General features: G+C 52.8%; 1 protein-coding gene and 1 long non-coding RNA gene across 2 annotated transcripts; one reads left to right on the forward strand and one right to left on the reverse strand.

Annotated features, from left to right (window-relative positions):
- Positions 1–4,813: 4,813 nt before the first annotated feature.
- On the reverse strand, positions 4,814–14,206 carry LOC123625764. Its single transcript, XR_006730643.1, has 3 exons — positions 10,828–14,206; positions 8,000–8,753; positions 4,814–7,560 (listed from the first exon to the last, which is right to left on the reverse strand). It is a non-coding gene; the product is annotated as an uncharacterized LOC123625764 (long non-coding RNA).
- A 3,352-nt stretch (positions 14,207–17,558) lies between these two features.
- On the forward strand, positions 17,559–20,323 carry FZD10 (frizzled class receptor 10). The gene has a single exon (XM_045534297.1). It carries the CDS (start codon positions 17,575–17,577, stop codon positions 19,318–19,320), a length of 1,746 nt encoding a protein of 581 aa, XP_045390253.1. The 5' UTR covers positions 17,559–17,574; the 3' UTR covers positions 19,321–20,323.
- The last annotated feature ends 50,513 nt before the right edge of the window (positions 20,324–70,836 follow it).

Genomic DNA, 70,836 nt, shown 5'->3' on the forward strand with positions numbered 1-70,836 from the left:
GGCGTGGTGGGGGTGGTTTGCTCTGCTCCGTGGCGACCGGGGCTCCAGCTTTGAAGACCCACGGCTGGGGCTGGGACTGCCTGGAGCTGTCCCCACGCACGCACGGGGTGGCCAGTGCTGACTCTCGGTGGGTTGGGACCTCGGCTGGTTTGCCGACCACAACACCCACAGGTGGCCTCTCCACGTGGGGTAGCTTGGGCTTCCTCACAGTATGGTGGCAGGATTCCTGGACAAGTGCCTTCCACTACAGGAGCTTTGTCATCATGTCACCCATAAGTGTGACTTATTCTCGGAGTTCACATAGCATCACTTCTTCTGTAGCCACAGCGCATTCAAATCCAAGCGGGGACGATGTCGGCTGCACTTCTCGCTGGCAGGGCTGAGTAAGAGTCACTCTGTGAGATGCCGGGTGCTGTCCCCACCCGTTTAGGACACACACTCTGCTGGAGACGGGGGGAGGGTGGGACCAGACGGGGAGTTAAACCAAAGCATCTTTGAGGCGACTGACTCAGCCGCACTGAAGAGTCTCGTAAGTCGCCTTGAGCATAATGGGTGTCCCTAAAAGGGGACAGATGGACCTTCTTCCTGCCACCCCCGACCTCCGCCCGGAGCAGGGACCAGGTGAAAGAATCTCATCAGCCCCAAACGTCGTTTCAGCCAATGTCCCTGAGGAGAGAGAAAACAGGAATGTTGGGGTTTAAGGAGCAAGACACCAGCCCCCCAGAACGTGCCTTGCATTTGCGCCTTCGCCTCAGCAGAACCCCGCGGGCTGCGCAGGGCGGGTGTTTCCTACGCAGAGGTCGGCCCTCCCCGCGTTCCCGCCGTGGTGCCTGTGAACCCCCCCTCTAAATATTTCACTCTCCTGTGTTCTTTGTCTAGTTTTCCAGTTTGACTAAGGAGACTATTTTAAAAAAAAAACATGGAATAAAATATGGTTTAGTGTCAGGGGTTTGCAGCACCCCGAAAAGATACGTGGAAGTTCTAAAACCCAGAACCTCAGGATGTGACCTTCATAAGGTCATTGCAGATGTAATTAGCTAAGATGAGGTCACCCTGGGGTAAGCGGGGCCCCATCTCAATGTGACAGGTGTCACCCTAAGAAGAGCAGGGACACAGGGACACAGGGAGGAGGCCGAGTAGAGACGGGGCGGAGATTGCAGGGGTGCAGCCACTAACCCCGGGGTTGCCACAGCCAGAAGAAAACCAGGGAGAAGCCACGAGGGATCCTCCCTAGAGCCCGGCCCCGCCGACACCTTGACTTTGTACTTCTAACCTCCAGAATTGTGCAAGAAAACCCTTCTGTTGTTTTAAGCCACTCAGCTTGTGGTCCTTGGAAACAAACACATCTGGGGAATAAAGTCAGGCAGGTTTCTCCACTTGAACTGCAATGACTGCCAGCTGGGGACGGGTCACAAACATCCGCAAACCGTGGTAAACAGCTGTCTTCTGTCGAACGCCCGCGGGCCAGTTCCCTGAGCTGGAAGCACTGAACCTCTGTCTGGCACAATCTGCGAGCAGCTCCAAGCAAGCGGCTCCCCTGCGGCAGAACCCCCGGGGCAGGTCCAGCACCATCTCTCACCTCGCGTATCACTGCAAAGTGAGACAGCTCCTGAACCAGGGAGCAGCTGCACCCAAGGTGACCACCCCGGGTGATAAGAACTGCGTTTGACCTCCCGGTAGCAGGAATGGCTGAATAACGACAATCAAACAAAACAGGGCAGTCCCAGTGTTTGCAAATGTGCACGGAAAGAAATGCAGGGCTTTTACTTTCTGAGCCTGGCCTCCCTGGGCACACAGTGAGCTGCTTCTAAATGCTTCTTGGCACACCCACTCCCAAAAAACCAGCTTAAACTGGCTCGGTTGCCTTTCCCCGGGCATGTCAGAGGCACTGAGTCAGAAAGGTGTTTTGGTGGATGATTCAAACACTCTAATTCAAACACTCTAACGACCGATGGCAATGAGTTGTAAGAAATGCAGCATAAGTGAGCTCCAGCTCGGGCTTAGCCGTGGCAGCTGCCTGGGTGGAGGTGCTCGGGGGCCAGGGGCCAACGCGGGTTGGAGCTGCATATTTGGGGTGGGTGATATCAAGGCTGAAAGGGGGTGCCTGGCTTCCAGGTGTTGGAGCAGGAGCTGAGAATGTGCTGTGTCTGCAACCCCCGCAGTGAGGAGTCAGCTTGGCTCTGAGCCGTGCCCGGTCTGGGCGTGAAGACGCAAACTGAAAACAGAGAAGAGGTAAACGGGGAGGCTTCGATCCTCAGGTGACAGCACCTGCCACCGTGACCACGCACCCCAGCCTGGGACAAGTGACACCTTTTGAAATCTTCATGCCCCAGAGCTTAATTCCAGAATCGAATATGGCTGTTACAGAAGAAAACAAACGAGCAAACATGCTATTTTATCTGAGCACGTCACCAAGGCAAGTCTCACCCAGACAGACAGGGACCTAGTGAGACAGGGTCTGTCCTCCAGCACCCACATTCTCTGACAGTCGGACGCAAATCGAGTTGGTTTGTGGCTGCCTGAAGCGTGTGTCAAGCACTCCCTCTCTCCCCCTCCCTCTCCTTCTCTCTCTCCCCCTGTCTCTCTCCTTCTTTCTCTCTCTCTCTCTCTCTCTCTCTCTCTCTCTCCCCCCTGTCTCTCTCTCTCTCTCTCTCTCTCTCTCTCTCTCTCTCTCTCTCTCTCGGAGCACGGCCAGGTCTTTGGGTCTCGTCACCTGTGTTTCTAAACCTGCCGAGCATCTCAGCCTCCACTGACCAAGCGTTGGGAGGTGGACACCAGGTGACCCAACCCTGAGAGGGACACAGGGAGGGGGCTCCCGCCATGGCTGCCACCAGGCACGCAGTGTGGTCACGAGCCACGTCTTCCCTTCTGAGCAGTTTCCCCATGGACGGGGTGGGTGGGGACGGCCCCCCGGCACCCCAGCGCTACCCCAGCCCCTCCCAGCTTTGCAGACCACCCAGAAGGTTCTTCCAGCCCCTTCTCCCTAGCCCTTCCTCCACGCTTAGCCCAGCCCAGGCTAACGGATGGATGTCTGCGGGAAGAGAAGTTTCCAGCAAAATGCCATCTTGTACTCTTGGCAAGAGGGGCCCTGAAAACACAGGCACACAAGGCCATTTCCTTCTCAAGATCAAGGCACGAAGGGAGCATTTGTCCCTGCGTTTTCCACACCCCCCGCCCCCCGCGGCATCCCAAGGGGCTGTCATATTGTTTCCAGTTGTGTTTATGGCGAACCCGGGCCGCAACACGCCTCTGTCGCAAAACCTGGGAGGAGGCTTAGGAGGCAGATTTCCACCCCGGCCTCTTAGCGGCACTTTCCGGGTGCTGGATGTGAATGAGAAACAAAGTGGCCAAAAGCAGAACCGTTTGTCCCCGTCGTGCTGAAGATTAAAAAGTGAAAAGCATTATCTGGAGATGGAAAGACAGGGGACAGTGTGCGCACGGGACGTGCCCGGCTCCCGAGAGGCGGGTGTGGGGCCCATGGAATGTTGAAAACTCCAAACGTGCCCAGAGGGGTGGAGGGAGCCGCCTTCGGAAGGGCCAGCTGGCAGGTCACAGGTTGCAAAGAATATGACACGGGCAGGCCTGGCTTGGAATTTTCAAAAGGACAAAGAAATGCACATCAAAGCCACAACCTGGGAGGCTCTGGTTCCTTTCTGGGCACCACTGTGCTGTGTGCCCTTGGGTGAGTGTCTCCACCTCTCTGATTCACCTCCCTTCACCGCTGGAAACCTGTCCATCCAGACGGGGGACTAGGGTGGCGTGTGGCCCAACCCCTCCCACATTCTGAGCCCAACCTGAAAACCGGACGAACAGCCAGCTCGCACCATGAACCCAGAACTGAATCCGAACGAGGTTTGTTTTGTGCATGCGACAAACCAGAAGCCAAAAGTCAACCTCCTACTCTGCGCCCTGGAATCCCAATCACTGAGCATTTTTGGAAAATAAAACCAAAGACAGACCGCTTTTGTAACTGTCATATTACACTGTAAATAAAAATGACATCGGGAAGTAAAAATAAGTTGGAAATAATTGGAAAAATCCAAATGCCCGATAGTGGGAAGAGTCATTAAAAATTACAAAGCTGTGGAATGTTGTGCAGTCGTCACAGCAACCTTTGCAGAGTGTTCCGTGACAGGGAACGGTCGTCACGCCATCATGGGTGAGGGTACAGTGGGTCACGGACAGACGGCTACAGTGAGATCCACGTGCAGGATCTCGCGGGATCTCGGGGTCAGCCTTTCCACAGACAGACTGGAAGGGTGTGCGGAACAGCAGGCGCTGGGGGCTCTGGGCTTTCGTGTGATTTTCACTTTAATCTCTTTGCGTATACGGAGCTCACGTCTTACACATTTTATATGATGAACATGCACTAATTGTGTTTCTTGTGTCTTGCGTGTGTGTTTATCCAGGCAGCATTATAGACAGAGTTGCCAGGAAGGATCAGTTCTATCAGACGCCTCAGAATGGCAGAGGACTCTGGTAGTTGGGAGCCAGTTTGGGCACAGAGCTTTAGTGACATCTGGCCACCTCCTGGAAGCACAGCAGATGCCGCCCTGGCCTGGATTTGCACCAACACGGTCAGAACCTCAGCGTGTCCGGGGGCCCGGCGCCCACCAGGCGGGTGTGTGAGGACGAGGCTGTTTCCGGTGTGGCAGAGGTGGACAGGCACGATGCCGGCCACTCTGGGCACTAGGGTCCCCCAGAGGGACGGCGAGCCCCCAGTGCTCTGGGTCCCAGAGGCCGACAAAGCCATTCAGTTCTGGGCATCCCCGTTGAAGTCCCCATGTCCCCCCCGCCCCGTGTCAGTTGCTACCCTTGAGCGAGGTCATCAGCCTCCCCAGCTGCCTCGCTGCAAATCATCCCTGTTCTGTTTTTAGCCCACGGCAGCTCAGAAGCCAAACTCCGCTGGTGTCTGAAAGGGTTTTTTCCTGACATTGAAAGCCAGGCGGATGACAAAGGACGCGGACTCCGGAGGCGGCGGGCACAGGCTGCTGCCGGCTCTGCCCCGCCCCGTGACCCTGAGCAGGCCGCTGCCCTCTCTGGCCTCGGTTTCCTGAGCTGTGAAATGGGGCCGCAATGACAGGCTTGACCTCTGGGGTGTCGCGAGGGCTGCGAGACAAGAGCACAAGGCGTGTGCTGGGTCGGCCTTGGCGCCATCACACCCGGGATAATTTCCGAATAGAACCAGCAGTGTCCCGCGCACCCGCCACCGTCTGCCGCCCACGGATGCCACAACCAGCCCACCCTGCTCCAGGCTCCAGGGAGGGGTGCAGACCACCCTGCCGCCCCCTCCTAAGGAGGAAAATAGACACAGAGATACTGTGTGTCTTCAGGGAGGCAACGTCCTCAGGAGTCCGAGCCACACGGAACTGAAAGGTTCGGGCCACATTCGAGGGCCGGGGCCTGGAGATTGGGACAACAGAAGCTCAGGGGGAGACGGGATCGGGGAGTTGCCAGCCATGGCGGGTTCCTGAGGGAGGGCAGCGCGGGGAACTCAGCAGGGAGCTTCTCGTGGGTGGAGGCGGAATGTCCCCCAGGAATGACTTTTAGTCCTGCGCTTGGGTGCAGCCCCCATCCGGCCCCGGTGTCCTCTGCCGCTTTGCCGCAGAGTTTCTGGGGACCCGGCAGGGGCCTGGTCCACGAGCTGCTCTGGCCGAGCCCCCGAGGCCCTGGAGTCCTGCCTTCCAGTTTCTGGCTGACCCGGGGGCCAGCAAGGCACTGTCCCGTGGGTCCCCAGGGTGTGGCAGTGAGGAAGGAAGACGGCCACGACCTGCCCACGGGCCTCCCTCCCTCCATCCGCGCAAACCCCGCAGCGTCCCCAACGTCCTCCACGGCTGGACCCGGCCTCTCCTTCCCGCTCACGCCTCTGCCTGCTGCAGAGCCGCACGGTCCCCAGCTGGGAGGGTTTTGCCTTAAAATGCCCGGGTCCCCCGGGCTGGAGGGCAGCCGCTACGCACACACTGCCCGCAGCGACCTGGCAGCACCCGCGGGGCAGCCCGTGCCCCGGAGAAGGCGGCGCTGTGCCCCCCACCTCGTCCTCCACATGGAGCAGCACCCACGGGCAGGGCGCACAGTAGGGCCTGCCTGCCGGGCGTGGACCTCAGTGTGGGGCCTCCCGCCCGGCCCCCCGGAGTTTCAATCTGGCTGGGGCCCCCACCCCCTCTGGAAGGTGCTGGATGAGTCCGGGGCCTGATGGTGACCCCTGCCGGGCTCCCGGCCGTGCAGGGACACCCCACTGATTAGGGGGTCTCAAAGGGGAGGGGTGTTTGACGTGGGGAGTATCAATCATTCCAATTCCAGTGACGTGCCCGTGGCTGAGCAAGTTTGGGACGTCCGACGGTGGGGACTTGAGCCTGGCCCTGTCGCAGACTCTCGGGGAAGCCAGAAAACAGCACATCTCCACGGAGCATTTGAGTCGGCGTCGGAAGCTAAGGAAGCTCCCTCCTCTTCGCCGACCCCCGCCAGCGGCACCCAAAGGGAAGGTGCTGTCACGACCGGGAGCTTTGTAGGAGCCACTCGGGCCGCTCTGGACCCCGCCAGGCCGGCCCTCCGCGGAGCTGCCGCCAACAGGCCTGTCTGTGTTGGCGGGTCCCGGCATGGGTTTGCCAGGGTGACTCACCGTGGTTTGGCTTGGAGCGAGAACCAAAGGCAAAGCGCGGGTGAGAACCCCTCCCGCAAGTCTAACCCCGTCATCTCACGGGGCTTCGCAAACAGTAATTAAGTTTCCCAACTCCTGGCCGTGTAATTATGCTCCTCACATGCAGGGAAACTGAGGCAAAGACACCTTCGCTTTCTCAGCTTTGTAATTGGGCCCCCCCGGACTCTCTTGTCCCGTCTAACCCAGAAGCAGGGTTCTTATCCGAGGTGAACGGGGAAGTTTTCTACCGAGCCTGGCGTCCGGATCGGACTCCGCCTGCCCTCTGCCCCGCGGCCTCTCGGGCCGTAGAAGTGACGCGTGGGCAGCGGCGAGCTGGAGCTCCGGGTCCTCGCAGTGTCCTGTCTGCGGGCGCAGCGGCTGCTCACCTGCAGCCAGACCTGTACCCAGGCCCTGAGATTTTCTCGAGAAGGTGAGAGCTCTGAACTTGATGTGAAATACGGTGATGCCTTACAGTCCACGAACAAACCCAAATTTCTTTGAAACACCGCAGAGTCCGAACAAAACGTGTGGGGCGTGGATTTGGCCTCTAAGACACGCGTGTGCACCATGTGTCTCGAGAGCACAGGCCAGTGGAAATGTGATGAGAACCCACATGTGACTTCAAGGTTTCTAGTAGCAACTTTGAGCAGAACGCATGGATTTCAAGGCTTCTAGTAGCGACCTGGGCGTGGGGCCGTGTGGCGATAAAACTTTATTTACAAACACGGGCGTCAGGGCAGATCGCGGGCCACGGTGGCTGGCTCTTTACTTCTCTGATGAAATAGCTTTCACATGAGTAGAAGAACTGCGCAGACATCTGGCCCGGTGTTTAAATATCATGCTGAAACACAGGCGGAGACGCCGTACGCAAAGGATTTGCTCACGAAGACTTTGCCTGTTTCAAACCTGCTGCTATCTGAAGGCTAATGTTTGCAAAGACAGTCACGTTAGTGAGGATTTTTTCAGTATTTCTGTTGACTAGCTGTTGACTGCAGCAGGGAGGTTAATGCAGTTGACTATTAACTTAGTCTACCCGTTTTAAAATTATCTGACCATTTTTTTTTTAACTATTTTTTAGAACTGGGGTGTGCGTAGCATGTTTTCCAATTTTGTTGCAGTGAGTCTATTAACGTTTGTTGCAGAACCCTGGTGCAAATTCCCCTAATTTGAATTTATATGAAGGGCAGCCCCTGGGCATGTGCTGCTCTTGCTGTCTCCCCACTATACACACACACACACACACACACACACACACACGCACACACACGCACACGCACCATAAGCTGTTCTCTTCTGTGTCCCTGCGTGTGGGCCCCGGGCTTAGTATGTGGCAGGCACCCCCCACACGTGCATCCAACTCACCTGAGCTGAGGACGTGTTTGACCTCTAAGGTGGAGAAGGAACCTGCTTAAAGTCCAGCAGTGGGATCTCGGCGAGACGTCAGGCGGCACTTTCTGATTCCAAAGGCCGAGTGACGCTGTAGTTTGCGGGGGCTCTTTTCTCTGGGAGTTTGTCTATGTGTTGCATTAATAGCTAGTCGTGTGGGCTGGTGTAGACCTGGTCCTTCAGGAAGCAGGAGGAGGGAGCAGAGGACATTCCTGACATCCTTCCAAACCTGGGATCTGGGATCTGGAATGTCCTCTACAATCATGGCATACGCTTTTTTCCATGTACTGCAACAAGCACTTAAAATTCACGGTCACTGCGGCCTCATGGCTTAATAAACCACATCAAAAGCATTTTGGGATGATGCTTTTCCTCCCTGAAACCCGAAGCCGTAAGTGCACCTGCTATTACGCTGGTAATTAAGCCACTCCCTGGCCCGGTGGATACACATTCAAGCTGCCGAAATGTGGCGGAACGGCTGCCCTCTTCAGTGGGGCCCTGCTGGCCTGGCCCCTGTGCTCCCCCAAATGCCTCGTTCCTAGTCCAGCAGATTCTTCTGGAAGCTGGGGTGGGACGACGTGCGGGCGGTCAGTACCAGCCTCCGACAGGCAGACGGTGGCTTGGGAATGTCACCCCTCTGGCTTCAAACACACCCATTCGGCAGCAACTGAGACAGCGAGCAGCTCACCAAACAGTGTGGTTACCAAAGAGATGGTTTCCTGGGCCCTTGCTGGGGACAAAGCCACACCTGTCAAAGTGCTGCCACCCCCAGTTTACTTCCTCGACCGGCCCCCGGAGGACTGAAGTCCTCTGCATGACAAAGGATGAAGACCCCACGTGTGCCCGACCACCCTCACGCCTCCTGCCCTGCTGGCCGAGGCCCCGCTTTGCGTAGGTATCCGCCCTCCTTTCTGGGGCTCCCAGGGTGTGTCCTCGTTGGTCTGGGCCAATCACAGTGGTCTCACTCCCCTCGCCTCACATGGGCATCATACAGATGTGACACAGGTCTGGCCAATGGGATGAAAGAGGAAGTCGGTCGTGGGGTTTCTGGGAACAGTTTTCATTTTTTTAAAAAACAAAAAATCATTGGGAATAAAGGACATGTGATCCCTCTTTATTTCCACTGAACAAATACTGATGGTGGGTGCGATGGCTGGAACACAAGCAGCCATTGCAAGGGCAAGAGGGCAGCTGGCCAGGACCAAGCCCACAGGCCGAAAATGGCAGAGCAGATGGAAGAAGTGAGTGTCAGTCCTCCGTGAGGTTTTGAGCTGCCAAATAAACCAACTCTGGAACTGTCCTCGCTGTAGACTTCTCATCCTAGCAAGTAACAGTGCTTACAGCCTAACGCACAGAGAAATGGTGCATAAGCATCGCTCAGATTCAGTGGCTTTGGCAACAGTTCAGCAAAAAATCCATGAATTCTCAGAGAAACACCTTTCCTAGGCAAAAAGTAAAACACCGGCTCTCTCGCTCTCATGCTCAAACCCAACTGCTCTAGCCCGAGGGGCAGGGAGCCGAGAGGCACCAGCAGATACAGCTGTATGTGGACTCCCAGCGCGAACTTTCCATAAACAGAGCAAACCCTGACACCCAGAAGACAGTGGTTACTTTGTGTTTGCCTAGCAACCAGCAGGCCCCCTTCTCCTGGCCGGCAGTGCCCAAGCTTTCTTTTGGGCAACCACCCTCCCTTTTTTAACTTTTTTTTTTGAGACAAGGTCTCACTTTGTCACCCAGGCTGGAGCACAGTGGCACAATCGCAGCTCACTGCAGGCTCGAACTCCTGGGCTCCAGGGATCCGTCTGCCTCAACCTCCCAAGTAGGTGGGACTACAGGCACGCACCACCATACCAGCCTAATTTTTCTATTTTTTTGTAGAGGCAGGGTCTCACTATGTTGTCCAGGCTGGTCTCGAACTCCCAGCCTCAAGTGATCCTCCCACCTCGGCCTCCCAAAGTGCTGGGATGTGAGCCACCGTGCCCGGCCCCCTCCATAATTCGCAGCACAGTCAGCACAGGTAGGGTTAATTTCTTCCCGGCTAATCAGGGCCCCTCACCCCTCTGTAGATACTGAATAGTTCAGAATTAGGCATGAAGCCTAACTGTGGTCCTTGCAAGATAGCCGGACACAGCCTGGACCACAGCTGAAGCCAGTGAATTTCTGTCTCTCTCTCCCTCTCTCTCTCTTTTTCACAGTCTAGTCTAGTTTGGTTTTCTGTCCTACACACCCCAGAGTCCTCAGTGAGAGAGGGACACCGAGCCAGACCCCGACGGGGACTGGGTTCAGGCTGCGCACTCTCAGCACCGCCCATCAACACTGACACACGTTTATGATTTATCAACACAGTCGGTTGTGGTGGTGATGATGTTTTCTATAATATTCCCTATTTCCTTCCGGTAACAGAGTCCCTCTTTCTTCTTAGGGAGTCGTGCCAGGCGGTGCAGATGAGGGTCTGTGCGTGTCCCCCGACGCCCCCCACAAACACCCACCCAAAGATGGCCCAGACCACGGATTGTCGGGGCAGAACTGACCCCGCCAGGGCAAGCGATTCAGGGGCAAGCACAGGACCAAGGCCTGTGCCCGAGAGCTGCCTTTCCTGTCATAAAACATGAGGCTGCAACCCGCACTGTCTCTGAAAGACGGCAGAGAGTCCTGCCGGCGTCTCCGATCTAGGCCAGGCAGAAGGAAAAAAGTTCGCGAAGGGCTGGGGTTGGCATCTGCTGTCAATGCAGCAGCGGGGGCCGTCCTGGAAGCGGGTCCTGCCCAGCTGAGGACGGCTGGACCCAGCTCCTCCTCTGACTCACCAGAGACCCCCCGGGCAGGCCAGGGGCTGTCAGCCGCTCGCTGTGGTTGAGTTCAAGGAAGACGGGACGCTACACGAGTCCAGCAGCTCTGCGGAAAAGGAAAAGACTCGTGAGTGATGCTGTTAGTAAACCATCTTGACTTCTAGCCAGACAAGACAAACGAAGAATTTAACAAAGAAAAGTCAACTGACCAGAAAGTCTGCAGACAAGTTAATCCCACACGGCTAACGTTATGTGCCAGACACGGTTGTAAGTGTTTAACACGAGTTACCTCACTTAATCCCTACCCCAAACATCATCAAGTGGTTGTTACTGCCCTCATTCTACAGCAGAGGAAACAGGACGAAGCTCAGAGAGGTTGAGTAACTTGCCAGGGGTTGCACAGCTGAGGACAAGGGTGAACCCACACACATCAACACCGCCCATGTGGTGTTTCCCCCGCTCCTTCCCCAGCATCTGTGACTCTAAAGAATCCCTTTGAACACGAGGAATCAGAATATTGAGATGACAAGAAAGCGGCAGAAGAAGAGAAAAAGGCCATAAACCACAACTTGATGATCCCCCCGGCCGAAACGGGATCCCTCGCTGAAAGTCCCGGCACCACTGCAGACATTTACTGCGTGCGAGGACATCTGCCACACAGGGCCTGGTGGCACAGTGGCCAGAGTGGACTCCGCCCCTGTTAGCCGGTTGGCCTCGGGCTTGCGACTTAGACGCCCAAAGCTGCCCCACCCCGGCCCCACCCTTCACCTCTGAAATGGGAACCTTCCCCCGACCTGCTCCCTGGGGCAGCCGTGAGGACTCTGAGTTGTTTCACGTCAGAGGCTCAGAACAGCACGTGCCACACGCCCACTCCGCTTCGGCCCTTGTTAGCTTGTTTATTATTTACGTGATGCCACTGCCAGCGAGTGTTATTGTGCTCCTAACCTCTCCCGTCCCCACACCCCTGCCCACAGATGTCACGTTGCGGGGCCTCTCTTCGCTGAGTTCTCGCCTTCCGGTTACACTATATTTCAGCAATCACAACGGTACCGTTAACTGAGCACTTACTGCATGCTTGGTGTTGTTAACACTTCCCATGTGTTAGGCGTCATCCTCACTGTGCCCTGTGAGGCCCCATTTTGCAGATGAGAAAACTGAGGCAGAGAGACCAGGAGATGCTCATCCCAGGCCGCACGGCTAGAGGGTACAGAGGGGCATTCGGACCCAGGCATCCGGCCCAGTTTTCCCCCAGCTCACCACGGTTTGGCCGCGTGGCTTCAGACTCAGAGCTACGTGAGGTCATTCTTCCCGCTCCTGTTGAAGGCAGGGCCAGCTGCTGGGCCTGCTTTGTCCCTGCAGGAGCAGCTGCCTGTTAAACCCCCGGCCCTTCCTCACCTGTGCAGGGGCCGCAGGCCGTGGTGGGCTGACCCCTCAGCCCCCATATGGTAGCCCCGGCTCCTCAGGACACACACAAAAAAGGGTCCCAGCGTGCAGGAGCAGAGCCAAAGGAAACAGATGGGAAGGTGCATAATTAAATCAGCACAGCCCGAGAAGGCCGAGAAGCAAAGCGTTTATGGCAAAGAATGAAGTTTGAACGCCTATAACGGGCATGCATTCCCAATAACCGGTCCATGAAGCTGTCAGGAATATAAACACACACCAAAATAAAACACACACTCTCTCTCTCGTTTCATTTTTGCTGGGATTCTGTCATTTTCTTTTTTCATATATAACTCTTCAAAAAACAGCCTAGGACGGAATTACAGGTTTAAGTGCTTTCTGCAGGGCCAGGTCTGCCCCGGGTTAAGGGTCAACTGGCCTAGCCGGCATGCAAGTCTTCCTGTATTTTAAACAGATAACCTCGTTGACATTTGAAAGGATTTAGATAGAAGGCCGGCTTTGTCATTTTAAAAACTATCTATCTATCTATCTATCTATCTATCTATCTATCTATCTATCTATCTATCTATAATGTTTGCTGTTGTGTATTGCCCGTTATGTATTGCAGTTGGTGCTGAGATAAAAGGAATCCTGTATCTTTAAATGAGGAGGAGCCGAAGGCGGCAGCTTGGGCAGGGAAAAGGCCAACGCTCTGTGCAAGAGAAGGAGTTTAATCTAATTTAGTTGGAGGGTGTCTGTCTGCAGTGTTGTTTTTTGGAGTGTGGGAATAGCGGAGGGAAGCTGCCCCCTTGAATGGTCCCCCCTGCGCCAGGAGCAGTGGGGAGCCCCTCCACACCAGTGATCCAAAGCCCGGCCTTGAAAGAGGATTAAAGAAATGCTCTGATTTGCAATTCACACTAATGCGCCCCGTGGAAGCTTTGGTAATATTTCAAACCACATTGCAAGGGAAGTGGCCTTAAAATAGCTGCCCGAATTGTCTTGGAGCAACGCTGGACACCCCAACGCACCCATTTTAGGATGGGGGTGCTTTTGGGGTCTGTTCCTCCCCTGCCTTTTTCCCCTGCTCTAACATCTTACAACCAGTGTTTTTAGGCGTAATTAAAACTTTTGTGCCTGTTGAATTTGTTGCAACTTGCATGGCCTTTCTGGTGGTACCAACTGTTTTCTTTGCAGAGAATCTCTTCAGATGACTAAAGGTGTTTTCCATGGAGAAAAAACGTGGGGGGCCCGAGGGAGCAGGCCTACTGGGTTAGAAAACAGACTTCTCCTCGCATGGTTTGTATCTGATAAGTCTCTGCAGAAACTTAATCCCAAGATGAGGTCAGAGAAAATAAGGCTCACCCGTGTCAGACTCCTGCATGCCAAGCAATTATTAGTAAACAGAGCAGTTTTCATTCTTACTTGAAGGCAGAATTGGAAAAGTCCCTGACTAAATATAAATATTGATGACATTAGCCGGCGAGAGAGGAAACACAGGAATCGTTTCACTGGATGTTCAAACTTGCATGTGCCAAGAGATCATTCCAGTGCAAGCCACTGAACCACCTTCTGTCCTAAAATTCACCAGCATGACTGTATTTCTTTTTAAACTTTGCTCGTATTCCACGAGTTTGCTCTTGCCATGAGCTTGTAACGTGCTAAGCTGTGGTTTAATTTCTTTTCATTGTGGAAAGCCTCCGCACTTTTTTTTTTAATCTTAAAGAGATTATTTGGGTTTTCTCTAATCCCATGTCAGAAAACCTCGCACAATGCTTACAATTTCCCTTTACGATTACATAACAAGAAAAGATACAACTTTGATTTTTAGCAATATCCATGTCCAACTACTTTATACTTTTGACTTGGGGAGTTTAAATGGAATGAAACTGGGCCTCTCTTTCAATTCCCTTCCACTTCCAAAAATATTTAGTTCCTGTTCAGAGCACTGCCTGAATCCTGAAATATTCCCTTCCAAAAACCTTCTACTTTCCCTGGTGAACATCTGCAAGAACTTCAAGGTAGATAATGTCTCCGATATATGTACATATATATATATATTTTTTTTAGGTGGTTTGGGTAAAAAAAAAATATTCCTTGTCTCTGCCTGTTATGTGAAATCATGTTTAATTATAAAGTTTCATTAAAAACCTTTGCTCAAAATTTTAGAGCCCTAATAAGATTTCCATTAATTTAAACATATCACTATTCCCACGACAGCTCCAACGCTTTCTTTTTCCTCTTTCATCCATGGTTAAATATGTAAATAAAATGTCTAAAGTCATTCTTCAAAGAAGACAAAAGAAAAAAGAGCTGAGGGAAAGACAGCCATAAAATTCCTCCCAATTCCCCATAACATTTGCCAGAGGGGGGCCGGGTGCCAGCCGGAGCCGAGCAGCGGGGGACCCGCGCTCCTCGGCATCACACATCTCAAATCCCACACACAGGAAAAAAAAAATAAAATAAAATATCTTTTCAGTTGGAGCCATCAAAAGACCCTTTTCATTTATTAGTTACAAAGTTATCTTCCAGTTGCTGATTTCTCAGAACCCTCATTTTTCTATAATAATGTCTATTTGTTGGTTTCCATCTCAGCTGGACAGAGCCAAGCACTTCTGCAGACATTTTTATAAATAAAAAAAAAAAGGAAAGAAGAAAGCAATCTCAAGTGGTTATAGCTAAAATAATGGGTCTGAACACGGCTGAATTAAAATAGCACATAAAAGATCAATTAGGAAGCACTTTCTGGAATAGCTCACTCCCAGCGCCTGGCGTTTGGCGGTCTTACCCTCTCACTAAATATTCCCAATAGTTTCTAAAGGAGAAAAACAAAAAAGGAAAGGAAGGGAAATGGTTCTTGCAAGAAAGATTCTGGAAAAGCCAAGTGACGTCTGCTGAATATTTAATTTAAAGGTTTTGAAAATAAGTCACTAGATTAATAATTTTCTTTTTTAAAAAACCCCTATCATCATAAAAATGGTAGACTTTTTTAAAAACTTGCAAATTTTCACTGGGGGAATAATGACACGGTTGAAGGCGGTTGTTCGGACTGCATAGCCTCCACCTTCCTTCCCACTTTCTCGTCACCCCAACTTCCCCCAACACCTCCCAGTGGGTGCCTGGGGACAGGGCCAGGGGCATGGGGGGCTGGACGCATGAACCTGCCTATGAATTCGGGGATCTGGGCAAGTCTCAGCCTCAGTTCTTCCGTATAAACGTCTGATGGAGGGAGGAACGAATGGGTATGAGCGAGGACCCAGGTTTCTCACAGAGGGACAGTTGTACGACTTGTTTTAATTAGAAGCCAACAGTCTCAGAGGAAGTGCTCCACTTCTGCCACGGCGTGCAGAAGGCTCGTCCGGGGAGGGGAGGTGCCTGGAGGTCCCCCTCCCCTTCCTGGGCGCTTCCTAGAGAGCTGGCACCGCGCACAGCGTCCCCCACTGCGGGGACCCATCCCGCTGCTCCCAGGCCCGGGGACAGTGGCCAGCCAGAGCAGGCCCCGCACAGATTTCCAGGGATGTGTGCACCTGGGGGCGGGGGAAGGGGCCGGCGTCCGAGGGCCTGCTCCTCTGACCTCTGCTCCCTAAGAGGGGAAGGCCCCCAGCCTCCCCTGGGAGGCAGCGGGAGATGGAATACGTGACCCTGGGAGTTGCAGAACTAAAAACGATCCTGACCTCCAGGGCGTCTAGGAGGAGAGAGAGCCGGCCACCCCCGGGGGCGCTGGTCATGCAAGAGTCAATTCGGGGTGCGAGGGGAGGCACCTGGCGTATTCCTGGGAACGGCGAGGCTGGGGGAGGTCGCGCAGTGCGCACGCCCCGTGCCGCGGGAGGAGCAGGAACGCGGAGGGGGCGCCCTGCACGAAGTGACCTAACCGCGGACTGGCCCAAACCCGAGGGAGTGAGCTCAGAGGCTGAGGCCAGGACGCCCTTCCCCACTTGCTATGAAAACCAGGTGGCGCGCGTCCCCGCCCCCCGGCGCGAGCTGGGGTCCCCGCGTCCCGCCCCGCCGCACCCCAGGCTCCGCAGCCGCTCGCGGGGCTGTAGCCCAGGAGGGCGCCAGCCGGGCAAACCGCTCGCCAGATAACATAAATACCCGACGAGCGAATGACTTCCTACAATAAATAAACCCAGCCGCCCAGAAGGAGCCACCAGCCCTGCGCGGTGCGAGGCCCCTCGGCTCCGCGGCTTGGAGGGGCGGGGGTCACCGCGCTGCAAGCCCAGCTCCGCTTCCCGCGGGGACAGGGCTGTTAAAAGTCCCAGGAAGCTTCCTGCCCCTCCCCCTCCCCGCCTCCTCGGAGGAGACCAAGGAAGAGCGGCCCTAAAATCTGCACTCCCGGCGCTCCTCCCCCTGCCCTTAGCTCGTCCCTTTGAAATTTCAAAGGAAACCCCTTCCCGGAGCCCCGGGAAGACGCAGGCAGGTTTACAAGCTAAGGGGCCACTTTATGGCCAAGGTCATAAAACGCAAATCCCACCTCTCTTTGAAAGCGCCCTCCGCCCCGACCCACCGTAAAAACGAGAGAAGATGCGCCCCCAACCCCCACCCCCCGCCACGGACCACCCCCACCCCCTTCTCCCACCAGTCCCCGAACTTCCCGTAACCTCGGCGTCCTTGGGGTGCGGGGACCACCCCGGGGGACCCCCGGGACAGGGGGCGCAGGCGGAGAAGGCAGCGAGAGGCAGAGTTGGAGGCCGGGCAGAGAGGGCGAAGAGAGGCGGGCGGGACGCCCCGGAGGGCTGCGGGCGCAGAGCCCCGCACGCCGGGCGGGGGTCCCGGGCCGGGCGGGGGCCGGGCGGGCGGGACGCGGCGCCCCCCGCGGGCAGGGCGGCGGGCAGGGGCTCGGCCCCGCGGGGCGCGGGAGCGGACGGCGGCGCGGAGGCGGCGGGGCGGCCCGGCTTTCTCATGCAAAGCAGCGGCGGGGGCGGGGCGGGCGGCCCTGGGGCGGGGCCTGTCACCGCTCGGCTTTTTTCCCCGGTCGCCTGTTTGCGAGTCTTCTCATCCCGGGACGCAAACCTCGGAACAGCTGCCGGCTGGGCCCGGCGAGGCGGCGCAGGGAGGGAGGAGCCGCCGGCCGCTCTGCGCGCGCCACCTGGGCGCTGCAAGAAGAGGCCAAAGTTTGCCGCGGCAGTGAGTTGGAGCCTGCGCTCCGGGGGCTTCTCTCGCTTCCCGGGATTGTTTGCAAACTTTGCTCCGCTCCCCGGCGACCCCCAACTCGGCGGAGGCCGGCGCGGACTGCAGAGCCGGGGGCGCTGTGCGCAGCGCCCGGGCCAGGCTGGGCGGGCATGGGCGGGGGCCCGAGGAGGGGCGGACAGCCGGGGCCAGCAGCCCGTTCCCGGGGGCGGCGGCTCTGAGGGGCGCGGGCCTCCCCGCGAGGGCTCTGCAGACGCCACCATGCCGCGCCCGGGCCCCCGCCTGTGGCTGGTCCTGCAGGTGATGGGCTCGTGCGCCGCCATCAGCTCCATGGACATGGAGCGTCCCGGCGACAGCAAGTGCCAGCCCATCGAGATCCCGATGTGCAAGGACATTGGCTACAACATGACCCGCATGCCCAACCTGATGGGCCATGAGAACCAGCGCGAGGCGGCCATCCAGCTGCACGAGTTCGCGCCGCTGGTGGAGTACGGCTGCCACGGCCATCTCCGCTTCTTCCTGTGCTCGCTGTACGCGCCCATGTGCACCGAGCAAGTCTCCACCCCCATCCCCGCCTGCCGGGTCATGTGCGAGCAGGCCCGGCTCAAGTGCTCGCCCATTATGGAGCAGTTCAACTTCAAGTGGCCCGACTCCCTGGATTGCAGCAAACTCCCCAACAAGAACGACCCCAACTACCTGTGCATGGAGGCGCCCAATAACGGCTCGGACGAGCCCACGCGGGGCTCGGGCATGTTCCCTCCGCTCTTCAGGCCGCAGCGGCCGCACAGCGCGCAGGAGCACCAGCTGAGGGACGGCGGGCCCGGGCGCGGCGGCGGCTGCGACAACCCGGGCAAGTTCCACCACGTGGAGAAGAGCGCGTCGTGCGCGCCGCTCTGCACGCCCGGCGTGGACGTGTACTGGAGCCGCGACGACAAGCGCTTCGCCGTGGTCTGGCTGGCCGTCTGGTCCGTGCTGTGCTGCTTCTCCAGCGCCTTCACCGTGCTCACCTTCCTCATCGACCCGGCCCGCTTCAGGTACCCCGAGCGCCCCATCATCTTCCTCTCCATGTGCTACTGCGTCTACTCGGTGGGCTACATCATCCGCCTCTTCGCGGGGGCCGAGAGTATCGCCTGCGACAGGGACAGCGGGCAGCTCTACGTCATCCAGGAGGGGCTGGAGAGCACGGGCTGCACCCTGGTCTTCCTGGTCCTCTACTACTTCGGAATGGCCAGCTCGCTGTGGTGGGTGGTCCTCACGCTCACCTGGTTCCTGGCCGCGGGCAAGAAGTGGGGCCACGAGGCCATCGAAGCCAGCAGCAGCTACTTCCACCTGGCCGCCTGGGCCATCCCGGCCGTGAAGACCATCCTCATCCTCGTGCTGCGCCGGGTGGCGGGCGACGAGCTCACGGGCGTGTGCTACGTGGGCAGCATGGACGTGAACGCGCTCACGGGCTTCGTGCTCGTGCCGCTGGCCTGCTACCTCACCATCGGCACCTCCTTCCTGCTGTCGGGCTTCGTGGCGCTCTTCCACATCCGCAGGGTGATGAAGACGGGCGGGGAGAACACGGACAAGCTGGAGCGGCTCATGGTGAGGATAGGGGTCTTCTCCGTGCTCTACACCGTGCCGGCCACCTGTGTGATCGCCTGCTACTTCTACGAGCGCCTCAACATGGACTACTGGAAAATCCTGGCCGGGCAGCACAAGTGCAAAATGAACAACCAGACCAAGAGCTTGGACTGCCTGCTGGCCGCCTCCATCCCGGCCGTGGAGATCTTCATGGTGAAGATCTTCATGCTGCTGGTGGTGGGCATCACCAGCGGGGTGTGGATCTGGACCGGCAAGACCCTGCAGTCCTGGCAGGGCGTGTGCAGCCGCAGGCTGAGGAAGGGCCGCCGGAAACCGGCCAGCGTGCTCACCAGCAGTGGGATTTACAAAAAAGCCCAGCACCCCCCGAAACCCCACCTGGGGAAGTATGAGATCCCTGCCCAGCCCCCCACCTGCGTGTGAACAGGCCCCGAGGGGAGGACCTGGGGGGGGGGCAGCGGGGGCCGAAACATGGTGCTTTTTTTACAGTTGGTTGGTTGGGTTTTTTTTTTAAAAAAAGAAAAAGAAAATAGATAAAAAGCGTTTACCCTGAAATTCAGGATGCTGGGGTACACTGAAAGCAAAAATGTACGGAAAGGGTTTTGTTTTGTTTTGCTGTTTTTCCACGAAGGGAAGCTCCGGTTCAGTAGCCTCTTGTGTAACCGATTGGTGGTAAAGTAGTTGATTCAGCCCTGGAAAGAAAACTTTTGTTTAGAAACTCCCATAAATATACATCTCTGTATACTGGAGTTGGTTTTGCTACTTCTATTTACAAACAAGAGGACAGATAACTTCTTTGCAAATTAAAGAGCCTCCAGTGGGTTAGCAAACGAGCCATCCCCGGGGGGCGCCTCAGGAAGGGGGCTGTGTGTTGCAGGGGGGAAGAGAGTGGAGCTGGGGTGCATCACACTCTGGTGGATTTGGAGTCACTTAACATAGACTCCGGCCTCCAGTCTTCACAAATGCTCTTTCTCCAAGACAGAAACCCCCACCAAGCCTAACCCTTGTGAATTCAAATGATGTGCAATACATTTTTCCCCTCTTTCCATGAAACTAAAAAGAGAAACAAGTATTTTGCTGTACATAAAGACAACAAAAGAAATCTCCTAACAAAAGAACTAAGAGGCCCCGGGGCCTCAGAAACCCTTTCGTGTTACATTTTGTGGCTTTTTAATGGAAACCAAGCCGATGTTATACATGTTTGGACTGATTTGTGGAGGGGGGGGGGGGAGGAGAAGGATCTTTCAAAAGTACCCAAAGGGCTTATTGACTCTTTCTATTGTGAAACAGCTGATTTCCATGAACACATCCAGAAGCACTAAGTCGGTCTCCTGCACCACGCCAGGGAAGAGTGGTTTCTGCCCGTGTACATGTGTAATATATGATATTTTTCAAGCTCCACTATTTTATTAAAAATAAAATATGTTCTTTAGTTTGCTGCTAGCCCGTGTGTGTTGCGAGGTCGCCTGCCCTAGGTGTGGGGAGAACAGGGAAAACTTCTCCTTCTGCTTTTTAGGCGAATCCTGGGTGTGCATCTCTGGCTGGAGAGTGCTGGTCGTATCTCCATGAAATCGCAGCTGGGTGGATTCTAAGGTTGGTGGAATAATTCCCCTGTGGTTTTAAGAGGAATTACAATCAGGCAATGTGTCAAGTTGGAGCTACTTTCTGTGACCGGTGCTAGGTAGACGTGAGGGCTTCGCTGTAGGCACTTGGTCAAGGAGAGACTTGGCTACTAAGTGTGGCTACACTCATGGGCCTGGATTAGCCTCTTCTAATATCTTCGAGAGAATGGAGCCAACCGATTAAGAGAATTAAATCAGTAGTGTTATTTGACCTGCTGGGGTCAGACTGCACCTAGACAGAGCTCTGTACATCGGCCGCTGGCTTTGCAGCCACTCTGGACCGCAGGGACGTGTTTACAAGACAGATTATGGGTCCAGACAACAGAACGTATCTGCTAAGGGCGGTGAGTCATCGAGGAGAAGTTGAGCAGCTTTGGGGCTTCACAGCGCCCAGTTCCCGTCAGGGGTTTGCTGCGAGCTGGGCAGCTGTCGGGAGCTGGAGCAGGCCCAGGTCCAGGCCAAAAGGCACAGGCGAGCTCGAGTTCCAACCAGCAGGGCCGAGGGCACGGTCCAATCACGCTGCAATGGGGACCTACAGGACAGGCCATGCTGTCCACGGGTCATGGCCTGGTCAAGCTCCAGCTTCGACCAGGAGCTCCTTGCTGGGAATGCCGGTGGCCTGCAGGAGCAAGGAGATCCGGGGGTTTCAGGTCAGGTTCTAAAACTAAAATACCAGCTATGTAGGTGAAGCAAGTTATTGTAAAATCCGGAATAGCTTTCGGTGCATTAAAAAAGGATGAAGAAAGGTTTTAAAAATGCCCACAAGTAAAAATATAGTTGTTGATGGTTCTCACCCAGCCCCCCAAAAAGACTATATAGAAATATGTATGTACCTGTATGTGTGTGTATATAATGTGACTGTTAGTTTGGAACAGAGCTTTTGAAAAGCCCGGAAAGGTAACGTGGCCGAGTGCTGCTGGAACTTCAAGGCCAGACACAAATGCAGCGACATTGGGTTCTAGAATTCCTGGACTAATTAGCTACTTCCAATCCACCGTATTCAGGTGTGGAGACTTTAAAATTTGGTCCTAAGGAAAGACAAGTTCAACAACACATGTAAGAGCCTTTGCTGTTGTTTAGCCCAGACTGTGTTTCAGGGCACATGCCTTCCAGAAACGACTGCTCTTGCTGACACATGTCAAGGGATTTGAACGTGGAGTGGGCTGGGTGCAGGGGCAGTTGAGCAGGGATAGGTGTAGGAACAGCCGAAGGACCGGGCCCACCGCCCCAGATCTCTCCCGCCCCTGCCCCTCTCTCTCTCTCTCCTTTCTCTCTCTCTCTCTCTCAGCTGAAATCTGACCCTAGGTCACATACAGACAGTGAATTTTAAGAGAAGCAGCAAGGCTTAAAAGTTAGAAAGCCAGGGGGAAAAAAAAGAGAAACCCACACAGCAGGACTCCTCAGGGTTTGCAAAGCAGTGCTGCCTGCCTTAATTAGGAGATTTCCCAGCGCTGAGCCCAGCCTCGGGCTCCGGAAAGTGGCACCTGTGTTGGGTGGCAGGTCTGAGTGGCGAGGTCATAGCTAAAAGGAGCCCCTGGAGGTGACTGTCCAGGGTCGCCCTCCATCCACACCCGCTCTTTCCTTCCTTCGTTCCTGCACCCCACATGCAGCCGCTCAGCAGCTTCTCCGCGCAAGGGCCGCGGCTGCGGGGAGATCACACCTGGCGAAGGGGACCCGCGTGGCACGTCTTGTACACGTTCTGTCATAGGTCGGGGGAGCTGTCCCAAAGGTGGAAGCGTGTCCGCTGTGGCTCTACATGCCGGCAGAGCAAAGGATTCAACACACGTGGCTGCGTGGCAAAGCGAAGCTGGACAGTCATGTAGCCGCGAGAGCGGGTCCAGCCAGGGCGTGGAAAACCCCACGAGAACCTAGACCGGGTCTGGCTGGCGGTCCCCGTGAGGGCCACCCCCTGCAGAGTGCCTCGGATGCAGCAGTAGTAACTACAGGGACAGCAGCAACAGTGACAGCGGTAACGGTGGCAGCATGGCCTTGGATCTTGCTGTGTGCCGAGCGCTTCACTGGGACTAGCTCGCTGGGTTACGGCAGGGACCCATGAGGCAGGGGTCTCGTCAGCCACACTGTACGGATGAGGACCCCGACACGCAAGAGGTTCAGTAAATGCCCAGGGAGGGTCACACAGCAAAGTCAGAGCAGGACAGGGGACAGCCAGTCTGGTAATAGAGCAGGGACCACCAATGCAGTGAGCGGTCATTGAATGAATGAATGAATGAATGAATGAATGAATGAATGATAGCTAAGCCCTTCACACGTACTCAGTCCTGTAACAAACTTCGGGGGTACTGTGGTCATTCCCATGTTATAGACGAGGGGTTTGGAGCACAGAGAAGTCGAGTCACTCACCCAGGGTCACGCAGGCAGTCAGCAGAGAGCCCAGAGGGCCACTCCGGCTCCAAATCCACACGTGTGTGCACCGGGCTCTCCCACTCCGTGTCTGGGCTCCCAGGACTTACATGGATTAAATCATTTCGTCTCTGCACCACTGCCACATCTGTGCTCCAAGCGAACGCTATGCAAGGTCATATGGCAAAGGGCAAAGGCCACTTTGCCAGCCCGGGAGGACAGAAGTGAGGAGGCCGCCACCAACCGCATTTTCGTAGCAGGTGGGCGGCGAACCGAGGGTGTGGCAGCGTGGATGCGGGGGTCGTTGGGAGGCGCCCAGGAGGTGGAACCTTGATTTGATTTGATTTTACACAAAGAGGGAGCAAGAAGGGACGGTGGTCAGAGAGGACCACAGCACATCCGACTCGGGTGGCAAAGGGACATTCCCCAAGGCAGGAGAAAATAATCAGTGGACGGCAGGAACGGGAGAAGCGTGTTGGTGGGGAGGGAAGATAAATGCAGCCTGGGGGTGTCTGGAAGATTCTGCCAGGTGCAGACGGTCAGTCGCAGCCCGGGCCACAGACGAGCAGGAGGTCGTGGCCACAGCAGGTGCAGGGCAGAGCTGGGGAGGTGTTGACATCAGGTGGTGGGTGGGTCTCTCCAGGGACAGGGGAGGGGCCGGGTGGACAAAGAAGAGGCCACAGAGGGAGCCGTGCCCAAGAGCGGTCCCCCGGCCACCTGGGCTCTGGTTTCTCACGTTTGCAGTAGGAGGACTGCTTGGAGGAGGGGACATACATCGTCTCACCCAAAGCCAGCATGCACGCTCCAGACAGAGACGGGGCGGACGCGGCCAGGGTCCCACAGGGGCGTGTGGGAAGGGCGCTCTCCCCGCCCCACCCGTGCGGTGGTCTTCAGCCTCCGTGTCCTCAACGCCACCCTGGGGCCACCCAAGCACAGTTAAAGTAACCCCCCCACCCCGGGCTGACAGTCTCAAATCTCCTACCAGCAGTTTTGGGGAAGCTGCTTGGAGACAGAAAAACAGGAGAGAAAAATTAAGAAGTATCCTCGAGGCAATAGGTCTTCCCCCGTATTCTAGATCATCTCTCAGGAGGAGGAGAAAGAAATATGGAAAAGAATGACAGATGGGAGCAAAACCTGGCGCCTACCACTGAAGGGAGGCGGAGAGACAACATCATCTGGAGCTGAACTGTCTCTCGCCTGTACCAGGCCCTGGTTTCCAGTGTGACCCAACAGTGCCCAAGCCACCTCCCCTCGGGCGAGTACGGAGCTCTCCTGCCTCGGTTTCTCCATCCATAAAATGGGCGCGATCAGGGTACCTACCCCACTGGGCACCACTCACTAACAGCGAACACGTGCTGAACGACTGACTATTCCACGCTCGACTGCTTTCAGTGTTCTGTGGTCATTCATTCATCTGCTCCTCCTAACGGCCCGGGAGACACGTATGAGATTAAATGCAATCCCGTGTGTAAATGCTGCTCGGCGTACAGCACTTGCTCCATAAACGTGAGCTATTTTTACGTTGATCCCCCTCCCCACGAGAAAGTTAAACCCACTGAGCTAATGAGTACCCGTCTTTAAAGAGGATCAGGTGGGGTTTTTTTTTATTCATTCCCCTCCTCTTCCAGAAACACTTTCCCCAATGCCGTGTTCAGGTTCTGCAGAATACCCGCTGATCTTTCAAGTTTAAAAGGCAGGCACAGTTCCTCCACAGCAGTGAAAAATATCCTCCGTCTCTCTCTTTGAACTCAATACCATCACAGCCGACTGCCCGGGAACCCAGGCCCCGGGCGCGGGGGACGCCTCGGGACGCAGGTGGCCGCGACGGCGGGAATATGGAGATGGCAGGACGGTCGGACTTCAGGGGAGCGCTCGGGGCCCGCGCGGGCAGCGTGGCGCGGAGAGCGTTTTCATGTTTTATTGAGAGTGTGAAGGCCAAGCTGGGGGGAGGAGGGAAGGAGGCGTTTGAATTCCGCAAAGAATCGGTTTCGCTGCCGAGGTGAGCCGCCGTAATTGGGGACACTTCTAGCAACAGGACGCTCTTGGATCCGACACAATGCCCACCGCCCCGTCGGACTTCTCAGGAGTCACTGCGTTTCGCTTTGTTGTTGTAAGACTTTATGATTTTTTTTTTATTTTTATATAGATGCATAGGTACCAGGCTCCCTCCTTTGGTGTGAGTGACAGGACTCTGGCAGCAACCCTGCGACACCCCCACCTCCTCCCCAGGCGCCGGTGGCCCCACGGGGCTCCCTGGATGGGCTAGGGGGTCCTCAGGTGGTCTCGTACAGCAGATGTTCTCAAAGGGAGCACTTTGTGGCATTTTGGGGACTATTTGCACTTGAAGGGATGGCCTGGAAACCTATCCCAACAACGTTGTAAGTATTTTAGGCAGAACTACAAAGTCGTCAACCCTGACAGATGATACATCAGCGTCTGCTTTACCAAGTGGGCCATGGTGATTATGGGGTGCAGGTGCCGACTTTGATCAGCAGTGACAAGCTCCCCGGGCTGGGGCAGCCCTTTCCCTCCCGGCCACCCCGCACCCGCCCCCCACCACCACCCCCAGGGCAGCAGCACCTGTGTACCCACCCCCCAACCCTGGTCTCCCAGCGCTGTTTTTACCTCTCATAAAACACTTGGATTTTGCTGGCTTCGAGTAAGTACAATTATTCATTTGCAAACTGCCCTTCCTCCTGCAGCTCATCCAGAGCAGCCTTACTGAAGTTGGGTCAATGTCACCCAGGGTTTTTTGGATTGCAGGATCACAGCAGAAGGCTTACACGCGAATTTTTTCTCTCCAAGGGACTTCAAGCAACAGGGAAATAGATGCCAACCTGCGTTTGCAGACAGGGCACAGAGCAAAGGAACCTGACTCTACCGTGCTGTCACAAGGGTTCAGGTGAACAAAACAGAAACAACCAGAAGGACGAGAGTCTGGTTATGAACTTTGCCGTTCTCCGGATGTCATGACGGCAACCGTTTCTCTCCAGCCAGCAAAACCCGGCACTGCAGCCGAGTTCTGAGTGTTGGGTACACAGAGAGAACTAGGGACAAACACATCAGAGAGGAAAATGGCGGCATGCAAAGTTGGAAATGTGGTATTTTTATTTCCTACCCACCTCTACCTTCTATCGGCTTTATTCTTTCCAAGGCAAAATCTTCACACATGTCCTAGGGGAGGAACTAAAAACAGGGAAAAAATGTAAGCTAATCCCACCGGATGAGGGATGTGCACATGACTCAGTCTGGTCAGAGAGATGGGAAGCGAGTTCTCCCAGTGGGACAGAAGACTAGGGGTGCACAGGTGGGCATGAGGGAAGATTCTGGGAAAGACTTTGCTTTGTGATAAAAAGGCAGATGGGGAGGAAGCATGTCCTTTCTCTGCACAGAATGTGGTGTGTGAGAGTCATGGTGGAGCTGTGGCAACCATTTTGTGACCATGAGGCAATAAGGCCAGTATCAAAGGCACAGCTCTGAGAGGGCAGGTGCAAAGCAAGAAGGAGCCAGCTCCCTGAGGACTTCATCAAGCTCCTGCAGCACCAGGATTTTGGGGATTTGAGGTAACCCACTGCCTGTATGCCCCGGATGTCAGCAGGGTGGATGTTCTGTGACTCTTAGGAAAACGTATCTGATACAACTAGCCCAGTGCTTCTGAAACTTATCGTGCACAAAAATCACTGGGGCTCTCCCTGCAATGCAGGTCCTGACTCAGGAGACCTCGGTGGGGCAAAGCTCTGCGTTTGTAATGAGCCCTCAGGCAATGCCGACGCCCTCGGTTCTTCTGACCCTTTGGAGTAGAGAGGTCCTAACCGGCCACCCACCGGAAGTCGGAAACTCCTCCACTCTCTTCCTGGCTGTGATTATACGGACTTATCAGGGCAGCCCCACGTGGGTGTCAATAAAGATATTTCTTATGTTGAGTTCAAACCTGCTTCCTTGTGACTATTTCCTGTTAGTTGGAATACAGTCTCACATAACAATTCTAATTCATTTTCCCTACGAAAGGCTCCTTATATATTTGAAGTTGAGTATTTATGTGCTGCCTGGATCTTTTTTGATTCTTAAAAGTGTTGCCCAAAGAAGTTGGTTTTTGACTGACTGTGCTCAGAGTGTGCTTGCGTCGGTCTGAGTTCTTGTCAAGGCAGGGTGGGCACAAGTGGGTGCAACTCTCCAGGAATTGTCCAACCAGGTGCTAGCAGTGCGCTCCCTGGACACCCCAAAAACATCATACACAATAATGGGGTGCTAAGGACATTTTTGTTAAAGCCAGGAGCAAAACGAGGCTGTCGGCTGTTACTGGACATTACCCCCGACACACTAAATACACCATGAAGTCACAGAAGAAGAGGAAAGAGAAGGTAAAATCACTGGAAACTGTCATTATTAGCAACTGTCGGAATTGAAAAGAGAATTAGCTGAAAACAGAATTGATGAGCTTTTGATAAGGAGACCAGGACAAAACATATCTACAAACATCAGTAGCTTCCTTGTACTCAAACACCAGCAGAAACCAGTTGGAAATATAAAGAAAATAAAAGATCACATTTGCAATACCTCCAAGAAGCATACACTACCTAGAAATTAAGAAGTGTGCAAGCCCTTTTGAAGGCAGTGTTAAGACGTTACCGAAGAACATAAATAATTGGTTTAAATAATTGGAAAATCACAACATGTACCTGGTAAATATGTCAATGATCCCCCAGTTAATTCCTAAAAATAATGCGATTCCAACTTAAAATCTGTATATTTGTGGAACTCCACAAAACAATATTAAATCCATCAAATGTGAGCAAATATTCAAGAAAAATCCGCACTACCTAAGACAGCATAAGTGTCAAAGTAGACAAATTAATGGAACAAAATATAAAATCCAGAAAGAGCCCCAAAAGCATTTGGAGCTTTATTTGAAATAAACAAGAAAGAAGGGATTATTGGATCAATAGTGTTGAGGTTTGTTTTAGATTTGGAGGAAGTTACATTAGATCTTTATCTCACATCTGTCCTCAAAATATATTTTGGATCATTAAAACATTTACACGTAAAAATGCTATTACCATTAGGGAAAAAATGTTATCTAAAATTTTCATTCAATAGAAAGACAACGCTGGTAAATGTTTTCTATAAACCATCAGGAAAAAGTCTTCTTAGCATGACCTCAAGGGCAAAACCATTTTTAAAAATCATGATTTGACTACATAAAAATGTAAAATTCCATAAGGCAAAAATGTCAATTAGTTAAAAGTAAAAAATGCAAAATCTCCATAAACAAAATTAAAAGACAAAAACGGTAGCTTCCTGCCTGGGTCTGTGAGTAGGCAACTCAAGTGAGGACAAAGACTGAGGACCCACAAACCTGTGGAAAGACATTGAACCTCACCTACGGTAATCAAGTGATGCATGTAGAAAAACAGGATTATTTTTCGATAACAGATTGGTATATATATATTTTTTAAGGCTGACAATACCTCAGTTTGGATCTGACGTGGAGGAGGTGGAAATTTAAGCAGCCGTCCCTTTCCGGAAAGCAATTGCAACACACACCTCATGCACTTTGCAGTGTGCGTATCCCTTGGCGTGGCAATTCCATTTCCGAACAAACGCTGTCTTCAAAATTGGGAACAGCTTAAATGTACACCAGCAAGCTGACTGTTCAAATCCATTGTGGTAAATTCTTAAAATAGAATATCATGGAGTCATTAAAGTAATTATGTAGAACGGTGTTATTAACATGGGAAAATGGCCACACCCTGTTACTAAGCAGCTGACACTCGCCCGGCCGGGCCGGGACAGCCCTTCTGGTTGTTTGTTTGGCAAGTCTTCTAATTGGTCCGTGCCCCGTACCAAGTCAGCTGTTAAAGATTTTGGATATTCCCCCTGCTCTTCACTGAACATGGCGAGCTATGTAATACGGCTGTGCGGCAAATACCATTCCACCATTGTAAACTGTGCGTGTATCCTTAGAAAGACATGCAGTGTTTACCATGGTTACCTACGTTTGGAAGGATTACGGATATCCCTTCTTCATTCATACTTTCTCGGTTTTAGTTTTTGGCGATAAGCGTGTTTCATGTAGACAGATGATGGATAAATTGACAGATAAATGATAGGTAGGTAGATGATATAGCTAGAGAGATGAAAGGTAGATAACAGATTGATTGATGGATATTGCCAGGCTATAAAAATACAATGGGATAATCACCTACTTCATCCAAAATCAGGGGCTGCAAATTCCAACGCCCGCCCAGCCCAGGGAGACAGGGAGGGCGGCGCGTGTGAGAACAGAAGCCGGAAGTGCTCCAGGATGCGGTGCACACGCACATGCACACGCACATCCACACGCACATGCACACACACACGCACACGCACACCCACACAACGGCTCCCACTGCCATCTCAGATGCAGGCACTCCGTGATAACAGAAATTCTGAATTTTTCAAGATAAACCAGAAATCTTGATTTTGGGGAGGGTCAAATCCCAGGCTTTTAAATGTAGACAATTAATTAAAAGTTCTAGAAACACTGTGAAAAAGCAAACACCCCGTGTCTGTCGGACCACTGATACAGGAAAGTGGACCCCACACTGCGGTCTGGCCTGAAGGCCAAGTGGGTTCCTGGCTTTGCGCGGGAAAGAATTCAAGAGCCAGCTGACAGAGTGAGGGAAAAGCAAGTTTACTGAGGTAAGAGAAGAAGAAAAACGTGGCTGCCCATAGACGGAGCAGCAGCTGTCTCAGAGCCACCGACAGGAGCACTTCGTGAGTTTCCGAGGCCTTGTCTCACACCTTCTATTTCATTTTATGCCAAACGGAGGGAGGGTTATTCGCAAGATTTCTGGGAAAGGGCTGGGGAGTTCCTGGAACCGGGGGTCCCTTCCCTTTTTAACCCATACAGGGTAACTTCCGGGAGTTGCCATGGCGTGCGTGAACTGCCGTGGTGCTGGGGGCAGTTTCTAGGAGACAGAAAGTGGAGGCTGCCCCAAGTATCCCATGTGCTGACACAGCTGTCAGGGAGCCCACCTAGATTGTAGAGGAGGGACACCAGTCTCCACGGCTCCAGCAGAAGAGTGGCCAAGGGCCGCGTGGCCATCGTGGTCCCCGCCGGGGACAGGGTGCCGGCTGAATCCACAAAGAGAACCGAGCAGAATCGGCGGCCTTTCCTCTCCCACCCCGGACGCCCCATCTTTTGTTTTCCCGTAAAATGGCAGCACAAGTGCTCTCTAGGTAGGATAATTTGCTCCTTCCTGCCAGAACGATCCCGCCCCAGTCTTTGGTGGCCGACTTTTCACCAGACGACCTTCTCCTTGAGAGAGGCTGCTTTGGAGCAATTTTGCCCAACATGCTGACGGTTTGGAAGCCACTGGAAGGCTCCGGATCTGGTCTCCACGTGGACAGGGGGACACTTTTGTGGGCTGAGTGTGTTTATGCCTGGAAAACCTGGCTTCCTGTGTCTAAGGGGGAACAGGTTTAAAAGACCTCATAAAAAAAAAAAGGCTCAAAGGGCCCTGAACATCAAATGGCTCTCCGAGGGCAGCAGTGGATGAGTTAAGTGTAAAGGAATCAGAAACATAAGGGTTACATTTCCTCGCAGATACACAGAGGTTATAAATTAGGGGGAAGAATCCCGTCAAAATACGCTCTGGCATCTCGCCAGCACTGAACACACTGGAAAGAGGATTCGGAGATGGTGGCCGTACCTTGTGTCCTGTCTCCTCGGCACGCCCTGCCCGCTTTGCAAGGTTTATTTATTTTTCAATAAACGGCAGAAGACGTATAGATGGGGGCGGGGGGGAGGTTCTCATTAAAGTTTCAGAGTTTTTTAAATTTTTCTTCCCTAGAGATGGCCCTGGATGGGGACCCTGCACAATCTCGTTTCGTGTTGGTTTTAATTGAGATTTCAAAGAGAGGACCGGGGCTTTTATAGCGTTCGGTATGTTTCTTATTTAGATTAAGGGTCCAGGAAGCACAGAGCTCGTTAAGTTGGGCCTGGCCTCCCGTTCACCTGGCCTCAGAGATTTACGTTTGGTCGTGAATGGAGCAGATCCTCTCCCCGGCCTGGAGAGCGAGACAAAGACGGAGAAGCCACGCTGCTTAGGAAATACGCGAACCTAAAAACAGAGAGGTGGGTGGGAACGATGTTCCCGGGGACGTGTTTAACCACCCGAGACTGCAGAGATATAAACACGTTGTTTGTTGTTCTTTTAAGGTTTTTTCATTTAGGAAAACTTAACACATCCAATTGTTTTTAACAATGGGCCTTGCGAGGCTGTTAAAAATGACGTTTCTTAGCACGTACCTGCGTGGCTCACTTGCACAATCTCGAGTCACTTAAAAAGGACGGTGAGTTCCGGGCAGGCGGAGGTGCCGGCCCAAGCACCGAGGGGCCGAGCCGGAGATGTGTCTTTCCCATCCTTAAAATACAAACCTGACAACGGGGACGTCTTCCCGGGCAATGCCACCAACTAATTCTGTGGCTGCCCCACCCCACCTGAGCTGGGCAGAGATGAGAATGCTGGTCACCGCCACTCGCTGCAGGTGCCACGATCTGCGTGGGACGTGGCAAGGGGCAGGGGCAGGACGAGAGGACGCTGCCTCCCCCAGCCTCGGGGGACAGGCACCACCCGGGGCTCAGAGACACCCCAGGGCAGCTGCAGTGGCCACGAGGGTGGCTCTGGGCACCTCTCCCTGTTTCCCCCAAACCCCCGGACAGCAAGTGGCTCAGAGGCCGGGTCAGCCGGGTCACCCGGTTCAGAGCCGCAGAGGCCAGACACAGCCGGGAGGCGTTCGGGTGACGGTGCACGGTCCCGCAGCCACCACGCAGAATCTGCCTCTGTCTATACTCCCGGGGCTGCGGGTGCTTTGGGGCACTGAGCGCGGGGTCTAGTCACACATCAAAACAAAACAGCGCACAGAGTCCTCTTGGCTTGGCACTCTAGGCTCTGAGATGCAGGGCGCGTGCGGCCAGGACGGTCTCGGGCTGGGCACACCTCAGACAGGTGAGACAGGCGCACCCGTCCCCCCACCTCAGCTGGCTGCAGTCTGCAGGGGGGCGAGGGAGGGGCGCGAGACCCCAGCCCGTTGGAGGCGGTCGGTTAGCTGGTCCTCTCACTGCAGCTGGTGGCCTAAGGGGACACAGAGATGCAGGGACAGATCGCTCCAGAGGCCTGAGTGATTTCCCAGGAATCCGCCCTGGCAGGGGCCTACGTCTCAGGGGGGGCAGATTCGAAAGGAGCCCAGGGCTGAAGCCGCTCCCCCCCCACAGCCCGCGTGCTGACCCGGGCGTTCGGGGCAGACAAACAGAGACAACTGCACCTGGCTCGGGAACGGGCCCTGACTTCAAAAGGCTCAACAGCTGTTTTCCGAAACGTGGCTGCCTGGCCCCCGCTGCCCTCGGATCTCGGTCCAGCGAGTTTACTGCCAATGCCTGGCATGCTGGCCATGCAGCAACGGCCAGTCCAGGAAGTCAGGGACGGGGGCCTTGGGTCATTGTCGCGATGTGTCTAACAGTCCCGTTCCTACGTGGCGACTGAGACGTGAACTGTCCGGGCCTCCTGACACCTCATGTTCTCCTTCTGCACCCACTGCCTTTCCCGGCTGTGCCAGGCAGGTTTCTCGGTCATAAGCAACAGAAACTTCCTCTACAGACGCCTTCAACACAGGGGGGCGGGGGGGCAAACCAGTGAGGGGCAGGAGGTCTGGAACGTGGAACAGGACCCCTATGGCACAAATCGTCTTCTCCCGTGCTCCGCGTGGCTCCAACTGACATAACAATTTGCAGCTGGCCCTTCCCTGCCCCACTTGCTGGAGGACCCCAGCTGAGAACGCCCCAGTGGCCCAGCCTGCGCTGGGCGCCATGCCCTGGCCGAGCGGGTGAGAGAAGAGAGAAGCTTTTGTGCTTCTGCAGTGGGCAGGGTGTCACCTTCCCGAGACAGACGTGGCGGGTGGGACCCCCAAAGTCCGGCCGATGTCGCCTCTTCCCCCCAAAGCAACGTGCATCGAAGGCATGCGGATAACGCTGAAGTTCCCGGGAAACACCCGTTAGCGTGCTAAGTCAGTATAGACCGGCCCCAGCCTTTGACCCGGCTTTCTGACTCCAGGTTTCCCTGGAGAAGCCTGGGGTTGGCCCGAGCATGTATTTCATAGCAGGTGTCTCCCCGGCCCTGCAGGCACCCCCTGCCTGGGGTGCATTCGGGGGGCTGCACAGAGGGCAGCCGGGTTCAGGCAGCCAGAGCAGGCAGCTGGCTGGCGCGGGCGGGAGCTGGCTTTGTTGTCCAGATCTGGCGAGAGATTCTCCACGGGATGCCGGAACATTCCGGCTGTATCCCAGCCCACAGGTGAGACAGTCCCCGTGGGAGGGCAGCCCCCCAGGGTGTGGAGGGCGGGGCGTGAGGAGGGCTACCCAGCCCCCCTCACCAGGGCGGACTGCGGCTGAGCAGAGGGTTAAGCTGAGGGCTTTGACCTTGAGGCAGCCTTGGCAAGTGCAGGAAGCCGGACGCGCACACCTGACCCCAGCCCCGGGCCGGGCAGGAGGCTACGCGTGCTCTGCGTGTGTTTCTATCCAGGGTTGTGTAAGTCACACCGAGATTTCCTCTCTGACAGGGCCGTGTCACCTAAGAGGCCAACCGACGACATGCCTGGGATGGTGGGAAAGCAGGGACGCCAAGAATTTGTGTTTGGGGAATCGGTGTTTCAAAGGGAGCTTCAAAGACAAGTCCACACGCACATGTGGGGTGTTGGCTAGAGTATATCATGCTTATTTTGTACGCTGGAGCGGCTTTTGTTTTGAATTATTCGTGAGGGCAAGGGGGGCTCTTGTATGCTTTTTTTAAATTTAATTTAATTTTAAGTTCTTTTAAATTTTATTTTATTTGAAAATATTATGGGGGTACAAATGTTTAGGTTATGTATATTGTCTTTGCCCCACCTGAGTCAAAACTATAAGCGTGTCCATCCCCCGGACGGTGCACACCACGCCCATTAGGTGTGAATATACCCATCCCCTTGTCCCACCTCCCACCTGCCTGACACCCGATGAATGTTACTACGGTATGTGCCTGTAAGTGTTGGTCAGTTAATACCAATTTGATGGTGAGTCCATGTGGTGCTTGTTTTTCCATTCCTGTAATACTTCATTTACTAGAATGGGCTCCAGCTCTATCCAGGATGATACAAGAGGTGCTAGATCACCATTGTTTTCTGTGGCTGAGTAGTGCTCCGTGGTACACATAGACCACATTTTATTAATCCACTCATGGATTGATGGGTACTTGGGTTGTTTCCACAATCGTATGTTTTCATGCCAAAGGTCTCTGAAAGTCTCTGTCCAGCCTGTCTCACCCAGAGAACGGCCAGGGAGACCCGACGCTGGGACTCTTGCTGCTGTAGCAATTTTTCTCTAATCTTCTCCCTTCATTAGGGTGAAATTTTAAATTACTGTTGTTATTATTTTTGCCTTTCACTGCTGAAAATACACTGGGATGAGCTTCCACGGACGTTTGCTTTTTCCGCAGCCAACACGCTCCACTGACTCAGGCCTGTGGCCCTCAGAGCGTGGCCCTAGACCACAGGGTCAGCATCCCCCAAGACCTGGCTGGACTTAGGGACCTCGGCCCCACCGCACGCCTGTGAGCAGAACCCCCCGGGATGGGGCCTGGGTCTGCTGTCCAGGCTCTCAGGATTCTGATGCATAGTAACGTTTGGGAACCATTGGTTTTGATTAGAATAAAGCAAGAAATCAGGCAGATGTGCCCACAGGGATATTTTGGGTTTATTCCCTCTGCAGGCCACTGTCCACTTCCCATGGGAGCGGAACAGACAGCTCTAGAAGAAGAAGTGGGTACGAAGTGGATCCACCAAACCCTGGCGTCAGTTGTGGGCGAAGGAGCTCCATGCAGGTCTGAGAGCCTGGGGACCAGTCACCCTCCTCCCTGACCCTCATTTCTGCCTGGGGGGGAAGCAAAGAACAGAAAGAACAGAAGAGTTTTTGGTAGCAAAAAGCAAAGCCCACTAAACATAATTAAAAGACGGAATTCTTTGACGGGAGATTTTAAATTTCTTATGCAACAGTTTTTTTTTTTCTGTAGAAAGCTACTACTTTATGAGATTTTGTTTTTTAATTTTAAGTACAAACAAAACAAAAGAAGGAAGGAAAAATCATGCACAATTCCTTCACCCAGAGATAATCCACATTAACATTTCTGTGTTTCTGGTTCCTTTGTATGTAATTTTTAAAATGATGCCATATATTTCCCTTCTCATCTTTGACGGTTTCCTCGGGAGGAATTCCCCCAAGCAGAATTCTAGGTTGAAGGCAGCGGCCTTGTTTTTTAAAAGGCCGACTTTTGAGATATAAAAACTCTTATCTGATTGCCCTCCAGAAAGACTGATCTACTTTTCTGCCTTCTACCCACTGCTTAGGAGATTTCTGCAGAGAATGTGAAATTCTTGGTGCTTGTAAATATTTTAATCAACATTCTCATTAGGCCATCTTGGTACTATCTTAATTATCGAAAAATTCTCCCATCGTCCTTAGAACATGTTCTTCCGAAAGCACAGTCCTTCTGCAGTCTCCCCGATCTCCAGAAAAACACAGCAGGCCATGGCGGACCACGTGCCGCCGGCCCGGCCTTTCCTGGGCACCTGCCTGTCCCGCTGCCCCTGCTCCCGGGGAACGTGCCCGGCACCCACGTGCTCAGGTGCACGGCCCAGAAACAACACGCTCGTCAGAGTCTAAGTGAGGTTCCCCCACAGCTAACCACCGTCTTCCAGACTTCATGCCCCAAAGATACCAAATGAAAAATAAAGGTGTTTATTTTGGAGATATTTTCCCTTCTCGTTATAAAGGTAATATATGTTCGTATGGAAAACGGCCACACAGAGACACGCCCATCGTCTGGTACCATTTCTAGATTTTTACCAGGCCTGTCTACGTAGAATTACTGTTTTCACCAACATGGGACCCTATTAACATTCTGTTTTGTGATTTTTCCCCTTGGCATTGTGAGCAACTGCACCATTATTTTAAATGGCTTTAATGTATTCCATCATACTTGATCAAATCAGTTTCTCACTAGTAGATGTTTAGGCTGTTTTCTCTCTGTTTTCTTCTAAATATAAAAGGTATTACTGTGCGTGCAGCTGCTGTGAGCTGGTGGAATTATTCCCAAGTGGAACTTCTGGGTGGAAGGGTAGGGACGTCACTAAGGCTTCTGACGCGAGTAGTCACCTGTCACCTGCCCTCCAGAAAGACCGATCCATTTATCCCGTCTCCCCCACAACCTCTCACGCTTGAGACTGAACTTCAGGTCTTAACTAATTTTTTTTTCATATTTCCCAATAATAATGGCATCTTGCTTTTAAGTTGCAAGGCTTTGCTCAATAGTGAGGGCGAACATCTTTTCTTTCACATGTTTGTTAACATTTCCACTTCTACTTTTCTATCATCTGCTTGACTTTTGCCCATTTTTCTACTGAAGTTTATCTTTTGTTATGATTTATAAAAGCTGCTTCCTTATATGTTAAGAACTCAGCCTTTTCTCCCCCGCACACTGTAAGTAATTTTCCTGATTTTCCTTGGTTTTATTTTGTTCAAGGTCTTTTTGATGTAGAATATATTTTATTTTTTATGTAGTTAAAACAATTAGTTATTTTTCCCACATTAGTTCTGCCTCCGGTGTCATGAATATAAAGTCCTCGAGTGCCTGTATATTTTTTCTAATATTTTAACAATTTTATTTTTGTTTTCTATCTAAAATATTTTAAAAAATTATTTTGGTGTCATTTTGGGGTAGTTATAGGGAATGTAATTTGAATTTCTTCCAAAATTGTTACTGTACTATTCCAAAATAATCTCCAGTAATTTGAAATGTTAACACATGTAAATATATATTCATACCTGGATTCATTCCTGCATTTTCTACTCAATTCCAATAATTTATTTTTTTTTACCGCTGCAACAATACCTTGCTATGGCTTTGCGATATCTACTTATTTTCGAAAGTCGAGCCCCTCTTTTATTCATCCAACAATGTTTAGTCGGCATCTTCGTGTGCTAAGCTCCACACAAGACTCTAGGGTGGAATGAGGGGAAGTGATCCCTCCGTCTTATTCTTCTCTTAAATATTGTTAGTATCGTCATGCAGGTATTTTTAAGTTAAACTTAATAGTTTGTCAGCTAATAATCTCATGGGACGTTTGTATTAAAACATGTAATATTTATTAATTAATTTGAGTTTGAACCGTACTGAGAACTTTACCATATTTGGTCTTCCTAAAGAAAACGTAAATTCTATTCAGGTCCTCCTTTTTTCTTTTTTTTTTTTTTGAGACAGAGTCTCGCTCTGTCCCCCAGGCTGGAGTGCCGTGGCGTCATCACAGCTCCCTGCAGCCTCCAACTCCTGGGCTCAAGCGATCCTCCCTCCTGGGCCTCCCAGAGGGCTGGGGTTACAGGCGTGAGCTCCCACCCCCGGCCTGAGAACCTCTTTTATTAAATATTTAAAAGGTTATTTAGGTGTAACTTTAGTGTAGTTCTAGGAAGAGGAAGACCCGACAGTCTGAGCACGTCTTGCAGAAGACAGGAGGCACGTGGGCAGCTCAGCAGCCGTGGTAACTAAAGGTGTCTGGGGCCTTGTACCTGGCGTAGCTGAAATCTAGACGCTGGCACCATCATCTTCCTGTCCATCAACGCAGCGAGCTGTTTTGAAAGCAAAGCAAAGCAAAGCCCAGAACAATACAGTAAAAAAAAAAAGAAAAAAACCACCAACCCCCCCCTGCGGGGTCACATCTGAAATCCTGAGTGCCCTGCGCTGACTCGCGTGTGGGTTTCTCATGTGTGCTGACTAGGACTTCATTTCCAGGAGCTTCTTCAGATCGGCGGTTCCGGCGTGGTGTGGAAATGAACAGGCAGGCACACACAATGCGGCCGGCTGCCGAGGGCTATTTCTGTCACAATGAATCCCTGGGGGGCAGCAGTGCCTTTGTCCTGACCCACTTCCTGTCTCCTGGCAGGTGCCCGCGCAGCGGGGGTTGGAAGGATGTGCTCTTAGCGTCCAGCTCGCCGTCCCCCGCTGCCCGCCTCGACTGTCCTGGAGGCCGACGCTGCCCGGGGCCGCATTTGCAGTTTGGCTTATTAGACGGCCGTCCCGAAAGTAAGGGACAGGACGTGCATCATGAGCGTCCCTGGCGCTGGAAAGTCGGGGCAGCACTGCCGGCTGCTGCAGACGTGCACCCCCTCACCTCCGAGTGCTGTCTCCCCGTTTATGTCCTCATCCCCAGCCTAGCTCCTTCAGGGGAATCCTAATCTCTGCAAGCAAGATGCAGCATGATTCTGTGCAGTGCGCTGAGGTGTTAAGAAGGAGGAGAGAGGACAGAACAACAGGAAAAGAAAGCGCGTGGCCCAAGACGCAGGGTACTGCTGGCTTCCGCAAACACGCAGGCTCAGGATGGACAGCGTGAAACCCACACATGCGGCACGAAGACTGATACTCTGATAGAAAGCTCCCTGTCTCGGAATTCAAGGGAAGTGTGAAACCACGGAAAACACAAGCAGCCCAGAGATGTTGTGTGGCTCAGGCCCTGTCTTCGAGCAAAGCCTTGTGCATCCTCTAAACGTTGCTACTTGCACGACATGCTCCAAAGGTAGAACTTGATAACTTATCTTGGCAAATGGGCCCCCGTTTCTTGAAAGGATAAGTTCTTCCAAATGTATGTTACCGTCCTTCCAGTCTTCATCCTCAGGGATACCAAGCAACCGCTCCCACCGGCTAGTTCACCAGCTGTCAGGTGGCCAGCAGGTGCTGGATCCCAATGCTAGTTACTTCTCAGACTTTTTCAATCAGTGGGCCTCTTATGCAGAATGAAAGAGGCTTCCCCACCTCAGACCACGATTAAACGATAATGGTAATTAATGGGAAGGCTGACGCTTTTGATAAAATGTGTACTTTATTAAATATCGTCAATAAACGATTCCTCCAGGCCAGGACCGCAGGCCCAGAAGCCCTTGTAAGGATTGTCCTGTCCAATGTGCTAACACAGTGAGGTCACCAGGCGGACTAGGTTTCCGTCTGAAGGGCCCACACACCGCGCTCTGCGGCAGATGCCGTTGGTCGTCACGCTGGAAATTATTCATCAGAGCCACCCTCCGCGCGGCGGTGATTCCTGGGACCCGCCCTACAGAGACAACTGCAAATGTGGGCAAAGATGCCAGGACAAAGATGCTCTCTGCGCTGTTTTCCGAAACAGCAAAGAATTAAAGAGAAACCAGACTTCCGCAAGGGGTTGACGTGCTATTCTGTACTGGGCTGTAAAAAGAGCAGCAAAGGCTACACACCTATGTGTGGAAAAGTCTCCAAGATTTAAGTGGCAAAAAGCAAGGAATAGAGCAGTACATCAAGCATGATTATATTTGTGCAAAAAAGAGGTATATGTTAACTTGTACGAATATTCAGAGTTGAAGAAATCTTACGAACGGTCAGTTTGCAGGACAGGGGGTGTGAATGAACCCACGTGGGAGGGAGAGCTGCAGAGAGGGGCTTTGTGCCTTAATCTCTGTATTTCCTTTATTTTCCTTGATGTGTCATTTTGTAATGTGAAAACACAATATATAAATGAAGGGAAAGCCAATAATCTTTTACAAAATAACCAAGTTCTGAGTCAATTCAGGAACACTGAACACTGACTGGGAAGTATATGATATTGATGCTTTTTTGATTATGACAATGCCATTATGGCTTGTTTAAAAAAGTCTTCATTGGTCATAAATACATACTGAAGTATCGTACGAGTAAAGTGATACAATGTGTGGGCTTATTCGATTTTACTTTTAGAGATGGGGTCTCACTATGCTGCCCAGGCTGCCCTCAGATTCCTGGGCTCGGGCAATCCTCCCACCTCAGCCTCCTGAGCAGCTGGGGCTACAGGTGCCCAGCACCTGGCTTGGTTTTAAAAGCTACATATATGCACATCTGAAAAAATAAACTTTGCAATTATTAAATAGGTAATTTTTAAAATGATAATATGACAAACAAAAATCTATAGTTTCATATTGGGAGGAGACAGAAACGCCAAAGCCTACAGGAGCCAGGCAAACATTTGAGAACGGAAGAGGTGGAAGATCTTAGGGAGTGCCTGAGCCCACCCTCGGTGCCCAGGGCCCTTCTCCACCCAGAGCCAGCCCACGGCTTCACCTGGGAGCACCGGTGCGGCGTGGCCGAAGATTCTGAGTGCTCTAGGGAGCCTGGACGACCAGGCACAGGGGCCGGCCGGGGAGGGGGCTGAGGAAGGTGAGGAGGAGCCGTTCTCGGGTGCCCCGTGTGCGCAGCCCACGTGACCAGCCCCCAGCCCATGTGCACAGCCCACATGACTAGCCCACAGTCCACGTGACCAGCCCACATGACCAGCCCACGTGACCAGCCCAGAGCCCACATGACCAGCCACATGACCAACCCACAGTCCACGTGACCAGCGACGTGACCAGCCCACAGTCCACGTGACCAGCCACATGACCAGCCCACAGCCCACGTGACCAGCCATATGACCAGCCCACAGTCCACGTGACCAGCCCACAGCCCACGTGACCAGCCACATGACCAGCCCATAGCCCATGTGACCAGCCATATGACCAGCCCACAGCCCACATGACTAGCCCACATGACCAGCCCATGGCCCACGTGACCAGCCCACAGCCCACGTGACCGGCCCACAGCCCACATGACCAGCCCACAGCCCTCCGCTCTCCGGCGCAGCCCACAGCCCCACAGGGAGCTGCTTTTCACATCGGGCTCTAAGCTTCCCACTCGCCTCCTCCTGCCAAGGCCTGCAAGGTATTTATTTCCTAACGTTTAAATGTTGACAACCAACAACTGTGTGAGTGTGAGCGAGTGAGTGTGTGTGAGTGTATGTGCGAGGTGCGCATGGTGTCCGTGTGCCTGTGCGTTGTGGGGAAGGGAATAGCATCGTGGGGCATTTGGGCTGCGACCACCTGTGTGATTTCTGACCTGTCACCTCTCGTGTAACGTCAGGCCAGAAACATCCGGGCCTGTGCCCGACATGCCTCTGCTGCAGAAAGCCGGGAGGAGCCGGGGTGCCCGAGTGGACATCGTGGGCATTCACAGGGCGGCCTGGTGGCAGGTGGCAGTGGGACACTGTTGTCACTACCCCGCTTCCAGACGCTCTGCCTGCTCCCCGCACCCCTTCCTCTCACGGTGGGGCATGGGGTACGGGGGGCTCCTCCTCCTCCTCCTCCTCTGCCTCCTCCTCCTCCTCCTCCTCCTCCTCCCTAAACGTCAGTGACTTGTCACAGCAGCGACAGGACACTGGCACAGCACTGACACCTGGGCCCCGCCCCACACCCAGTAAATCGGTGTCTCTGGGCGGAGCGGTGTCCAGGTGATGCTGAGATTCTGCCACCCGGGCCCAGGCGCCATCCACGCCCTAAGTATCCCCAAATGCCGCAACCCGGTAAGAGCCAGTGTCGTCACCGGTAGGGTGAAGAATTTTTTAAGCAAATCCTACAGATCGTATTATTTTATTCATAAATATTTTAGAATGCATCTCTAAAAGATAAGGACTCTTTTTTAAATATAACCAAGACGCCATTATCCTGAAATAATTTTTAATGTCATAAAAAAATCCAGGCAGTATTCAACTTTCCAGTCTTCTCGTACAAGTCCTGTGAGATCAGACCCCAGCTGCAGGGTATAGTTCACAGGTGCTGGTTTGAGTCAGGAGCCCAGGGAGCCCCCCGAGTGGTGGCCGGTCCTGCTGCCTTTCCAGTCTGCTTTGATCTCCGGAGCTCCCAGCATCTTCTATTTTTCTTCGATATTTGGGGAAGAAACCAGTTCCTATCATCCTGTGGTACCTCCGCCTTTGAGTTTTACTGAGTGTGTCCTTGCGGGTGGTGTTTAGCATTTTTCTCTGTCCTCTCTGTTTTTTGTAAAACTGGAAGTTGGATCAATGGGCTTTATCAGCCCCCATTTTTCTTGGCAGGAAAAGTACCTACGTGGGGTTCTCTTCCACCAGGAGGCACGAGATGCGTCATTGTCCTTCCCTTGTCATGTTAGCAGACCCGCGTTCAAGGCCCGGACCCGTGATTTCAAGAGGGGTTGCAGAATGTTAACATTCTGTTCTGATGTTTCTTCGTGTGTTCAGGGGAGTAACTCTACAGAGAGGCTTCCCCACAACTACTGTTGGGTAATGGTTTGACAATCGTTTTAGTTTTTTTCTTTCATTAACGAACATCAGCCACAAACATAAGGTTTGCTGTCTACGTGCAAGTGGGGAGACAGAGAGCTCCCGGCTGTCCGAGGCCCGCAGAGCTGCCTAACGAGCTGCACCCACGGGTCACTCTAATGAAGACCTGCTCCTGTTCTCTGAGGAACAAAAGATGGAGGGTCGTCCCGGATATTCCATTTGGGAGCTTGGGGTTTGGTTGTCAGCAAACATGCCAGACCAGTTTTTGTGTGCACAGGCCCTCGCCGGGCCTAGGACATTTCCTGATATCCAAATACCGAGCTCCCAAGTGAACTATCAGAATCGTACATCATATTCTTATTCCTACTTTTGGTAAATGGGAAACAAAGTCGTGAGGTGGTGGGGTAGTGAGTGCATAGACAGCAGAGGAAAGGGCTGATTGGGGCGAGCCGTGACGTAATCTGACCCGTGTTGTAAGGCTGCAGAGGTCATGCTTCTCTTTCCATCTTACAGTGTGGACGCTGAGTTAGCAAGGGGGGCATTGGAATCACAATTCAGCCCTGTCTACACACCCAAAGCCCACAGTCCTCCCTCGCCACTGCTGTTGGGCTCAACTTGGCAGTGAATCCCCGGCCGCTACCGAGTAAATCTATAGGGGGTCCTTGCCGGAGACCATCCGGGTGGGAGGGAGGGGAGAGGGATTCATCCCAAAGCTGGGTTTGCATGGCAAGGTCGTTGCTTTTGTGGAGACGACTGCTGGAGATGACAAGGAGGCTGAACACGGGACTCCGACCCCCGCGTCGTGGGGAACAGCAGAGACAGAAAAAGCAAAACCAGGCAACCCGTGTAGGAAGGGCAATCACTGCTCCCCTTCCAATTTCAAGAGCTATGTTGTGGCTTTGGGGCTTTTAGTTAATATTCTCTTCCTTACCCTGTTACAAGTTGATGCATGAAACCACAGGGGAGTCTTTGACTCACCTGAACGGAGGCATTCCCCCCGCCCCCCCCCCCCGACTTAATATGGTCTTGAGCTGAAAGAGACTTTGTCCCCAGGGTTCCCTCCTTGGCTCTTGGCTCTCATTCCATAGCTGCACCCGGGCTGCTCCCTCGGGCTGCGATTCGCTTATCCGGCGTCTGCCGGAGCCTCCACCTGCATGTCCTGCAGGCACCGTGGCCCAACAAGTCTGATCCGAGCCCCTCTCCGTCCTGCGCCTGCCTCCCGGGGCCGGCACCGTCCCCCACGCACCTGGGCCGAGACCCTCCCTCTTCTTAATCCCCCTGATTCAAATCCCCCGCCCAGACCGGGGTGACTCCCCTTCCCGGTGCATGCTTGAGTGTTCAGCAAGGGCAGAGTGACCACACGTCATACCCACCCACGGGTTCTCCCAGCCGGACAGGAGCCTCCTGGGTACAGAGCGAACGACCGATGTCGTCTTTCGACCCACACCCCCTCGCAGCACCTTACAGGAGATCGGCACGAGTACTTGTCGGATGATTATAGCTGAATGGCTCATGGATGCAGAATGACACATAGGCATAGGATGCAACGAGGGTGTGCGGCGACAGGTAGACAGGAAGTTTATTTACAGCTTCTGCTTGTCCACGAACTCAGCCATGAACTGTGTGCTCAGGGTCCGATAAACAACACGCAGGACCATGCCAGAGGCCTCCTAGCGAGGGAGACAGAGAGGGGACGTGAGCAAGTTTGTAAAGGACACACTGACAGGCCAGGCGTGGTGGCACGTGCCTGTAGTCCCAGCTACTCGCACACTGGCTGCTCCTGCTTAGTAAAACGCACTGAAGTTTCCTCCATGTCTTTTTAAGGATCAATCCTTTTCCGTTTTTTTAACCCCATATTGATTGCTTTCTCCCACGTCCCAGACAGCCGTGACAGCAGAAGAAAGGGGTAAAGGGACGGCCTTGGAGCTTCAGCGGGCAGTTCGCAGCCTGAGCGTCCAGCAGTAGGCTCAGGAACTTGGTCCCCCCCGGCGCAGCCCTCTCTGCAGGGGGCCTCCCCCCTGCATGGCTCAGCCCCCTCCACCCCCCATCAAGTCCCATAAAAATATCAAACAAAAAAGTAAAATCTCTCCCTGTTTTTCAAAAGCAGAACTTTAACGAATGGTCTTTGATCCACAAATGTAATTAGCATTAGAATTGGAGATGGAACGGATATTTGTCTAAAAGCATTAATTTAAATCCTGGCCCAGTTTTTTCCTTATCAGTGCTCTAATTCTAACAGTGCCTGTGGCAGAATCAGAAATCAGAGGGAAAGAACAAGTGGGTGTTCGTGCAGCTAGAATGCAAGGAAGGACCACGGCGAAATGTGTGCAAAACCTAGACCCCGGGAGCCACCCGAGGAGCGAGTTTGTCCTGCAAATCACACACCCAACTTGCCCGCACTATAGACGTGACGGGGGCATTTCCACCAGCCCTGGTTTATCTTCACGTTTCCTCACTCCTGTCACTCACGATCTCTGAAACACAACAGGGGCAAGATGCCGAGAACACACAGACACCTCCCGCCTTCGGGCACCAGTGTCGTCTGCCGGTAAGTTTCTTTCCCCGGAGAGGCAGGAGTTGCCATGATTGGTTGTAGAGGACTTGCAGGCAGTCACGTTACAGCCGATGTTGAAGAGTTCAAACGAGAGTTTGGGGATGAAAGATCCTTTATATTACTTAAAAGCGGAGGGATGTTTAAGTTTAAACTCTTCCAGTCATCTGCTGTACCAGTGACCTTGAGCTGCCGTCAAACAGTCCCACAGCCCGGGCGGCTCCCACACCCGAAATTTACTTTCTCCCAGGGCTGGGGGCTGGAAGGCCAAGATCAAAGTGTTGGCTGGGCTGGTGCCTTCTGAGGCCGCTCTGCTCGGCTTGTAGGTGGTCATCTCCTTGTCCTGTGCTCAGTGCCACCCCTCTGTGTGCACCTGCGCCCTGGTCTCCTCTGCTGATGAGGACACCCGTCCGATTGGATGGGCCCACCCTAATGTCCCACTTTAACTTAGTCACCTCATTAAACGCCCCGTCTCCAGACACAGTCACATTCCAGGGTGCTTGGGGCTGAGACGCCCACATAGGGATGTTGGGGACACAATTGAGCGTGCGGCAAAGCATCCGGCAAGACCCAGCTTCTTGTCCCGGCAGCAGGAGCCCCGAGGTCCTCCGACGCCCCGCGTGGTCCAAACCTGACTCCACGTGTCCCCCGCCACAGAGGAGCAGAAGCCCCCGGACTGAGCCACGTGGTGGCCCCGCCACTCTCTGCCCACCTCCCACAACTGGGCCCTCCCCGTCGGTCGAATTATGTGAATTGATGCCGCCTGTTTACATCTGTTCTCTCCCCTGCGCCGTTCACGCTGCGTGGGCCTGACGTCTCTCTCCTTTGGCTGGAGGATTAATGGTTTTTTAAAGGTTAATAACTTGTTGGTGTTTCCCCGGCCCCTTGAAGGTGTTGTCATCTTCCATCTTTTTTCATTTCCTAAGGAGGAAAATAACTTCAGCGGAACAAAGGCCGGGCGACTGTGCCACAGGCAGCCCTCAGAACCTTATCAAAGCCCTGGCGGAGTGGGAATAATTACTCGTTCTCAGCTGGGGGTGTCAGGCGCGCCATCTGAGCACCGGGATCACTCGAGCCTTTCAAGGAGGAAAATTAACAAGAGAACGCGGGGAAATTCTGGGGCGAGGCCGGCGACACAAAGACGACTGGGCCGGCAGCAGCCGCCCTCCGCTCGGGGCTGCTTTTCAAAGGACATGGCCGTGGCAGTTCCGAGCGGTGTTTTAAAAAATCCTGACAGGAGGAGGAGGAAAAACAAAACCTTTATCTTCTTTTCTGAAATTTGGGAGAAAAAAAGAAAACAAAGACTGGGTGATGAGGAAATCGTGGTGGTTGGTGGGAGGCCTGCCTTTTATTGAATCATTTATTAGGCTGCTCTGCGGAAAAGTCGGCGCTGACTCAATTTTCTTATTTAAAAATATACATAAGCTCGTGGAAGAGGACAGCTGGAAGCGGAGCCGGCTCCCGGGGTCGGCCGTCCAGCCTGCAGGCGGAGCAGCTCTGCCAGAGCAGGTGACGGGGCCCCAGACCAAGTCGGGCAAAAGCAAATAATTGGCTTGTCAAATGCCACTGTCCCTTTAAATCTGTCCCCGGTGGCTCTGGCTCCGTCCCCAAAGAGCATGAGATGGGAGCAAGAACCCTTGTGTTGGAGGAGTGAAACGTGGCATCCAGGGAGGAAAGACGTCTAGGGGTAGAACTGTGTGTGTGCCCACATGTGTGCACGCATGTGAGCACGGGAGAGTTGCATGTGTGTGTGTGTATGAGAGCGTGTGCATGTGAGTGTGTGTGAGATGTTTGTGCATAAGAGTGCATGTGTGTGGGTATGTGTGCCTGTGTGTGAGCACGGGAGAGTTGCGTGTGCATGTGTGTATGAGAGCATGTGCATGTGAGTGTGTATGAGCTGTGTGTGCATGAGAGTGCATGTGTGTGGGTGTGTGTGCATGTATGAGAGCATGTGCATGTGAGTGTGTGTGAGCTGTGTGTGCATGAGAGTGCATGTGTGTGGGTGTATGTGCCTGTGTGTGTGAGCACAGGAGAGTTGCGTGTGCGTGTGTGTATGAGAGCATGTGCATGTGAGTGTGTGTGAGCTGTGTGTGCGTGAGAGTGCATGTGTGTGGGTGTGTGTGCCTGTGTGTGTGAGCACAGGAGAGTTGCGTGTGTGTGTATGTATGAGAGCGTGTACATGTGAGTGTGTATGAGCTGTGTGTGCATGAGAGTGCATGTGCATGTGCGTGTGTGCATGTGTGGGCATGGATGTGTGTATGAGAGCGTGTGCATGTGACTGTGTGAGTTGTGTGTGTGTGAGAGTGCACGTGTGTGGGTGTGTGCGTGTGTGCATGCGTGGACGTGCATGTGTGTGTGTACGTGTTGAGGAGGAAGGGTGGAGTCTCTCTCCCCACTTCCGTGATCACACCGGTCGCCTCGACAGAGGCTCCCTGGGAGCCGCCGGCTGCTGTGAGCTGAGTCTGGTCTTCCCCAAGGCGGAGGCCAACGTCCCTTCCTTTCCCGCGATGCTCTTAGATTTCGACTCCATGCAGCCCACGGGAGTGAGCCCACCCGCCGGCAGGATCCCCACTCTTTTGGGGACCAACATGATCTGTGGGCTGGACAAAATGGCAGGAGAATTGGGATAAAAGTGAGGACGGAACAGAGACAATGCCCTGACGTACACCCCGAGTTGGCTGGCTCCGTGTTTGCTTTGGGGAAACATCTGTCACCTTACACGCTTGCTAACGTTGTATCTCGTCGCTCCTTTCGAGACAGTCAAATGACAGACCATGGGGACAGAGTGAGAAGCCGGCCTGGAGTGTGGACAGTCTCCTCCCCATGCAGGAAGGAGTACGGCGGCTCTGCTTGCAGAAGGGACCGTGTCCTCGATGGTGCCGTGTGAACGACGCCCCCGACGTCCAGTGCTCAGCCTCACACAACAGCCACCATGCCGAGCTTCTTCCTTCAGAGCTGAGAACGCACCCATCACCCAGCTATCTGAGTCACCGTCATAGAAAGTACAAAAACACTAACATACTTAACCGCACATAAAGAATAACAAAAGCCTGGTCTTTGTTCTGAACGGGACAAAAGGCAAAGGGCAGTGTGATCGCAGTAGATGGAGGACCCTCTTTGCCTTTAACCGACCGCCCTTTGCACAACCCAGACGGGACCAGGCGCTGGCAGATGACAGGTGGGGACCTCTCCTCCTGCCAGAAGGAGCTGGGTGAGTCCCCAGGGTCCTTCCGGGGTCTTGCTCTTTGCCCGTGGGAGTGACTGAACAGCAAGGACCCGCAGGTGTCCGGTGACATTCCGGAAGTGGGGGTTCCCACTGAGGTCCTGACAGGGGACAAAGAACATGGGGTTGCAAGCTCAGAGCCTGCACGGAAGGGGGCCTTGGTCCCCGGAATAAGCAAGTGGACAGCGTCCCTGCCCCGCCCCACACGCAGGCAAACCCTCTCCCTCCGCTCGCAGCCGGCCTGGGTCCTGTCTCATGGAAACAGTCCGCGCCCGCGCGTGTTCCGTGAGACTGGTAGAACCGTATGCAGAATGAGTTGAGTACCTGGGGAGAAAGCCATCCCCATTGTCAAAAAGAAATGGTTGGTAGGGCTTTGATTTTTTTCCCCCCTTTAAAAAAAAAAGCAGTAGCTACTTTCAAAGTCAGGAGAGGCAATTTTTTTTTTTTTTTTTTTTGTAACACAAAGAAAGAAATAGCAACAGCAGGGTGTTGCCTTGCTCTGTCTGCGGCCTTTAAAATTCCAGCTTCAGGATACGCTATTAATTTCAGCCTTTCTCCTCTGGCGTGAGGTTTCGAAATACACCCGTCCTGCTGTAAGACTCTGGGTGAATTATTTTAAGGTTTCTCGCCATTGCGGATGTGGGAGGGGCAGGGATCCCCCACCCGCTGCCCCTGCCCCTGTGCTAAGCACCCCGTTCTCACCCCGAGAGCAACTGGTGACCACAGGGCCCAAGCCCCGCCGGTTTTCCCCCAAAGCAAATGAAAGCTGATAAGGTCTGTCTGCCTCCCAGCCGCACAATGCAGGGACGTGTCCCAGCCGTGACCCCAGGGTCAGCAGTTATTGTGAGTGGGTCAGAGCTCTGCATCTCAATAGACCGTTCCCAGCTCCCCGCACCCTCTGCCTGGAACGTAAGCCTCTGTCGCTCAGGCCTCACCCCTGCTTCCATCTTCATGGCTCCTCGCTTCAAAGGATGCTCTTCACGTGGAAAATGGTCACAGCCACACAATTATTTTAGAAACTCTGCGTTGTGTTTTAGCGGAGGGCAGACGCCCCAGCTAAAGTCCAGAGGGCTTTCAAGATAAAGACCTGAATCCCGAGGTTCAGAAATACGGACGTCAGAAGTACAATCAACCCGATGCACCGAGCCTGTTCTTTGCTCCTCGAAACAGACCACGTTAGAGAAAGAGTTGTGGGCTGACCACGCACCTCGCTGTGCTTTCAAAGGAGGGTAACCGAGTCCCGGCGCTAATGAAGCCGCTTTTCCGGGAAGTTGAATGATGCTGATGGTTATTTCGTAGCTCTGGGAGCCTCTTCACACAACGGCCGCTTTGAGCTGTCGGCCGGGCCGGGCGAGAAGTCTGTTGACCTCTGCGTACCTGGATTCCTCTTCTGAATTCCACGTTGCGGTGGTGCCGTGGGCCAGGCACGGTGTGAAGGGGTCACACGGCAGCCTGGCAAGGAGGGACGCAGGAGACGGGAGCCCTGAGCGACGACAGAGCACAGGGACGACGCACCACGTGGAATGAAAGGCGCAGGAGGCAGCCAGCCCGTGGGCCTCGTCCCGGCGTTGCTTTAAGCTCAAGTTCATCATCAAACCGTTTGGGGAAATGTTAATGCAGTAGGAGAGCGAACAGAGGCTCACACCGTGCAAAATAGGACCCCACAACTCGAGAGACCCACTTGTCCCCTAAAAGAAAAAAAATCAAAGGGCAGCCCCTGACGAGGCACGTTTTGCCCGTTCCTGTCGGCACAATACCCGTTTCTACAAAAATAATGTGAGAAGGACCCTCCGACTGAGAGAAGGGCCCCTGTGAAGCCGTTGGCAGTGACAGTCTCATGCACGGGACCAGTCGTTCTTGGTTCACGGAACGGCTGGTGGGCAGGTGCTCAACTTCCCTGTTTTACAATCTCCACGTGTGGGATGTGGGACTTGAGAAGGTGGGACTTGTCACCTGACTAAAATTGTTTAAGCTTTTGGAGAGGTGTCCTTGTAGATATTTCCCTGGAGTAAAATGGCACAAAGCATCACGTTGGCGATGCCATTCTTCCCTCGTGGTTATTGTTACAACACCGATTCTCGTTTTATTTGAAGAGAAGGAAACAGAGCTGTTGTCTGATGAGAGCAGGAATAGCGCTGCGGCCGGCAGCCCAGACCCCCCGGCCACCCGCGAGTCACCCCGGCTCGTCCCTCCTGGTCTGCAAACTCTGGAGACTCGCGGCCTGTGTTTCAAGTTTTGACTCTGCAGAAGAGAGAGGCGCTGGTTCACTGAACTCCCCCCAGCGCAGCAGAACCCCACGGGGCAGTGGTCTTCCCCACTGCAGTCCTTGCCTTCGTGCCGATTCCTGACCCAAGTAGGGTGGGTGGGACACTAAGGGGCAGGATGGACCTCTCACCCTTTGCAAAGCTCGTCTTGACCCTGAATCTCCCTCCAGGTTCCCTTGGACTCCCTGGTGACATGTGTGTGCGTGGAACGCCCCGAGCACACGCAGGCAGCGTGGACGCCTCCCTTCCAAGCAAGCACCCTGACAGCCAGGCCCACACGTGGCTCCTCCCTGCTCCCCCACCTCCTCCTCCTCACCCTCTGATCGGCTTCAGTCCTCACCGGAATCCCATTAGAGGATCAAGGACCTCATATTTCCAAACCCAAAACTCCAACGGGCATTCTCCATCTCCTACGTCCTTGGCGCATTTCATGCAACGGCCCACGCCCCCCTGCAAACCCCGCCAGCGCCTGCCCGGATGCTGTTCCCACTGCTTCTGCCTCGCTCTTCCCGGGCTCAGCCCCTGCGGACGGTCGCAACCGCTGCCACTCCCCGGGTCCCGCCCTTCTCCTTCTCTGTCCACAGCGTGCACTGTCCCCGAGGGGCTCTGTCCAGCCCCACGGCATCACGTCACAGACACGGGCTGACACCCGCAGCATGTGCCTCTCGCCAGATCTCTCATCTCCAGGTCACGTGTCCCTAACTGCGTCTGATCTTCCCTGCTGTCCCCAGAGTCAGCCCTGTGTCAGTGAACGGCTGCCGTCCGGACAGTTCCCAGGTCACATCCTGCAAATCTGCCTCCAGATACATCCGTCTCTGCGGCCACCCCCGCAGTAGGGCCACCTGCATCTCCCCTGTGCAGTCAGGGACAGCTTCTGATGGCCTTTTGCTCCCTGTCAGCGCTTGTCCCATCCAGACCAGAGCAGGCTTCTGTCACTGCTGCTGTAAACGTCACAGATGCTCACGACTGAGAAAACTCAGACTACCGCACATCGGTTAGCGCGGCCGCTATAAAAAAAACACAGAGAATCACAAGTGTTGCAGAGGATGTGGAAGAATTGGAACCCTGTGCACCGCTGGTGCGAATGCAACACGGTGCAGCCCCTGTGGACAACGGGCTGGTAGTTCCTCAAAAAATTAAGAACTGGCCGGGCGCGGTGGCTCACGCCTGTAATCCTAGCTCTGGGAGGCCGAGGCGGGTGGATCGCTCGAGGTCAGGAGTTCGAGACCAGCCTGAGCAAGAGGGAGACCCCGTCTCTACTAAAAATAGAAAGAAATTATCTGGCCAACTAAAAATATATATACAAAAAAATTAGCCGGGCATGGTGGCGCATGCCTGTAGTCCCAGCTACTCGGGAGGCTGAGGCAGTAGGATCGCTTAAGCCCAGGAGTCTGAGGTTGCTGTGAGCTAGGCTGATGCCACGGCACTCACTCTAGCCCGGGCAACAAAGTGAGACTCTGTCTCAAAAAAAAAAAAAAAAAAAAAAAATTAAGAACAGCGTTACCATATGATGCAGCTATTCCACTTCTGGGTCCATATCAAAATGAATTAAGGGCAGAGACTCACAGAGATGTCTGTACACGCGTGTGCACTCCAGCACTATCCACAGCAGCCAAAGGTGGAAGCAACCCGAGCATCTATTGACAGATGAATAAAAAAATGTGGTCCAGCCACACAATGGGATGTTACTCAGCCTTGTGAGGGAAGGAAATCCTGGTACACACTACAACGTGGATGAACCTCCAAGACATTGTGCCAACTAACAGGAGCCGGTCACAAGAACACAAGTGGTGTGCGATTTCACTCCTATGAGGTCCCTGCAGTCATTGTCAGAGTCACAGACACAGGAAGCACAATGGGGGCTGCCGGGGGCTGGGGGAGGGGACAGGAGTTGGTGTTTAGCGGGGACAGAGCTTCAGTTTTGCAGGGTGAAGACGGCTGTGTAAACGAATGGTGGGAACAGTTGGGCAGCCATGTCAATGCGTTTAAAAGCCACGGAATTGTACTTTTAAAAGGGTTAAGATGGCAAATTTTAGATGATGTGTATTTTACCACAATTTAAATTTTTTAAAAAATTCCAAACAGCACAGAGTAATATTAAATGAGTAACGTAAAACAGCACAAAATAATGTTAAAGTCATAAAATGTTGGTTTTCCATCAATGCCCCTCAACTGTTCCATCAATACTTCTCCTCCTTAACCACCACCCTAGAACCGATCCCCAGATTTAGACATTTGAATAAGTTTATTTTTAGTTATTCTGGTAGTTCGTGCTGTTTCCTAAATACCTGCCCTGCTGGAGTTCATAGATCAAGACACAGATTGCTCCGGCCGTCTTCCTGCCGGGGAGGGAGGGAATCCGGCGCGCTCAGAATAGCCGGCCCCTCCCCACTCGGACCCGCGATTGTTAGCTGCGTTATTGTTTTTATTTCTCCCAAGTTTGCTCTTCTGTGCTGCCCTCATGGCGTGCAGTCCTGCCCAGAACCCCCGCCTCGAGGTTCTCCAACTTCAGAGAGGGATTCTCCGTCTCCACGACATTCGAGGTGAAGGACCCACATGCACTCCCGTCACCAGGGTCTGTCTCACGGCTACCCGCTCTGTAGCTCAGTTTCATCAGAGTTCTGGGAGGCGGGTGGTGGCTGTGACGTTGTTATTAACTCTCAAAACGGCCCCATAAAAATGTTCAGAGGAAAGAGGAAAACTGAAGACTCGTGACAAAAATCTACAACAAAGCTGGTGCCCAGGCGTCTCCACGAACTTCAACACATGACGGGAGATACACACGGGAGGGGACAAACCACCCGAAACCACCACACCCGGGTGGGACCCGCAGCAGGGAGGACGGCGGGGCACCTGCCGGCTGCTCACGTCATAAAACAGGGACCCAAACCACCACGTCTTCCTGACGTTGAACTCCACGCACCCAGGACGTGGTCTCGCCGACTCTGCTGAGCCCCGCGTGTCCAGCTGCCGACGGGCAGGGACTGTGAAGAGGGACCAGGCTGAGCCACACGCAGAGACGCTTTTGGGAGAACCCCAGCCGTGCGGCCCGGGCAGGTCAGACAACGTGGTTTCTCCAACAGATAAATTTCATAGAAAGGAAAAAAGGGATAAAAGAGGAATCTATTGATTAAAAAAGACTTAAAAAACAAGTTAAAATGGGCAAAACAAAACTACGGTGTCTGGAGTTGCACACTTGAGTGACAAAGCTGTAAAGGAAGCCATCATGTACAGCCCTGGGGGACGGGATGCGGTGGGGACGCCTTTGGGGGTGAGGGGACGTGCAGGACAAAGGCACTGACAAGTCCTGTTTCTTGCCCTGGGTGGCAGCAACAAGAGTTGTGGTCATAACATTTCATTAGGTGATACATTTTTTCAGTGCAGTGTTCTGTGTCTGTATATTATCCCATGTACAACAAAGCGTATAAAAGGATGTATTAGAAAGAAAAAACATCCCATACCACAAGCAAACACATTCAAATTTATTCACAAATTTTGGAGCTGGGCTTTTTTTAAAAAGACTGTGATTCCCTATTGTGTATCATTAGAGGATGCCCTTGGAATGTGTTTAAAAATAGACAATTTTGCAAGTGAAGATGATGGAAAAGGAAATCTAAGTACTACAGCATGGAAAGAGCTGTACATTTTGAAGGGGTGAAAGGTAAGGGGTGTGCGTGCGTGTGTGTGCATGTGTGTGCATGTGCATAGACGTGTGTGTATGTGTGTGTGCAAGAGTGTCCATGTGCATGTATGTGTGGTGTCGTGTCTGCATGTATGTGCGTGTAAGTGTGCATGTGCAAGAGTGTATACATGCATGTGTGTGGTGTGTGGCCGTGTGTGTGCATGTGTGTGCATGTGTGTGCATGTGCATAGACGTGTGTGTATGTGTGTGCAAGAGTGTCCATGTGCATGTATGTGTGGTGTGTGTCTGCATGTATGTGCGTGTAAGTGTGCATGTGCAAGAGTGTATACATGCATGTGTGTGGTGTGTGGCCGTGTGTGTGCATGTGTGTGCATGTGTGTGCATGTGCATAGACGTGTGTGTATGTGTGTGTGCAAGAGTGTCCATGTGCATGTATGTGTGGTGTGTGTCTGCATGTATGTGCGTGTAAGTGTGCATGTGCAAGAGTGTATACATGCATGTGTGTGGTGTGTGGCCGTGTGTGTGCATGTGTGTGCATGTGCATAGACGTGTGTGTATGTGTGTGTGCAAGAGTGTCCATGTGCATGTATGTGTGGTGTGTGTCTGCATGTATGTGCGTGTAAGTGTGCATGTGCAAGAGTGTATACATGCATGTGTGTGGTATGTGGCCGTGTGTGCATGTGTGTGCATGTGTGTACGTGTGTGTACGCATGCACATGATAATTCTGGTTCAAGCCCACACAGTAGGGGAGCAATTAGCTCCTGTGCTGCATGTACTTGTGGTCTCAAGACAGTTTATTTATTTAAGGTGTTTTGTCTTGATCAGAAGTGTTACCGCAGGAGCATGCGTGATGAGCCCGGTTTCCCGGTGCACAGGGCAGGAGCTGTTAATACCAAATACAAATGTAAAATTTACGCGGCTTCACGTACTAAAAGGAGAACGCTTTATTTAAATCAATATATAAACAGCTCTGGGAATAGAAGCAAAACCAGAAACACAATCTGTGAATGTAAATAAATAAGAATGAACAAATGCTAAGAATATGCATTGGGGGTTTCCAGTGCCGGCTACGGGACTTGGGCAGGTGCGTCCCTCTTGCTGGCTGTAAAACAGGGAACCGTGAATACCCCCCGGAAGGCCTTTTTGAGGGTTACCTGAGAGGACGCGTTCGGGCGGACACGATGCGTGTTTCTGGAGCACAGGACGAGCTGGAGGGAGAATAAACCAGCACCTGGGCGGGAGGTTGGGGCCGAGCACAGCACAGGCAGAGGAAGAGCCAAGAGGGCGCAGAGACGAGGCCGGACGTCCCGTTTGATGGCAGCGAGGGTGACACCAGGAGAAGTGTCAGGCTCGGGTCGTGGGACAATGGTGAATTTAATTTTAAACTTGTCATCACGTGGGAGGTGCCTGAAGACTATTAGGCGTTAGGTGCTCAGGAAGCACCTTGGGAGACAGGTCGGGGCAGCGCTGGAGTTGGGGTTTGGGGTGTGGCAGAGGCGTTGGGACAGGTGTTGTCTCTGGAGTGTCGCGGACGGAGCAGGGGGCTGACCGAGGAAGACTCAGGGCAGCAACCTCTGGGGACAGGAGGAGACAGAGCGGGAAGGAGTGGAAGCCCAGGACTGGAGGAATTCCGAGAGGCGGATGGCCACTGCGTCCAGAGCTCCCAGGAACTCGAGCAGGAGGGAGCTGAGTGACAGAAGGCACTGGGTCGTGGGAGGTCCAAGGTGACTACCAAACTCAGTTTCGTTGGAGAATGTTGGGGGCTGGAGGCGCCAGGCTCACCCTGAGTTGCAGGATGTGGGGCAGGTGGGGAAGGACGCTGGGCCCTCCTGGTTGACATGTGGCGGTAGCTCCAGGGGCCTGGGGAGGGCCGGTTCCGCCTGGGGCAGGTTCCTTGCCTGTCCCGGGGCAGCAGGAAGGGCGGGCACGTCGAGAGCATGGTGAGGCGGGCACGTTGGGGGAAGGAAGAGGATTTTGTGTGTCTGCAAAGAAGAGACGGGTCCCATGGTGGGTGTGTTATAACCAGAGGGTGGGGGAGTGGGGGGCGTTCGGCTTGATGGTCTCTGGATTTTCCTGTGGAAAACAGGAATCACGGACTTCGTGGGTGGGAAATTTGCACAAGTTGGGGGCAGCCCCCAGGAAAGTTTTGCCTCGTGAGTTCATCCGTGGGGTGAGGACGGCTGTTGTGGGCCTGGGTCCCTCGCACCTCCAGAGCTGGGGAGACGCTTTCGAGAACTCGTGGAGACAACAGGCTTAGAGAGGACGGGCCGGCATCCCAGGGGCGCGTGGTGCTTTATAGTCATAACCACAAATTCCACTTCTGAAAATGTGCCAACTCTCAACTCGGGGAGAGGAAAAGGCATTTGTTGACGGAACCGATTGTTAGACACTTTAATTTGGAAAATATTTTGGAGTCGGGATTTCCTTTCGGGTCCCCTAAGAGGTAATAGAGACAGAGCTGAAGCATCTGCCCCGTGCGCTGGAACCAGGCTAACGCGCTTTCATCACTAATTGGATTGCGGTGGGGTTGACGAAGAATGCGCCGCGGTTTCTCTCCCCTCTCCCGTGTGCGTGGAAACACATACTTCCTCCTCTCTCCCCTCTCTTTGGAGAGAGCCATATGGCCCGACTTTATTATTCATTAAACCTTTGCCTCATCCATTAACTTTGCTCATAAAACATTTTTAAGATTCTACAAGGAGACGGACACACACGTTTCCCCGCGGCCTCCCCGCCCGGCCCCTCCGTGTGTGCGCGGTTCAGGGGTCCCGGCTTCCTCTCGGTCGAGCCCATGTGCTCAGCTGCACGAAACACTGTTGACAGCTTCTGGGAAGGCACTAGAAAGACTCCCAAATCCAGCCTGCACCCCTGGGCGCTCCCTGCCTTCCCTGGTGGCTTTGTGTCTCCTCAGCCCCGATCGCCACCCAGCCCACCGCGTACGGTAACTACCGATCCTGCCCAAGGCCGCGTGCATCCCTGGCAGGGCGGCTCGTGGAGGCCGGGATTTTTGTGCGTCTTGCTCACTGTCGTAATCTCAGCGCCTTGATCCGTGCCTGGCACACAGTAGGCACCAGGAGACACTCACCGAATGGATGAATGAAGTTATAATTTATAAGTGGGCTTATAAACACAGTGTGGCCATGCTGACAAATCAGAAGATTCTTTTTTTAGCATAAAAGAAGAAAGAGATGATGCATTCAACGGACTTTTGTGAGCTTAGCACCACGGTGTGCTGAAAACCCAAATAAAGAAGTGTCCTTATTCCTTTACATACGGTCCTCTTTTAATGTATGATCAAGAACTGTGTTATTTGTGGAAGCTGGAAAATTCTAGCACTTTGATCACGATCCATTCATTGACTTTTCAAGAAGAACTTTAGGTGGGATTTTGACTGTGTTTGATGTACCTGATTAGAAAGCAAAGCCTAAAGTTCTGTTTTAAAAGCCCAGATCTCTATGTGGGCAGTCACAGAAGTGAATCCTGCAGACTTCAGTGAGTTCGTCCAAGGAGCAGGTTTTGTACATTTGGAAGGAAGCCACATTTGCAGGATTTTGAGAGCACAGAAGTTCGGTACTCTGGGTTCAAGTCTAGGTGAGACACACACCCATGCGAACGTGCACCCCTTTATGTCTCGGAAGGGGACCTCAGCCACGCTGCCTCCAGCTCCTGCTCCCACTTGTTGGCTAAATTGTTAATAACTGTGGATTCGGCCGTTTCCAATCTTGGGAGCCTACAAGAGTCTCACTTGGCTCTAACGAGGGAAGAGTGTCGCCCGCCCGGCAGGCACTTGCGTGTTTCACTGCGCAGTGCCGATGATGTCAGCTCTCCCAGAGCGGAGACCACACCTGCCGTGTTTGTGACGTTATATCCAGAGCTGAGAACACGGTAAGTGTTGGACAAAGATTCCAAATGAATAAACGGCTGTTATTGGCTCTCGGATGCAAGGCCTGGCCTCACACGGCTGACCTGAAGCCCGAGCGTCTCTTGACTTTCATCCTCCTCCACCCGGCTCCTGCCAGGTGGTGAAAAGTGTTTAACAACCAATTTTCCAGGTAAACAAAACCACCACCTCCAGGTAAACAAAACAAACAAGCCTGATTTGTCATGTTTGCCCATTTCCATGGTGTAAATACTCCTCATGGCCAATTTCAAGCTACCGACCTGACTCCCAGAACAGCTGGGAAGAAAGAGGCTGTCACTCTCCACGTCATAGTATTTCCTCGTGCAGATAAACGAGGGGCGATTAACCTCGGGAGCCTAGATCATAGTGAAATATAGTAAAACTCTGAGCACTTTTCACCTTTGTTTTAACATGCCTTACTTCAAGGCCAATTTATATTTAATTTTTAATAGCGCTCTGTTTAACAACGGGTTCACAAAATTCCTGAAAATGTAGCAATCAGCTCTCAGAAAGAAGCCTGTCTGCACTGACTCCAGCAAGCCACTCCCTAACGCTGAGAATTCCCAGAAATGTAAGTGGGTTGAAGAAAAGCCAGGTAGTTAACTCCCAAGTGGCTTAACTGCAGGCCAGAAGTTTTTTCACTCCCCGGCACAGGAAGGCCAGAGACCCAAAGACACGTCCAAGTGCAAAGGAGGGGTGGGAGGAGCCATTGATCTCGCTAATGGTTCTCAACTGGGAAAACCTCCTTTTGTGAGAGAGGACCCTATTCTCAGAGTCTGGGATAAGTGGGCTCCGTGCTCAGGACCCCAGCGAATTCAGCTGACGGGAATGCAAACATTGATCTAAATGGAGGCCCCGGAACAGTCTCTTCCAGCTTCCTCGCCCCGGGGGGGATGAATGAGAAAGATTACTTGTGGATTATAATTGCTTAAAATAGGTTGTGATGTAGAAATCTAATCCCTTCTCCTCTTCAATGGTAAAGTTCTACAGACAGAGAAATTATGCTTAATGCCAGGGTATTGAAGGTAAAAAGAAAATTCCGTTCTCCCTTTGGGGGAAGAGGAAGGACATCTTTTTAGAGCTGTCAGAATTCACAAGCCATAATAAATTATTCTTTTTCATTACTGATTTATTAAGCAGGCTGCTTGGTGTAATGGCAGAAAATTTCTCTTTAATTTTCATGGTGTTAGACTACTGTGATTCCTGATCTGAAATCAACTTGAGTTATTAAAAGAAGGGGATGTATTTAATGTCACACATCAGGGTTTATCTTCATTAAATCCTTCCAAGTACAGGGTTTAAGCATTTATGTAACACGGCCATTGTTTGGCTGGAAACAAGACAACAGCTCTGTTCTCGGGATGGTCTCGGTTAGGTGCACACACCTCGGGACTCCTTCATCTTAGGGTGATTGGCAGGTAGCTCTGCCAATCTGGGTCTGGAAATCCCAACCTAAAGAGTCACAGGACCCAGAGAATTCTCTACCACACATTTTCACTGGAACTGGAGTTTCTAAAACAGCAAAGGACCGGCCAAAACATTAGGATCATGGATGTGGCCAGAATTTGGGGGAAGCGAGGATGTTTCAGAAAACTTGCAATAATATGTGTAAAATGATACGGATGTGAGCAGTCCTTGTGCCCACGGAGGAGCAAAACAGCTGTAGTGTGTCACCTTTTCCATGTCACCTCTGCCGAGGACGGAGTGGCAGGATTTCCTCTTTCCATCCGCAGAGCTTGTAATTCACCAAGTTCTTACTGTGGAGTGGTTAAGACTCCTTTTCAGCTCTAGAGGAGGTTTTTGAACATCCCGGGGAAGACAACTATCTGCAGAAGGTCCACATGAAATAGCAGCTGTAAGATTCAGGGCAGCGACAGAGCCAAGCAGCCTGCGACCCGCCCCACCACCCCAGGGGTCTGGGTGGCCTCGCCAGGCAGGTGCCATTGCCACTGAGCCATTAGGGGTTTTTTGGAATTTATCTGAAATAGAAATTATGAATAAGTACAGTATCTCCTTGCCTTTAATACTGGGATATCACTCTATGTTATTGAATTAGTAGAACCAATGAGTAACTAGGTGCTACCCCATTCAAGGTAATATACGTTCCTGATTGTTCTATCATACGGGGGCTTCGGTCGTAATCGTTCTCTCTATGTTTGCAGAAACTGGCCAGGCACAAAGTCAATGTGCGATGACATCCAACTGAGTGAGCTCAGGACTTTTGACTACACTCTAAATACCTCCTTTGTGTATTCACACAGATGTGCCCTTTTCCTTGATTTAGCCAACTAATTACTCAAGGCCGTTTCCGGGATCCTCTGCTACTGAAATGTGCTTTACTGCTGGTGCTGGTGAGTCCAGGGCACCGTGCAGGCAAACGCAACTCGTTCCCCAAGGACAGAGGGAGAGCCTCCTCCAGCTCTCGGCTGTCCCACGCGGCAGTGCGTCTGGCACAGGGGGCCCTCGGCCAGCGACCAGCGGGCAGGTGAGACCAACAGGTGGCCACTCGCATGGTGCCTGCGCTCCCATAGGAGCAGCTGGATCACCCACAAGTAACCAAACCAAACGCAGGTAAGGATGCGTGTTTGGAAGCAGATGACGTGGGGTGCAGGGGTCGGCACAGGGAGGTGGGGCATCTCTGCAGCTGCACTTCACTGAGGCCGGAAGAGCACAGGAGCAAGTCCCGTGGGGGTGTTGAGGAAGGGGTGAGGCCGGAACCAGTGTGTGCACAGGGGTGACAGGGCCCAGGGAGAGCTGGGCGGGAGCCGGGCCTCACAGGGCCCCCCAGGGAGTTTGGATTTTCTTCTGAAAGAATTGAGGCTCCATTGAGGGTTTTGTTGTTGTTGTTGTTGTTGTTGTTGTTGTTGTTGTTGTTTTGTTCTCTTTTTGCTTTTGTTTCGTTTTTTGAGACAGAGTCTCACTCTGTCACCCAGGCTGGAGTGCAGTAGCATCATCACAGCTCCCTGCAGCCTCCAACCCCTGGGCCCAAGCGATCCTCCCTCCTCGGCCTCCCAGAGTGCTGGGGTTACATGTGTGAGCCACCGCGCCCGGCCTCCACTGAGGGTTTCAAGCAAGAGAGTAGCGTGATCTTCATCTCAGGAAGGTCGAGGTGGCGGCGGAGTGAGCCCGGCCTGCAGGGAGGATGGGCAGGGAGGACGGGCAGGGAGGACGGGCAGCTGGGCGAGCCTGAGACTGCACCTGCCCTGCAGCCCAGAGCTGGGTGGGCCCGGACAGGGGAAGAGGACGGATGACGGGTGTGGGTGGTGACCCGTCCTCGGTGTGTGTTTCGTGGGCTGACACAAGAGCTCTTGCTGGCTGGCTGAGTGTGGGTGGGGAGGGCCTCATATCGACACCTACGATGCCCCTGCAGTCGGTGGATGGAGCTGCCGTTTGGCAGCACGAGGAAGACAGGAGGTTACCGGGCTTGGAGAATGGAGCGGGCCGGGGCGGAGGAAACCTGCCTGCTGAAGCATCCTCTCCTGTATCTGTGCCTTCCTGCCTCCCCCTGCATGGCTCACCAGGCGTGTGATGTGCAACTGCCTCCTGCTCAGCCCGTGCCCAGCCTCCCAGGAAGGTACCAGAAAACACCACACTGAATCTTCAGGGAACAAGAAAAAAACCCCAAATCCCTGCCAAGGCCTTGCAGCCCCGTCTCCAAGGAGGTCGGGTTTGTTTGAATAAGATCCAGTTCTCCTGCGCGGCCGCCCACCTGCTTGCTCGGGGCAGATCTCCTCCCTGAAGACACCTGGGCGTTTGGGATGAGGCACAGGTGACCCAGTTTGCAGATGGTGTCGAAGGAGCAGGAGCCGCATTCACAAAACCCACCGATCCGGAAAACCACGGCAGGGAAGGATTTTCAATTCCAACGGCAGGGGTGGTGGGGGTGGAAATTAAAGGGGGGGAAGAAAGAGCAGAAACAAAAATAACAAGGCCATTAATCTTTCATTAAGTTAAAGGGATGAAAAGGAATCGCTTAAAGTATCATTCTTCCCTTGCACCACAAGCACGCTGCCCCCTGCTAACTTCAAAGGCTCGGAAGAGAAGTTGGTTAATATAGTTGGCACAGTATCAGGCTGTGGTTTACTTTTGCTTAAGTAGGATTTTTTTTTTCCCCTTTTCAACAAAGAAAGCATGAGGGTTGGGCACTCGCCGATAGGAGGCCCACGCCGTGAAGATGTCTTTGTGTTGTGCGCAGGGCCTTGGAGACCGCTCCGCAGACTGTTTGTCACCGAGGCACAGCCACCACAAAAAAAAAAAAAAAGTGCCAGAGACAGCACAGAGAAAAGGGTCATTGTTCTCTCCTTTCCCCCGCTTTCCTTCCGCCTCTGTGGAGTCAGGCCCGGCCCCTGACTCGGCCTCTGGGCTCCTGGTAGCCTTAGGAGAGACGCAATTTGCAAGAAAGAAACCCAAATGCTCCGCTTTGCAGGCAGAGGGGGAGGAACCAGGAGTCTCTCACCTGTTTGGGGATAAACGGCTCAGGGAGGCTGTGTTTTCTCCCAGGTAGCGCTGTTTATACTGAAAACAAGACTAATTGGGGGTGAGCGCAGGGCTTTGTGGTTAGGCTGGCTCCGTGCAAGTGCCGATGACAGGGAGGAGGGGGCTGGGAGGGCGTGTGTGCAGGGAGGGCCTGGTGGCCCTGGGAGGAGGGCCTGGTGGCCCCGGGAGGAGCCCAGGGCTGGAGGCCCACCTGATGGCTCGTCCGAAGGCAACTGTGGAAGGCTGTTAGCCAGGCCCTGCCCTGTTGGAAGGCCGGTTTTCAATGTCCTTTTTTCCTGGTTTGCTTTTAACAAGGAAGGCAAGGATTGGGAGAGGGAGACAGAGTCTGCCTTTTAAGAAACATGTTGCAAATTTGATTTTCATGCAGTCAGTGGGGTTGTTTGGCTTTGCTTGTTGGCTGCCGTAACAAGTGAGGGTCAAGTCTTTCAGGCCCAGACGTGGGGTGACCAACGGTCCCAGGGTTCCCAGACTGTCCCAGGTGCCACTGAGTTAACAGTCTCTGAAATCCATGACGGATGCCTTTTCCCTTGTCGTCACCCAGCCTAGCGGATGTTCTGAGTCAGATTAAACCGGGAGGACTCCTGGCTCAGTCGTTGCCTCTCGTGGGCTGCAGGGGACGCTGCTCACGGTCTGGGACCCTGTTTCCTTGTGGCAAATGGGGGTGGTAACTCTCCCCCGGGGCAATGGTGAGGACCACTTGAGACAGAGGACGGCAAAGCATCCGGCATACAGAAGGCGCTCCATAAATGCTCCATCACTGCTATCACAAACATCCACTGCATCTGCGGCACACTCAGCTGAAAGGCAGCACGGAATGGCAGCTTCTCCAAAAGACATTGACTTTAGAAAGAGGGACGTTATGGGTTTTTTTTTTTTAAATACCATATATATGGGCTTAAATAAATGTCCACAGCAGCTTACGTCCCGGCAGAGAACCAACAGGGCACCTACCTCAGAGAAGCAGAATAAGTTAGCAGGGAGGGGCTGATGGTGCAAAGGCAGCCGGTGTGCCGAGGGCCCCCTGGGGTCGAGGGGGGAGGCTCTGGCGCCTCCTCCTCCTCCCGGGAGCCCTGCGGGGTGGGGCGGCGTCCTCACAGGGCTTCTGTGGACCTGTGACACAGAGGACAGTGCCAGCACACGGGACACACTCAGAGGTGGCGACTGACATTGTTGCCACAGTTGTAAGAAAATCTATGACTCCCCTCCGGGCCCTTTGGAACAGAGCCCTCGTAACTCGGAATTGTGCAGGGGACCCAGCTGCACATGGTGGCATGAGGGGTCCCCGCTTGGCAGGTCCGTTCGGGCACGTGCCACTGGCATACGCCGACATGCACAGCCTGGCTACAGGGCTCTCGGGGCAGGATGGGGACTTTCGTGAGGCACACTGCCACCGTGGATCCGACCTGCTGCTACCGCGCTGCACCGGGCTCAGCCCTGGTTCAACGCTGCCACAGGCTTTCCGTAATTACAGCAGCACCCGGGGTTAGCAGGGACGTCTTGCCTGGGGTAACTGGGACAACCAGCACCAGTAGGTAGGTAGGTAGGTAGGTGAGTAGACAGATAGATATGGATGTGCATGTAGATACAGATATGGAGACGGATAAGGTATAGTATTAACATATGCCTATAGGTCCCGGCACAGGTACAAATATAGGTGCAGATATATAGATACAGGTGTAGACAGGGGGATAGACGCTGTCTTAGTCAGTTTGGGCTACTAACAAAAATACCATAAGCTGAGTGGCTTAAAAAAAACAAATATTTATTTCCCTTAGTTCTAGAAGCTGAGAAGTCCAAGATCAACAAATCCTCTAAGCTCTCTCTTCAACATAGCTAGAACCTGACCCTCCCCTGCTGCTACTGCCCTGGTCCAAGCCGCCGTGTCTCTTTTCAGATTATCACAATTGCCTCCTAGTCAGTCTCGTTTCAGCGTTGTGCCCTTTAGTCTGACTGTCAACATGGCAATGGGATGTTGTTTTAAAAGATAAATCAAGACACTCCTCTACTCAAACCCTCCCAAGCCTTCCTGTGGTCGTCAGAATCAAGGATTTTGAGTTGATGATGGCCTTCAAGGCCCTTGGTCCTCTGGCCTCCCGTAACCTCCTTGGAGTCATCTCCTCCCCTCTGCTTGTTCTGAGCCTCCAGGCACTTGCCATGCACAAACTGTCATCCGCCTGGCACCCTGTCCCTCTGCTGTCGACATGCCATCCCTCACCTCCTTCTGGTGGACAGTAAACATTCGACGAATGAATAGATATTTGCCTTTGCTGGTCGTTGAGACCTGGGCCATGTGACTTACATTTTAAGAGTAAGGATAACAAACACTAAGCCTTTTCAGAAGCAGTAAATCTTTGCCAACAATCCCCTAGAAGGGGACAAGTGACTGTACCACCCAAGCCCCACTCTGAGGCGGAGGAGCTGAGTGGGTGACACACGGCCACAGCACGGGGCAACCCAGGGGCTTTAGTGCCCAACACCCAGGTTTTACCTGGGCAGGTGCACCCAGCTAGACGCCTTAATTCCTGCCCCTCACTGCAGCCGGGAAATGGCACGAGGGAGGAGTTGGTGACGCCAGTGGCCCCGTAACGGGTACACCCCAGATTGTCCCTCTGTCCCACGCGGAGAGCAGGAAGTGAGTATTTATCTGTCTCTTGCTCAAGCCAGACTGGGCCAGGGTCTCTTGGTCGATACCCTGACCGTGTGGACGCAGTGGTGGGGCAGAGGAGGAGGAGCCTTGGATGACAGCGGTTGAGGAAAGATTGGGCATCACCAAGAGGGAGGCAGTTGGACGGGAACGTGAAAAATTTCAGTTAAACAATAGCGTTGAGTGACATTTCATCAAGCACTCATATTTTTGGAGCAATAGAGAAATCATGTGTGGGTGTGGTTTTATGTCAGCAAAAGATGAGGAGAGGCAGAAAAGTGAAGTGTGTCGAAAGGCAGCCTTGTGAGAGCTTTAGCTCAAGCTTGCCTTGGCCCAACTTTCTCCACAAGGCTCAGGTTTTGCAGGAGAAAGGTCTTTGGAACACGGTGCCAAGGAGGTGCATGCTTTCGGCATCCTGCGGATTTAGCTACTGACACGTTTCTCCCATCACTCTGCAGCCTGTGTTCCTCACTTTAGTTTTTTTCTTTTTTTTCTTTCCCCTTTTACAAATGTTAGGTCTGGAAATTGATTTAAAATCCTGGGCATCTTTATTTATTTCCTGGTGTGGTCATGGTGTTTTAGAACATTATCTTCCCCGTGATCAAGAAAGTGTTGCTTTGAAACTGTCTCCTTGGAGAGTTGACTTGCACGGGAAGAGCCATGCTCACACCTACCTGGCTGGGAAAGCCACCAGGACTTAGAAGTGACATCGCATAAAGGTAGCACCGGAGAGCAGGGGCGGCGTGGAAGGCGTGGGCTCAAAGGAAACGGATCCCCTATTTCAAACAAAATCACGTCTCATACATTTCTGCTCCATTGTAATAGGGTAAGTTAGATCTAGTCTTACGGGGACTGCTGTCTTAGATGTGGAACTCTCCAAGTGCTTAAAATGTCTTCTATTTTATTACATATACAAAGGAGCTCTTTAGTACGGTGACCGTCAGTGACACGGAAGTCGTATCTCAATTTTCTTTGTCGACTGAAACCACTCTAACTTAGAGAGCTATGCCGCTGCTGAGGGATTTCTCTTGCCAGTATTCCCCGTGGGTGAAAGGGCATTTTACATTACATGGTTTTAAAAGGAAGCTGTTCATTGACTAAAATACCAAGATAGTCCACCTATATTTTTTCAATTTATTTTTATTGGGGTAAAATATACATATGTAATTTACTATCCTTGCCATTTTTAAGTGTACAGTTCAGTAGTAGCAAATATATTTACATTTTTTCCACCTGTCTTATATTAGTATTATATTTTTAAGATTTTTAGTACATGCAATTTTTTTTTGGCTAGAAATTGAGGCTGTGAACTACTTTGTTTTAAATTGAAAAGTCCTTTGTAATTAGGAATAGATTTGTTTCCCCTTCATTAAGCTGTGAATACATTCAATTGATGAATGGTTTTAGAAAATAAACTTTCTGGAATGTAATTATTTTCAAACAACTTGTCAAGGAATACACCATTATGAAGTCTCAGGATATGTACCATAAAAACAGATCTAAAATGCAAAGCTAACAAACCCCCAAATCTTGCAACTCTCAGACCAAGTTTATAAAACACATGGCAAATTTATCCTCACAGAAGACTAGTTTTATGCCCAAACCGTGGAAGGTTGTGGCTTCTATTTATGAATCCATGAAGTCGTGTGTAACGGCTCACAGTAGGCAAAGCTGGTTGGCCGGACAAAGCACAGAATTTCAATTTTTCATATTCATTCAACAAACACTTACTGAGAATCTGCTCTGTGCTAGACGTAAAACTGTGTCTGTTCTCATGAAATTAACAGTCAAAGGGGACATACAAGTGAATAAACAGGGATAAGAGATAAGAAGGTCCTATCTCAAATTCTTTTTATCAGGGAAAGAACGGGATGTCATGGGAGGACAGAGACCATCTTCTTGGAAGGTCGGGAAGGTTCACCATAGAGAGGACCTCTAACCTGGTACCTGAGGAAGGAATAGGAACTAGCCGGACTTCACCTGCTCCAGACAGAGGAAGCCACGTGTGCAAAAGCAGGTGAGCAGGTGAGAAGAGCACGTTCCAGGGACTGAAGAAAGATCCAGGTGGCTGAGTGAAGATGATGAGGGTCAGTGGCAACGATGACCTCAGAGAGAGGAGCAGGAGGCAGACGGTGACGAACTGAGGAGGTTCTGAACAGACAACGGCGAGGGGGGTGGAACAGGTGTCCTGGCTGGAGAGGTGTCTGGGTGGGAGAACAGGTAGCACCAGGCGCTTGGTTGGAGGAAGACGGAGGGTGGGCTGCAGGTCGCAGGGTGGGGGAAAATCTCGGGCTCCCCTCTGGACTCGTTGCTCTAAGGCACCTGGAGACACCTACGGGAAGGTGCACAGCCCCCAGCTGGACGCACGGCCTTGGAGCTCAGAGACACGCAGACCCGAGGACTCAGTCGCCCCCAAACGGATGGGGTCGGAGGCCGGTGGAGGAGACCAGAGGGTGCCGTTGCTAGGAGTGAAAACTGAAGAGGACCTGTGAGCACCTGTCAATTTAAAGGCCGATAGAAGAGGAAGAGAAACACTCAAAAGACACAGAGATGAGGAGAGCGTAAAATAAGACAAAAATGCCCGGACAGTGAAGACAGACAACCGCTAGCAGATGGTGGAAGAAAAATGAAAAGTAGGAATGAGTGGCAGAGAGGTTAGAGGAGAACAAAGAACGCACGATGCCGGACAAAGCCTCAGCCACAGGGCACCTAAGGGAGGAGGGATGGCTCCATGCTGCAGAGCGGGCAGGACGGGGTCTGACACCAGCCCGCTGGGCTTAGTGACCCCATGCTGCAGAGTGGGCAGGACGGGGTCTGACACCAGCCCGCTGGGCTTAGTGACCCCATGCTGCAAAGCGGGCAGGACGGGGTCTGAGGCCAGCCCGCTGGGCTTAGTGACCCCATGCTGCAAAGCGGGCAGGACGGGGTCTGAGGCCAGCCCGCTGGGCTTAGTGACCCCATGCTGCAGAGCGGGCAGGACGGGGTCTGACACCAGCCCGCTGGGCTTAGTGACCCCAGGAAGGTGCTCGGGAGGAAGCCAGAGCTTGGGTCTCGCCTGGAACAGGGGAATCTACACAACTGCTTCGAGGAGTTAGCGGCGAAGGGTGGAACAGAGGTTGTGCAGTGGCTGAGGGGAAACCGCAGGGCGGGAGTGTTTGTGTTAGGACGGGAAGGACTGTTTGAAAGATCCTTCAGCTGATATCTGCAAGATTCCGCAGGGCAAAGATATTTTAAACATACATTTAATATTCTCTGCCTTTTAGATCATATTAATATATTTACTTTACAGAGCCACACTTAATGAAGTTACACCTCGCAAAATGGAAACTAATCTTCCTTTTAATGCAGATGAAGTCACTACAAAACCCTACGCATAAATATCTGGGGAATGAAGCCATTAAAGAAGCTCGTCTTGGTCCCTGGGCTGCTGCTGTGCTTGTTTGTTGGTTTTAAAATGTATTTTGTTAGAACCCTGCATTGTCTACTCCGTGTTAGAACCACGGAAAGCCAGTTTGGTAAGAAACCTTCAAAGATAATCTTATCCAGCCTGTTCTTGATCTCCTTTGTGTATCCCCCAAAAGAGGCCAGGTATTCACGATTTCAGAGGCCGTGTAGTCTAACGCAGGGCACTTCTGATTTCTAGAACATTCTCCCTTATATGGGGTCCAAATTGGTTTCCCTATACTTTCTTCTGCTTGGGGGCAAGGAATACAAATTTTGAAGCCAAACTTCCTGGGCCCAAATCCCTGCGCTGCCACTTGGGCAAATCCCCTGATCTCAGTGGCCTCGACGTCCCCCACCCTGTGGTGGGGATGAACGTCGGAGCCCACGTCACGGGGCCGTTGCCAGGAGCAACCCAGGTGACACATAGTGTCTTGACTAAGTGCTCAATAAATATGAGCCATTGTCTCATCTATGCGTTTCTACTCCATGGGTTCATACAGGGAAAAAACAAAACATAAAAAGAAAAAACAGGGAACTCTAATAGTCTTGACACGTTCTAACCTTTCAAAAATTTCAAGGAAGCTCTTGTATGGCTGCTTTTCTCTTCTAAATATCCCAAGTTCCTCCTCAGCTTCTCATCTGACAGGACTTTAACTTCCTTCACCCTCTCGCTCACGCTCCTTTGAACATGGGTGTATTTATATCTCCTTAAACCGGGGTTATTAATACCCTCCCCTCAGAAGTGTGGAGCCGGAACAGGACTGGCTGCTCCAGCCTGGCGTGTCCTGAGTGGAGATGGAGATTGTCACTTCCCATCTCCCTTGTGTCGAGGCTCCACGAAGGTGAGACGCCAGGGCTTGTCGGCTGCCGTCGTGGTCACAGCTGGGTGTGCAGCACACGGCAACCCCACGGCCTTTGCACGCGGCTGCTGCTGTCCACGAGTGCCGATTCCAGAGATAAAGTCCCCGGCGTTCATTCCCGGCTCCGTCCTACCAACCTCTTTGTGCCTTGCTTTCCACACGTGTAAAAGGGTATAATGATAACCACGCCTGCCTCAAGGAGGTGGTTCAGATTTAAAAAGTGTCATATATGTAAATGCTCGGCGTATAGTCAGCCCGACACTAACGTTAGCTTCTTCTGAGAGTAATTTTCATCCCATGTGTTGGATGCTATGCATTTCTGTCATAATGCTTATTTGAAAATACAAATTTGTTCCACGGCAATTGATATTATGAGGGGACAATTTGAGCTCAGCACAAAATTTCTGTTCGCTCATGGGCAGCTTCATCTGCAATAAACGTTAGGCGAATACAGGAAACTGTCCCCAACTGAACTGAGCGGCAAAGACACATACAAAACGCACGCTTGTCTATGCCTCGCACATCCACGGGTGATGTCGGTGAGTTTCTGAGTTTCTGTGAGCTGACTCGAGCATAGCCGCTGACACGCTTTCTTTTGATTTCTGATGATACCGTTTCCACCACTTCCCCACGGCTCACGAGCTGTGATCCTGCCGGGCCCACTTCCACGAGCAACTTCAGGGGCTTTCCCAGGGGGAGTGCCATTTCATTGTGGCATTTGTGCACCAATTTTGAAAGGCTGTAAGGGTTCCTCCTCTCTCTACCCTTCTTAAAGGCTTCTGACTGCACAAACCATCGTTGTAGTGACAAGTGGGTCTGGCTTTGGGTCAGCTGCAGTGTTACTACAAGGCTATAAAGCTGTACGACAGGTAACCTGGGAGCCAGCCCGGTGTTGTCAGCGCAGCTGTGAACCGTGGTGGGGGAAGCTGGCTCTGCCGCAGCCGACGGGCCACCTTGGCAGGACAGCTCATCTCCGGGAGCCAACTTCCCTCTAAAGCGAAGACACCGGGCTAGGAAATTCCTTAAAAGTGCCACCCAAAGTCCAAAGCCCCACCTTTCTTAAGAAAAGTCTTCTTAAACACGGATTTCAATAAGGGGGGAAAATGTCTCTTCTTCCCAAAGCAACATTGGAAAATACCTTGTTAAGTCAATAACATGATTTAAAATCCATTATTCTCCTGAAACCACTTTTATCCCACAGGAAATGCCCTTTTCGTTTTTGGAAGTCTATCCTCCAGAACCCAGTCTTCCCCTCTCAGTGACTTAGGGACATTTAGTGTTATATGCTCATCAAATTTATGGATAACGTGAAGCTTGGAAATGTCAAATGTTAAGAATAATAGAATCGGGATCAGGGTATTCTGAGAGTCTATAAAACTTAGCAGAGATAATTACAGTCAGTTCTGCTAGAATGCCACACATATGTGCCTAAAAATTGCAGTCCTGTGCAAAATCGGGCAATAAAAATCACAGAGCTTATGAGAAAAATGAGCTCTTACAATACTCAAAAAGCATGTCAGTGACACATTAAATAAAAAAAAAAAACTATAGAAACCTAATAAAAATGACAACATGTTTTACACATGTTCAGTGGTGTAGTTCAAAGTCAAACTTCCTGGGTTCAAATCCCTGCCCTTCTGCATAGAAGCCGTGTGACTTGGGCAAATCACCTGGTCTCAGTTGTTTCAATGTCTCCATCTGTACAATGGGCCATTGCTGAAAGTAACCCGGGTGACAGGTGCA

The sequence above is a fragment of the Lemur catta genome, chromosome 21, assembly GCF_020740605.2.
Source record: "Lemur catta isolate mLemCat1 chromosome 21, mLemCat1.pri, whole genome shotgun sequence".
NCBI lineage: Eukaryota > Metazoa > Chordata > Mammalia > Primates > Lemuridae > Lemur > Lemur catta.

What these genes read in the sequence shown, in the direction of transcription:
- FZD10 (XM_045534297.1), top strand. Translation starts at nt 17,575, where the DNA reads ATGCCGCGCCCGGGCCCCCGCCTGTGGCTGGTCCTGCAGGTGATGGGC.